We start from the raw sequence: 72,089 nt of genomic DNA on the forward strand, positions 1-72,089 counted from the left end.
CTATAATCCGATGCCTTGCGTTTTACCCCCTATGATTGAGTACCGGTACTCACATCAAATCATTTGTGGATTGCCACACTCATTTGAGTTATTATCCGACGTCATCCTTTGCTTTAGAAAATTCTTGTGATTGCTTCCCCTGACACATGATGCCATTGGTAAATTGTGTCTTCTCCCTTTGATAAGTTGTACCATACGAATTGTCAGCCATGCCCTTCAAGCATGTGTTAGTTACTCTTGAAGTTTGTGGTATATGTTCCTAAGATGCCCCGATGGGTTGGACATGTGCCTTCCTTAATCAATATGACCTGAAGAGTTTTCACAAGTCTTGCTCTTCTGGTGTTTTGCCAAATGTTCTTTCAAAGCTACAACTTGATCAAAGGCGAGGAATAAATGGCAGGTGATGCATTGATGAAGTGGGAGTCGACCTTGAACATTGTGTTCATGCCCATGGAAACGACGTTGATCCTATCACAGAAACTTCTCGTATAATTAATCAATTCATTCTGTAGTTCAAATATGGGATCTGTAATCTTGTCCTTTGCAGTCGTGGTTCCGACCATGTTGTCGTACCTTGATTTCATTCTCGGACGAGTTAAAGTACTTGTCTTCTTCACATCGACACGCCGGTCCAAACCGTAAAGTTGATCTACCTGCGCGTATTATTCCTTGTAGCTCGAGGATAGCGCGGAGCTATGAAACTTCTTGTGAGCTCCTCCTCAACCATGATATTTTCATTAATTCCAGTTTTCCTCGTGTTTGAGTTGTTGGACACGTGAGTACATCGATAACTGAATCGAGTACGCATTATGATTCAACAATTTTTAGTAATCTTCCTTGTTTACGAGTTTGTACTCGATCATGTCATTCCAAGCTGTTAAGCTACATCATCATCGTCATGTTGTAGCTCGACCTTGCTATCTATACCCTTCATCCCTGGAACACAATACCAACTGTGCGTTAAGCTTGCATCGAGCTTTCCACCTCATGTTGGTTGTCTTGAAAGGCAATCTCAATTCTAAGCGAGCAGTCTTATCTGTGTTTCCGACAATCTCTTGCTTCATCATTCCCTTGCTTGATGTCATCGCTAAAACGATTACATCTTCATGAAATTTCTCGACAAATGTGTCGTGATCACCATCAGCATTCGGAGCTCTTGGAGGGTATCAATTGAATGCATGTTGAGAAATACCATCCCTTTCCCTCGATGATTGTATTATCATCGACACCCGTGTTGCTTTCCCTCCAACACAAACGTGTTCATGTTTTATGTTGTCCTTTGTGTTACTCACTGTCCAGCTTATGTTACCTTCTACCTTGGAGTATTACTATCTGGTATGTCAAGAATGTCGTGAAAATTGCACGCGTATTAAGAATTCTTGATATAGTAATACTTCTTGCCATCACCATTCATTTCTTGGTCCCGTGTTGTTTCTAACCGGTATACCGACAAATGAACTCTGATGTGTGATTCCCATACTTTTGTCAACCCTATCCCCTTGAGGTTAACAACTGATTGTTTTCCTTCTTCGTGTGTTGGGTGTTGACTCATCATTTTAGCATTGGTTGTGCTACTCAACCCGTATTTCCGAGTGCACCCTTCGACCAATGTTTAATTGTTGTTGTTCCCTTGAGCACACGACATTATACCATTTGATTTGACAAATGCTATCTCCTTAATATTATAAATTTTGGAAGTTCAACACTGGCAAAACCTTGAGGGATTGCTGTTGAGCCTATCAGCCACACCCTCAACTCCTCTATGTACCACGATGAAGCTCTTGAAATCATTATCCTTGTGCCTAGCTCATGAAGAATATGTGGATAGTAGGAGTGTATTTCCCAAAGTTCACGTGCACTCTTTCCGCCGTGAATATGGAAAGTTTTGTTTCGCTTCCTCTCGTGAAATACCAAATCATTCACGCATGTGCGAAGTGTTATATGTTTTGAAGAATTGTTATCTTCACTTGATATAATTTCTCTTAGCACGCCAAACCACCGACTGATTTGATCAAGGAAAATAAGTTCTTTCATAAGAGCTAATCCAGACTTACACATGGAGCCTTGTTATCCTCTATGATGGTGTCCAAATGAGAACCCAGTTGCATTTTGACGTACGAATTCTATGTGGGCACGAATGTCTTGACATTGTGTTCATATGTATTAAATCAAACTCTTGATTCAAGAATTGCTTGTGTAGCTCACCCCATGAGAATCTTGCGTTTTCATCCTTCTTCTCAGGTATCTTGAGCCTGAGGTGTCCCGGCACCAATACGTATCCCAATAATTATAACTTTGGTCTTTAGGAAAACCGGTACAGTGATGTCCTGTCTGGCACACTGGGTCGGAGGACCTATTGTTATAAATCCTTCCATATGTAAGGTTCGCCATTCTACCATGAGGAAATTGTATGACTTAGCTTTGTAAGTTGTCCCTCCTGGTTCCTCTTTGTATACCCATAAGTCCAACCTTTATCTGATGACCATGTCGATGCTACCCCAAAGCACGGATGTGGTACTTTAAATTTCAACAGGAACATTGGAAGCGCGATGCTAAATTGTTCCTGATCAGTTATCCAAACCGCATGGTATGGATAAACATGTGGATTCTTCTTGTCTCTTTACCAAGATGGTTATGTGTTGGATGACCTATCGTGTATACCATACTCTATGATTTCCTCGGGAATGGTATACTCTAATACTTGTGTGTGTGTGAACACATTTTCCCTCCCATTGCTCTGTTTGATTTTTATTGTGGCATAACTTATCTAAGCAGTGTTAATTCCCTGCTTAGGTAAAATTCTTGGTTTACGACTCTGTCGGTAAGACCCTGCTACTATTATGGATAACATTCCGGTAGCCACCGGTGGACGAGAGCCTTGCCTATTGGTCCGCCTCGTTTCAACGAGCAGGAAAATGGTTCTATTCGTTCCCCGCCCTTGGTACTGACGTTGTTACCAACATTACTGACAGGTTACCCTCTGACATGTCTTGCCACCAAGACCGTATAGTATGTCATCCCTCAGCCTACTTTCGGCCCACATGGTGGACCCATAACCCAAAGTTCCACAGGATTTGAAACCTGACTCTCCTGTACATCTTTGACTCCAAAGTATCCTTTACACTTGGCTTCGTATGAAATTCTCGAGCCACCGTTCAATGTACCGTTCACTCTTCGGTCCGGATATTATTCAACATGCCGAAGATCAAGTCCGCATTATTCATGAGAATCTGAAGGCTGCTCAGTCTCGTCAGAAAAGTCAGTATGACCGTCATCATCAAGATATGGTCTATCAACCTGGCGAAAAGGCTTATCTTCGTGTCACCCCAATGAGAGGCGCACACCGTTTTGTAACCAAGGGCAAGTTAGCTCCCGGCTATATTGGTCCTCTCACTGTTCTCGAAACGCGTGGAAGAGTGGCTTATCAATTGGAACTCCCGGCGAACCTTCCTCAGGTTCACGATGTCTTCCGTGTTCTCAGCTCCGTTGCTGCTTCAAGGATCCTATTCGAGCAGTGGATCATGGTATGCTTGAGCTGCAACAGGACATCTCTTATAAGGAGCATCCGGTCCGCATTCTCGATCAAGCCGAACGTAAGACTCGTCGCAAAGTCACCAAGTTCCTTAAGGTGCAGTGGTCAAATCATTCTAGAGCTGAAGCCGCTTGGGAACGCGAGAATCATCTTCGTGATGAATACCCCGAACTCTTGCCTTCTACCCCTTAATTCTCGGGACGAGAATTCTTGTTAGTGGGGGAGAGTTGTGACATCCTCGGATTGGTGCTACAGTAACTCCTGTAGTCAAGCGACAGTAATCCCACGCTAGTGAAGCCACGTCATCATAAACTCTATCGTGGATCTCGTGGTAGTCGAAAAACCAGTCGAGTTCGAAATTTACGAATAAAGTCGAACGAGAAACGTTTCGTGATGTTAAGTAAAAATGTCGGGAGAGTTGTTGAAATTTCCTAATATGTTATAAAAACGAATCGGGCATTTTAATTGTATTAAAAGTCCTATATAGTTAGAACAGAAAGATATAAATATATAAGAAAATAATAATGATAGAATGTCAGAAAGTAAAAGAAAGAAAAACAAATGAAAAAAAAGGCAAACAACCCAACCCCCCCCACCTGGCCCAACTGGGCCTAGTGGCCCAGCCGGCCAGGCCACCCACCAGCCCCGCTGGAACCCTAGCCCACCCCCTCGCAAGACCCTCCCTCCCTCGTCAGCCCCCCCTGGGCGCCGCCACTCCCCACCTCTCGCCCCCCACCCCCACGAGGGCCCCACCCCACGACAGCGCCCCCACTCCCTCGTCTCGGCCCCCCCATCCCCACCGACACTCCCTCCCATCTCCCGAGCCCCTCTCCCCCCCACGACCCTCCTCCCACGGCGGCCCTCCCCTCTAATCCCGCCGGCGAGCCGCCCCCCCACGGCTCCTCTCCTCCCCCGGCGGCCCCTCCCCTCACGGCCTCCTCGCCTTCCCCACCTCGCCTCCCACCTCGGCCCCCTGCCTCCCGCCGGCGGCCCCTGCCGCCTCTCTCCCATCGCCCCTCCCCTCCGACTTCCTCTCCTCCCAGACGGCGCCCCGCCCCGCCAGGCCCGGTTGCCTCGCGCGACGCTGCACGCGGCTGCCATCACCGCGCCGCGTCTCTCTCCCTCAACCGAAGCCCCTGCACCGCCTCCTCCTCGCCGGACCGCCCCGGCGCCCCCGGTGCCACCGCCATCATCTCGCCGCCCTCTGCTCTCCAACGGTGGTGAGCACCACCGGGGCTCCCCCTCTCTCCCTCTAGAGCTCCTGTAGGCCACCGTAGCTAGCTCCCACCGTAACCAGTCTTTGCTCGCCGCCATGGTCGATGTAGATGGTCTCAGCACACCAAATGATGGACGAAACTGCGTTTCCGATCCGCGCCGTTGTTTCTGGCTCTCGTCGGGCAACTCTGGTGCGCCACTGCGGGGGAAAACGTCGGCCACCGCATGCTGGGTCGCTGACCCGTGGGTCCGCCCCGTTAGAAATTAACATAGCCATAATCGGCGATTAATTAAAATGCTATTAGTCACCGACGACTGGGTCCCACCTTGTTAAATAATCAGTAGATTAAGAATAATCGTAAGTAAACTACAGTCACTAACGCGTGCGGGCTGTTCACTATTCCAGTGGATAAGCCCGGCCCAGTCAGCATGCTGACTCAACACGCTGGCCCACCTGTCAGCCTGTGTTGACTGGTTCGCTGACCAGTGAACGGGGGCCCCAGGTCAACTTCTGCCATCCCTTTGGGTGCACTGGACCGGGTGCACCCAGCAAATTCCTTTTTTTTCAATTAATGTTAAATCTGATAATTAATTTTAGAATAAATAGATGCTCACATGCACGTTCCCCCTCTAATTAAATTAAATTAAACTGATTTAGCCGTGTGTCATTGACATGTGGGTCTCATCGCACTTATTGATCTGTTTAAGTACTAATTAAATAAATAATAAATGTGCCGATGACGCATGGGACCCACTGGTCATATTTGACCAGTCAACCCCTGTTGACGGTTGATGTCATACTGACATCACCATGATGTCATATTTATTATTCTAATATAATTAAATCTGTTAATTCCTAAATATTATTAATAAAACTTTGAAAATTAATATTAAATAATCCGTAAGTCAGATCAAAATATTTTCAACATGAAAGTTGATCAGCAAAGCGAGCCGAACCCGGATACATGGTCCGTTCGTCTGTCACGCGTCCCTAGCATAGCAAACATGGAACTTTTCCATCGTTTCCAGTATAACCGGTAGTAGCCCGAGACCCGGAAAATATCGTCAGATATTCTTCCGACCCGTCTATGACGGATGTTGCTGTGTTAGCTCATGTCTAGCCTGCATCTTTCCATGTCATGCTTTGTGTTGCATCGGTGCTATTATTTATTGTTTCTTCCCCCTCTTCTTACCGGTAGACCCCGAGACTGACGCTGCTGCCGGGTACATCTACGACCCTGCCGATCAGTCCTTTGCCGCAGAGCAGCAAGGCAAGCAAACTCCCCTTGATCATTCCTATATCGCCTATGTCTTTCTTCCTACTGCTTGCATTAGTATTTTGCTACTGTTGTAGTTAGCTCCTATATCTGATGCATAGCCTGTTTTTGATGAACTGCTATTTTCAGTCCTGTACCTTTAACCTTCTTAGTATAGGTGGAGCAGTCATCCCCTCTGACCCCGTAGATCAGTTGCCCTGCTTGTTTTCAAATCTCGATCTCTGATCGACGAGCCAGACCCGACACATCACATTCACCCCCCCTTGTTGTACGACGCTACAGAGATACTATCGGGTACCGAGGGTGACACCTCGCTAAGTACTCCTGATGATATCTCTATAGTATAGCTAGTCGGTCGTGGTTATCGAGGGTGATTCCTCTTTCACCATTCCCGATGACGCCTCTGTCGTGCAACCCCGCGAGTGTGGGACCCCCGAGGGTGATTCCTCTAAGCCCACCTTGACGGGTACATCGTTCGGGATCCAACGAGGGTGATACCTCGGATTCCCCCCCCCCCCCGATGTTACGACCACACAGTTACTCGACCATGTTACTGGGTTTTGGTGATTAGTTGTAAGACGGGTGGATTCCCGAGAGACTGTGTTGTGGGCCTAATTAAAATGCTAATGGATTTGGGTATTTGATCTGGGTTGGTCGGAGACCTTTTCGCACTAACCGGCTACGCGGGAAGAATTATGGGTACTCGGCGTCGCGGTATCAGCCGAAGCTTTTCAGATGCCAGCAGTGTAGCGGCGCGCGCCCGAGTGGTCCCGAGATGCATCGCGCTTGTGATTAAGGGATGCTAGGACTGACGTCGGCCGCCCACGCAACGTGCAGGAGCGTGAAGGGGAACTGGGCCCATGAACCCTTTGTGCTTAGGATTTAGACCGGCGGGCTGGCCTCTCTGATTAGTCTTAGGTGGGGCTGCGACGTGTCGATATTCCGAGGCCGGGCAGGACCCAGAAAAGTATGTCCGGCCAGAGTGTTATCGAGCGTGACGGGACATGTGGTGCACCCCTGCAGGGATGAAAATTAACTATTCGAATAGCCGTGTCCACGGTTACAGGACGACTTGGAGTTGTGCCCCGATCTTATACAACTACAATTATTACTTAACTGGATTTAGTTTGCCTCGGGATTGCTTCCTCGCAGGGAGTCGAGGGGGGATCCTTAGGCGTGACCTCACTTTAATTTTGCTGCAACAATATGACTATAAATGTGTTACCCCTGTTCTACTCTCGTCTATTGCTGCAAGACCCTGAAGATGCTAGTCTTCGATAGGACTAGGCCTTCTCTCTCTTTTCTCGCATTGCTGCAGTCAGTCCACATATAACCCCCTTCTTTGATACTGATGCATAATTAGATTAGTTCTGATGTAAGACTTGCGAGTACTTTGGATGAGTACTCACCGCTGCTTTGCTCCCCCCTTGTTCCCTTGATCCGTTTGCTGCGACCAGATGATGAAGCCCAGGAGATGGAGGTCCCCGCCGCCGACGACTGCTACCCCGACGGTGCCTACTACTACGTGGAGGCCGCTGATGATCAGGAGTAGTTAGGAGGTTCCCAGGCAGGAGGCCTCGCCTCGTTCGATCGTTGTATCTTTTGTGCTAGCCTTCTCTAAGGCACCCCATGTTTTATGTCTGTACTCAGATATTTGTTGCTTCCGCTGACTCGTGTGTTTATCGAGCTTTCGTATTCTAGCCCTCGAGGCCCCTGGCTTGTAATATGAAGCTGATGTTATTTTATTTGTGTCTAGAGTTGTGTTGTGATATCTTCCCGTGAGTCCTTGGGTTTGATCGTACGCATTTGCGTGTATGATTAGCGTACGATTAAGCCGAGGGCGTCACAGTCCTCCCTACCGACATAAGGCATGATTCTCTTAGAGTCGCCGCATATGTGGAGCAAGACAACGAGCTGGCGCGTCAGGACTCTTTGGATGCCTTGGAAGAGGCACGTGACTTAGCAGCGGCTCGTTCGGCGATCTATCAGCAAGATCTGCGGCGTTATCATAGTCGTCGGGTGAAGAGTCGGACCTTCCAGGAGGGCGATTTGGTGCTTCGACTGATACAAGATCGGGCAGGCATGCACAAGCTTTCGCCCCCTTGGGAGGGACCTTTCGTTTTCAGCAAGAACCTCCGCAATGGTTCTTACTACTTGATGGATCTTCGACCTGATCGACCGACTACGGGGGCTGAGTCAATTCGCCCTTGGAATATTGCCCATTTGCGGCCTTATTACACTTGAGTTCTTAAAACTCCATGCTCTGTAAGTTTTTCAGTTTTCATTACGGAATAATATAATGTTTCCCTGACTCGGGGGCTTCTTCTTTAAGAAAAAGAGAGAGCAATTTCATCCTGTTGCGACCTTATGAGCCGACAGAACATGCATTAAGGATGGGTGCACGAGCTTTCTGACTCGCCTCCCCCTGTCGCGACCGTATGAGCCGACGAAACCTGCATTAAGGGTGGGTGCACGAGCTTTCTGACTCGCCTCCCCCTGTCGCGACCGTATGAGCCGACGAAACCTGCATTAAGGGTGGGTGCACGAGCTTTCTGACTCGCCTCCCCCTGTCGCGACCGTATGAGCCGACGAAACCTGCATTAAGGGTGGGTGCACGAGCTTTCTGACTCGCCTCCCCCTGTCGCGACCGTATGAGCCGACGAAACCTGCATTAAGGGTGGGTGCACGAGCTTTCTGACTCGCCTCCCCCTGTCGCGACCGTATGAGCCGACGAAACCTGCATTAAGGGTGGGTGCACGAGCTTTCTGACTCGCCTCCCCCTGTCGCGACTGTATGAGCCGACGAAACCTGCATTAAGGGTGGGTGCACGAGCTTTCTGACTCGCCTCCCCCTGTCGCGACCGTATGAGCCGACGAAACCTGCATTAAGGGTGGGTGCACGAGCTTTCTGACTCGCCTCCCCCTGTCGCGACCGTATGAGCCGACGAAACCTGCATTAAGGGTGGGTGCACGAGCTTTCTGACTCGCCTACCCCTGTCGCGACCGTATGAGCCGACGAAACCTGCATTAAGGGTGGGTGCACGAGCTTTCTGACTCGCCTCCCCCTGTCGCGACCGTATGAGCCGACGAAACCTGCATTAAGGGTGGGTGCACGAGCTTTCTGACTCGCCTCCCCCTGTCGCGACCGTATGAGCCGACGAAACCTGCATTAAGGGTGGGTGCACGAGCTTTCTAACTCGCCTCCTCCTGTCGCGACCATATGAGCCGACGAAAACTGCATTAAGGGTGGGTGCACGAGCTTTCTGACTCGCCTCTTCCTGTCGCGACCGTATGAGCCGACAAAATTACTCGTGTTATGATTTGACCTTGGAGATTTTTATCCTCACTGCTTATTCGTTGAAACTGTTTGTAGTTCTTTTATTTTCACAGATAATGTGCTCAAGGTTTTCACCCCTGGCGGATTGAGCATTTCAGGCGATTCTGATAAGAATTAACAAAATATTTTAAACCGCCTCAAAAGCGGTATAAGGGTTTTTTGCAGAAGATGTCATCAAAAGATAGTACTGACTATTACATGGCTCTTGGGCCAAATTCAAGGAAAATCTATTCCGCTCAGTCTTGGCGTGAGCTCTGACCGGCTTTGATTTGTAAATCGCCCAAGACCCAATTGCATCTGGACAAAGAGGCAAAATCGTCTTCATCGGTCAAGATTGATGCCAGGTCTGTTTCCCAGTCGAAGGGATTCTTGGGTCGCCGAGGGATAAGGTTGGTCACCACGAAGGTTGGCGGGCTGATTTTCTTATTCTTGTCATCATAAGCCGCCTGATATTTTGTCAAGTCAAGGCTGGTGGCGAGTTGAGTTGCGGCCAGTCGAGAATCCCTGACAACCTTCTGGTAGTCTTCTTCCACGAACTCCGAGCCGTCATCTTTAAGCTGAGGGAAGCCGGCAGCTACTTCTTCCAAATTAATTTCTGGAGCATATGCCAGGCAGCGACTCAGAGCCGTCAGGACACCCTTCCGGGCGGCTGATCGGGTTAACTCGCCGATCTGGGGAGGCAGTGTGGATAGATATCCAAGCACCTTCTTGATGGAAGTTATGGGCTCCTTCGCACCTATCACAGCTTTGACGGTCAGCACACTGCCTGTGTACAGTTGTTTCGTCAGTGTATAGATCGCCTTCAGCATCAACACGCTGTCGTCTTGCAAATTGGCGACTCTCGAGCCTGTGATTAAATAACCGATAAGTTAAACATTAAGGAATTTGCCCAAGGAAGAGGACAAGATTGAAGAGTTAGGTAAAGCTTACCAAAGATGGCTTGTGTCATGTTGAAAATATGGCGCTTTAAGCCGGATAGCTCTTGCTGCACAGTTGCCAGCTTTGCTTCTGCTTTTTCGGCTCTCGTCAAAACCGCGCTCTGGTCAGCCTGAGTTCTTTCTAACTCGGCTTTGAGCTTTTCCAGTTCAACCAGAGCCAACTTACATTTGTCTTCCGACTGAGTTCGAGCATCTTGTTGGTCAGCCAAGTTTTTCCTTAAGTCGCCCAGAGCCAGTTCGGTCTGGGCAAGGCTTTCCTGTTCAAAATTTAAAACAAAGACAAGTCTCAGAATTATTGCAAGGCAATACCCCTGACACTTGGGGGCTAATGTATAATTTCTCAAGGGAAATTATACAGAAATCAAGACCCGGGTCATCATTTTACTGATGACCCGGCCCTTGGGGGTTACTGGTCGCGAAGCTTTTAAAAGACCCAGCTCATCATTTTACTGATGACCCGGCCCTTGGGGGTTACTGGTCGCGAAGCTTTTAAAAGACCCGGCTCATCATTTTACTGATGACCCGGCCCTTGGGGGTTACTGGGAATAATATAGAGTATAAATTTTACCTCATGCTTGTTATTTAACATCTTCAGCAGATTCTTTTCCATCTCATAACTCGCTTCCAGGCGACTTGCGAAGCCAGAACAGAGTTCTTTAAACTCCAGACCTGCATAGTCAGAAAGTTTCGCCTTGGAAGGCCCAGACTCGGGAATTGATGGAGAAGGGGATGCTATATTTTTGGAGAGGATTGTCGCTGCCGGCTTGGAGAAACCAAAACCAGTAATGACCACAGCATCTGGGTCATCAGCTGTCGCCATTACGACCGGTGATCTAGGGACATCCGTTGATCCTTTGGGCGACTCAGGAGGATTTGCTTGAATTCTCGGCTCGTTTTGATTCGGATCTTCTTGAGTCGGAGTTGCTTTCCTTGGAGGTTCAGAAGTGGCATCAGGGATTGATCCACTGGTTTTCCTCTTTTTGGCTTGCGCCCTAATAAATGAGATAGGCGTGTTAGAAAATTAAAAAGAGTGCTATTCTCAAGGATCAGGACAAGAAACTTACCCCGGGACTCGGATCATTGGTGGAAGGGTCGACATCACTGAGTCGCCAGAAGTAGGGGGAGAATCCTGTAGAATTTGTACACCGATAATAACAGGCGGGTTATGACTGTGATCCAAAGCAACACGAACAATGGTTGCTCAAATAAAAAAGGAGGTACCTCGCTTGGTTTTCTTTTGTTCGTTGTTGGCAAGCCAGGTGTTAGGTCGCCAGAATGACTTCGCGTTTTCCGTTTCAAGGCGTGCTACGTTTTCTTTAGTAAGAAATTTGGGTCCAAATGGGCATTTGGATGTGAGAGAGGTACTTTTCCACATATTCGCCGGGCCGGCTTAGGTGGAGAAGGAGATGAATCGGAGGAGACGGAAATTACCTCGACAGAGTCTTCCTGGCTTTCGTTATCTTCATTCTATTATAGGAGGAGTGAGAGATAAATAGAAGTTAAAAGGTAATAGGTGGCGAGTGAAAAAGAGGACGGATTGGTACCTCGGAGAGTGCGTCGCCAGCTTGAGATTCGTCGACTTCAGATGGCTCGGCCGCAGCCGATTTACCTTTGCCTTTGTTTTTCTTGGAAGGCGGCTTAGCACTCTTCATGGCTTGTTTCTTAGGTCTCCGAGACCAGAACTTGTCGCCTTTCTGGAAAGGGATGTGGCATGAAGTCACGATGACAGTAAAACAGATGGAATAAAAACTGAGGGCGAGTTAGTCTTGGTTACCTTGGGCGCCGGGTTAATCTTGCAGAAGGGCTTAAGGCCGATTTGGCCCCACTTTGCTGTAGGCTCGCCGGTCAGCTTCTTGATGATGGCGACAATGTCTTTTTCTGTTAATGCTGTGTGAAAGTAGCATTGGGGATGATCCAGAGTACCGTCAAATTCGCACATCAAGCCTTCTCGGCGGCTCAGAGGAAGGATCCGCCATTCGACCCAGCAGCGGATCAGGTCAACCCCGGTGAGACCGTTGTTAGTCAAGGATATCAGTTCGGACAAAATTGGGACGAATTCCGACTCTTCTTCCTCGGTGAGCTTGTCAGGGAGCTTGAAGTTGACCGGAAGGCGGCTTGGCCTGTAGCCCTGAAGTTTGTTCTCGCCGGCAGGGGATGTTTCTTTGCAGTAAAACCAAGATTCACCCCAGCCTTTGGGATGGCTGGGCATAGTGAGTGCAGGAAACGGACTGTCCCTGCGATGCTGGACGTTGACCCCGCCGAGTTCCAAACTGGGGCCATTGTGGAATTCTGTCTGGCGATTCAAGTGAAAAAAGTACCAAAACAGGGGGACGGAAGGCTCGATCCGCAAATAAGCTTCGCAAAGGACTTGGAATTGACTCAGGTTGCTTATGGAATTGGGTCCCAAATCCTGGAATCGGACGTTCATAAAATTCAGGGCGTCTCTAAGGAATTTAGATCCGGGCGGCTTAAAACCCCGTTCTAAGTGTTCCACAAAAACTACTATCTCCCCTTCCTTGGGGTTGGGTAGGTCTTCTCCTAACCCGGTGCGCCATCCAATGATGTCTTGAGGATCCAAGCAGCCCGCTTTCACGTAATTTGCCAAAACAGCATCATCGACTTTGGTGGGAAGCCAATCGCTCTTGAAAACGGCACCCATGCTACAAATAGGCAAGAAAATGGTATTACATGTCTCGAACATTTACTATGTGAGTCGGGACTAGCTTCGGCTTAACCCGCCGGTTTGGGAGGCCGGGTTGGGCTGATGTGGCGACCTATCGGAGCAGGGCTATTCTCAGAAGCGACGCTACTGTGGGTGCTAAAATTTATTCTTTCCGAAACACTAAGGGAAGGACGAGGTTTCCAAACAGCTTTTTGCAAACAGTGAAAGAGGAATGGATCTATTCAACAGATATAAAAGCTTACGGACGTGGCTAAAACATGAACGATGTGCGATCAGGATGGTGCCTCGTGTTTGAAAAGACTAGTCTATTTAGAAAATTCGCAAGGGCACAGATGGATAGGATTGTTCGAAGCACTAGGTGCCCTAATGGCGCTCGGACTAATCAGTTCGACAGTTAAGATGGTGACGAGCATAGAGCTTCGGAGCTATGGCAATGGCGGCGGCAAGAACAAGAACTAAATCTACCCTTAAAGAAGGAAACAGCGGCCTAACCTGAAGATCTTGGTCGAAGAAGATTGGTGATGATGGAGGCTGTTGGAGAATGAGGGGACCCTCGGTGGCGGTGGAGCCTGGCGACGGCGACGACGTGCGGGCGGCGCTGGAGCTCCTCGAACGGCGCCGGAGCTCTTCGAACGGCAGCGGCTTGCGGGCGGCGCCGGAGCTCCTCGAACGGCGCCGGAGCTCTTCGAACGGCAGCGGCTTGCGGGCGGCGCCGGAGCTCCTCGAACGGCGACGGCTTGCGGGCGGCGCCGGAGCTCCTCGAACGGCAACGGCCTGCGGGCAGCGCTGGAGTTCTTCGGACGGGGGTGGAGTTTGTGGCCGGCGGCGAAGCCTTCGGGATGCGGAGCGTTTTTCTTCTCGCTGAGATGATGGTGGAGGTATTGATGGGACTGGTAGGTGGCCAGTGTCAGCCCTGTCCCTTCCGCCTATTTATCAGGACGGGCGCGGGGATCGAGGCACTATGAGCGGGAACCGTCGAGGAAGGAAAGATTCGCCATGATGGCGCCCGAAAATTTTGGGATAATGACGCACTAAAAGATCCGTTGGGATTGTGTTGGAGTTCCCGAAAATCGTGGGCTAAGGAAAGTACTGATGGGAAATGCGTTGGCGGCTCAGAGACTTTTGCCGGTACCAGTTGGCGAGTTAAGATTTCTGGTGTACGGAGGAACACAGAGGAGTGAATCGCCTTCGACTAAAATGGAAGCATTGGCGTGAAGATTCAAGTCAATTTGGGGCCTAATGTTGGGGATATTGCCTGTTAAAGTGACCCGCCGAATATGGGCCGAGTTACTGTTAGGGCGATTCATCCTTTAAGGCTAGTTTGGCCTCAGCCTGGGCGGTTCGAAGCTGCAGGATGGTTATGATTTATGGGAGGACTCTGGGTTTGGCAAGACGGCGACTTAGAGACCGCTGTGGTCATGATTTGTAAAAAGGAAGGGACTCTTGTAAACCCTAAGGCTTCGACCTATATATAAAGGCGAGTCTGGAGGGGGAGAGGTAGGTTAGAAATCATCGAGTACTAGGTTTAGGCGAGTTACGCCTTCCTTGTAATCGAATCCACATCAATACACACAAAGCAGGACGTAGGCTATTACCTCTTCTCGAGGGGCCGAACCTGGGTAAATCGCCGTGTCTCTCCCGCTTAACCCCTTTGAGTCGCCACCAAGGTGCGATGGCTCCAGTACTAAGTCCTTTCACGAGGACATCTGCCGTGACAAAACCACGACAGCCAACACTCCTTCGTATTTGCGCCTTCGAATTCCGCCGGTTCCTTGGCGTTTGCTAGACATTGTCGCCCACTCCCTTTCACCTTTACCGGATCAATTAACACCGGTTGTAGATGTACGGGTGTAGGTGATGTTGTCCTTGTCTCCATTACAGTCGGAGGCGACAAAAATTTCTGCTACGCACGTTTCATTTGGCGATGCAAAAATTCCAACCCGAGTTGAGCTTCCTGACTTTTCACCTGAACTAGGCACCGATGCAGATTGGCCTCCTTCACCCTCTCGGCCATGCTCGACAACCTTCACGCCTGAGTTACAGCCTATTGCAACTTCTCTTGATGAGCGAAGCCCATCCGTTCCACCACTTAAAGATCCTCCACGTAGGCCACCAACAGCTCCGTCCCGAACTGGGTAGCTGCTGCTATTCTTCGGCCTTTCTGGTCCATCTCCTTCATGAGTCCCAAACGTAGCACAAGGGCCACGGTTGCCACTACAAGCCGTTGCGCTCATGTCTGCTTTTGCATCAGCGTCAACAGAAATACCATCTGTGTCTATAACATCGACACAAATTTCAGAATTACCTCTCGCATCAGTAGCTTCGACACGAGTTTTGGGATCACCCCTCATGTCTGTAGCAAGGTCGCTTCTCCATGGCCGAGCGCATGCAATGAGCGCTTCCTTCGCTCCTGCAAAGATAACACTTACACCCATAGCATGATGTAAGTTTCGGAATCACCCCCCGCATCCGTAGCATCGATACGGGTTTCTAAACCATGATGTTGAGAGCAAACTTTTTCTTCATGGAGTGCGGCAATTTATTTAGCCGACACTTCAAGAACTGGATCCTCCTCGTCCACGATTTCACACATCAACATCATGTCACCTTCATCTCCTTGCTAGGCCATGAGCACCTTCTCCTTTGGGGGATTCTTGCACTCCAACTTGAAGTGCCCCATGATGCCACAATTGTGACACTTGATCTTGCGCTTGTCGAACTTCTTCTTCTTCTTCGGGGCGCCATCGCTGACGTCCTTTTGATTTTGTTCGTTTGGCACATGATCTTGGCGAGCGTAACTGCTAGAGCCCTCACCTTCTCTCCTTGAGTCCAGCGCCTGCCACTGAGCCCGCGTGAGCATTACAAGCTCATCGATTCTCCCGTCCCCGAGGCTGTACCTCATACGCTCGTCGTGAGCCTTGTAGCGCCCGACGAGATCATCAATAGACAGTGTCGCGAGATCGATGCACTGCTCGATCGCCGTGACAATTTGTAGGTACCGGGGAGAAGCCGCGCGCAAGAACCGACGGACAACCGAGGCCTTCATGAGGTTTTCTCCAAGTGCGCGGATCCGATTGACGAGAGTAGCAACCCGTGAAGCGAACACGTCCACGGACTCACTTTCGCCCATGACCAAAGTCTCATAGTTCCTTAAGAGAGTTTGGAGATTGGCTTGCTTGACGCGGTCGTGTCCCTCGAACATGAGCTTCAAGGTATCCCACACCTCCTTCGCCATTTCTTTGGCGATCACGTGTTGAAGGACATCCATCGGCAACACCGAATAAATTGCCGACGTCGCCTGCCGATCCTTCCGATGCTCAGCTCCCTCCTTCTTGAAAGCGTCGCCTCCTGGATCGACTGCATCCCACAACACGTTGGCGCGGAAACCACACTCCATCAAGGCCTTCCAGACCCCGAAGTTCTCGCAATCAAATTGTGGGTACGACAAACTCGCCGGAGCAGCAAATACTTTAGCCGCACCGGAGTATGCCGCCAGCTGCTTGGTCTTGTCGTCGTCCGACATGATCTCCCGTACGACAATCTCTTGTTACGCAATCCCGGGTCCGCTAACACCAGCGTTTCCGACCCACATGCGTCAACAGGCCCAACCGGAGAGCAACACCGACTTATGACAGGCCTTGGACCCTCTCCTCCCAAAAGACTAGCCTTTTAGGAGGGGACACCCTCACCCTTATAAGTCGTGTTATGTCTCCTCCCACAACCGATGTGGGACTAAATCTAACAATCTCCCCCTCACACATCGGTCACCCATGGGCCCGCTAATACCAGCGTTTCAGCCCACCTACCATGACCGACCACCCGTGAGTCCACCGAGATTTATTCTAGACACCTGGGCTCTGATACCACTTCTTACGCAATCCCGGATCCGCTAACACCAGCGTTTCCTACCCACATGCGTCAACAGGCCTAACCGGAGAGCAACACCGACTTATGACGGGCCTTGGGCCCTCTCCCCCCAAAATACTAGCCTGTTAGGAGGGGACACCCTCATCCTTATAAGTCGTGTTATGTCTCCTCCCACAACCAATGTGGGACTAAACCCAACAATCTCCCCCTCGCGCATCGGCCACCCATGGGCCCGCTAACACCAGCGTTCCAGCCCACCTACCATGACCGACCACCAGTGAGTCCACCGAGATTTATTCCGGGCACCTGGGCTCTGATACCACTTGTTACGCAATCCCGGGTGCGCTAACACCAGCGTTTCCGACCCACATGCGTCAACAGGCCCAACCGAAGAGCAACACCGACTTATGACAGGCCTTCGACCCTCTCCCTCCAAAAGACTAGCCTTTTAGGAGGGGACACCCTCATCCTCATAAGTCGTGTTATGTCTCCTCCCACAACCGATGTGGGACTAAACCCAACAATCTCCCCCTCCCACATCGGTCACCCATGGGCCCGCTAACACCAGCGTTCCAGCCCACCTACCATGACCGACCATCCGTGAGTCCATTGAGATTTATTCCGGGCACCTGGGCTTTGATACCACTTGTTACGCAATCTCGGGTCCGCTAACATCAGCGTTTCCGACCCACATGCGTCAACAGGCCCAACCGGAGAGCAACACCGACTTATGAGAGTCCTTCGGCCCTCTCCCCCAAAGACTACTCTTTTAGGAGGGGACACCCTAACCCTTATAAGTCGTGTTATATCTCCTCCCACAACCGATGTGGGACTAAATCTAACAATCTCCTCCTCACACATCAGTCACCCATAGGCCCGCTAATACCAGCGTTTCAGCCCACCTACCATGACCGACCATCCGTGAGTTCACCGAGATTTATTCCAGGCACCCGGGCTTTGATACCAATTGTTGGTCCAGACCCGACGCCGAGTACTTTCCGACGACGGCAATGACTGACGACGGACGACGACGAAGCGAAGCAACGCTGAATTACCGATTGGTCAAAGCTAGCAGAAATAGCTACGTACGCTATGCATCGTACGTACACCGACCGGAACACAAGCACATCACGCACTCATATAACTAGCTTATCGATCTTTGCTTTGATCGAATCACTACAAGTAGAAAAAACGCACGGGAAAACTTGTGTTATTCCCAAAGGTTCATATCGAGCCTTGTTTTGCTTTATTGATCAACTCACGGATTGATTACAGGTCAAGGATACACGCATATATATATATAGAGTAAACCTAGATATCAACAATTCTACTCGGTTTGCCAATACTAGTCCTATTAGGATACATGCACGTACATGAAACCGGACACACCGGTCGACGAGGTTAAGTTGTGTTTAATTCCAACAGAGGAAACTTCTCGTCATCTGGGTATTTGTCAATTGCGGTGGAAGTAGTTGGTGTTTTGTTGTAATGGGTCGTTCGTCTCACCCAGGAACGTATGCACGCATGTATTGCACGACTTTGCGTTGGACTTGCATGCACTACTGATGGGTTATATGCATTTCATTCGTGTAAAGACTCTGTATGTGCTCATTTATATGTGTATCCACTCGATACTGATGGGTTAACTAATCTTCTTTACACCAGAGAAGGGGCCATATACTCGGCAGAGCCCCGTTGGACGGTGGTGATCCCAATGGACTCACTCATGACTGTAGCCCACCTCTTCCGTAGTGCATTATGGCTACCGCATGGGCATGAACACATAACAGCGGAAGTGCATTATGATGTATCCCAAAGGTGATCTTGTGGCACGTGACCAATATTTATCCCATTCCTGTAATGCAAAGACTAGAATAGTATATATATGTAAAAGCATCCACAGTGGCTCATACCTGTAGGGTTACATTTAAAAAAAATTGCGGTCGTCCTGCAATGACTCATTCTTGCAGGACTAAAATATTATAAATTTTGGACTCATAAATTTTTGATCTCATCGAACTACGCCAAATTTTGAGAATTTTTAAAATTCCTTCGGATTTTTCAATCTATTAAAATTCAAGAAATTTAATTAATCTAACTTAAGCTTAAATTTGATTTGGAATTAGTTTGAATCTAGCTTCATATTTCGGGGTAAAAAAATTCGTATGCACTGAAATTTCAGGAATACCTAATTAGGAGAAGAACTTTTGCTCAAGCCCTTCGTCAGTGGTTCAGTTCTGCCCTCAATAACCTTTGCTAGGGGTTTGACGAACCCGCAATACACATTATGATTTGACAAACTTATTATTATACCCAGCTGTACCGGAAAGAAATCCGAGTATTAATGTGCAACAATTACATAACATAACCCATGACTGACGCATTTTTTTTAAAAGGAACCAGCACGAGCTCTGCCTTTTCATATAGAAGAAGAAGAATTGATCAGTTAATAAGGAAAACCGACCGAAAACCGATACAACAAAACGATTCACACACCGACCCCGAGGCCGCGCATCTGCCGAGCCACCAACTCCGTTGCCCGAGCAACCGAAATCGACACTCTACAACCCTATTCCGGAGCCGCCGCTCCTTCTTACAACCAACAAAAACACACACCGATCCCGAGACCGCGCATCCGACGAGCCGCCAACTCCATCACCCGAGCAACCGAAGCCGACACCTAAACTGACACGGCAACCCGAGCAACTGACGCAGATTTTTTTTTTGGGCTGCTGATAAACACCTAAACTGCAAGAACATACAATGTTTACGCCTCATCTTCTTTTTAATGATAGAGTAATGACACAGTACTTGGTCTTTTCCTTGTCAAGGTGTAATGTGACGTTATATGCAAACTTATTAAAGAGCTCATCGAGCACGGATTCACCAAAATGGCTTGAAAGCAGGGGCTCCATCACTGCTCTCAAGCAGCTTGCGACGTTAATCCCACTCTGAACACTGTCGTGCACATCATTGCCCTCCGAGTCGTTATAAGGATCCCAATTGGTCTCGAACAGTTTGATGTGAGTCAATTCAAACTGCTGGCTCTGGTTGACCACTGCCTTAACTTTATCCATCGATGGCCCATAAACAGGTAGATTAAAAGAGTCCAGCTTTTCTTTCTCCACGAGGCCCTGTTGTGAATAGTATGCATTAACGAAAATTTAGTTTGCTCAACTAATTATTAGAAGTATGATAAACCCTTGCGTACCTCCTCAACAAGAGATTGTACAGACTGTGAAAGTAACCCGTATAGACGGTTGAGACTTGCGCTGTAGACATCATCGTGTTTCCTCCCAAGAAATGTGAGAACCATTTGTCCATTGGCAACTAGTTCTTCATGGCGCAGCTGGAGGAACAACACCATGTCCTTCTGAAACTGCTCCTGGTACATTTTCACCACAAAGGGTGGGGTAGTCGCTCCAATGCCGATGTTTCCTTCATTGGGATACGGTCTTTTCTTGCCGTCTAATCCATCAGGAAGCTGTGTATAACATGTAGCGTTTATTTTCAGATATTCTGATGCACATTGACATTATTTTGGACTGTTTACTTAGCTCCGTCAATTCAGCAATATTCAGTATTAAATGTACGGATGTGTAGGATTAAAAATAAAATTATACACGTAAGCTGTGTGCTATTGGTGCTGGTACCCTAGAGCGCCACTGCAGGCAATATGATGAGTGAAAGAGATGAACACTCCCACAAGGCAAAAGTCTTGTATAGTAAGAGCTGGGCAACCCAGCAATGTAGAAAGCAGGTATTGGCTCTCCCTTGTGATCCACATCAATGGAGTTCTTGAATCGTTGAACTGATTGGAAAACCCGGTTGAAGTCGTTTCCTGGTAAATCGTTGAGAAAGAACTGAAGCTCAGTGGGATGGCCACTGAATTTCTCACGGTGGCAGCGGACCGCTTCGATCACATTGGAGACAAAGAAGAGTGTGTTTTCACTTGAGGAGCAGCCTAAGTCAACAATTGTCATTGTTGGATGGAGGAGAGCCATGCACATTTCCTTCACAATCTTCTGGAGAACCGGCTTAGTTTCAACCAAAGCTTTTTCCTAAGATAAATGGAAGGGAGATGTTTATAAACTACTGAAGTAGAATCTACCAAACAAATTAGGAGTAGAACGGCAGGTATGTCCAGATTGTAGGCAATACCAATTGTGGATGCTAAAAGTTTTGAATCGAACCTGAAGCCTTGAGTTCTTGAAGTAGCTGGTCTCTTCCTCTCCTTTGGTCATATGGAACTCACGTTCCATCTCCATGGCTACTAACCTGTAAGAACTCTAGGCACAAGTTGAATGCACGGGTGAGTGTGCCATATAACCCTGTTAAATATAAAGGGGGAGCATGACTGTTTTTGGCTGAAGGTCCCTCTTTCTTCGGTATTATTTCACACAGATCTTCCTACTTCTCTCCTTACATTATTTGCCTATATGCAATTATGCATAGAGTTGTTAGGGCGTCCTCAAGGGCCATCACCACCCAGTTTCCTACCACGTTTGTGCACCAGATTTTTCCATATAGGAATTTCTGGAGAAATGTACCGTGGTAGCCAAGGGGGATACACCATTTCTCCACCTGAAATGTCCATCTAATTCATCGAACAAGTGGTGTGCGGACCTGCAGCAGCGACCTCGAGAAGCTGCGTTACACGTCAGGTGTAATGAGAAATTGGCGTGGCCAGTGAACACGGAGGTGGCTTGTTCACGTGGTGGGGACGGCGTGGTGTAAAAGAGCAGCCTGAGCCGGCACCGTGGGAGAGAGAGTGAGGCCAAGGAGGGCTCCGGCTATGCATCGTGGGAGCAGGATAGGGTTGAGCTGGCCGTGTCGGCCTTTTAAAAATCGGACCGACCAGAAAAACTGAGAACCGGCAGCTTGCCAGCCTTTTATAAAAAAATCCAATATTTTTTGGAAAACTGTGCATCGACATCTAACATTGAGGAAATGCATGCTAATGGCCGTATAAACAACCAGTCTAATAATAATTTCAAAATTAATTAATGATTTGTATTCAATAATATGTTTATTCGTTTGATCTGAGAGATAAAATCTAAAAATTCACCATAAATATTCCTTTTTTGGTGCAAATGAATCGATGAACTGACGGTCCGACAAACAAAAACTTCAACCGCCGGTTTGACTGATTTAGTTTTCCAAACTATGGTTCAAATAGAGCTGGCCAAATAGGCCATTTTTAACGTGACGACACACTAGCACATGTGCCCGCCACGGGACTAAATGGGTTGTGCCTTGCCCGTGACACGCCATGTGGCATGTTCGTCAGCCTCGATGAGGCCGGCTTCCAGCACGGCACAATCATTCTTTAATTGTTTTTACAAAATTATTGGCAAAAAAGCACGCGGGCCAGCCGATGCACGTGGCGTGTCGGTCCGGCTCGTTTATTTCATTTGGCGTGCCCATATCCAAAGATGAAGCATGCATGTCGTCGCAGTATGGCCCACTTACAAATGGGCATCCATGTGTCATTGTCATGCCAGGCCTGCTTACAAGTGTGTCGGATCGTTTTCGGGCCTGTTGGTTGGCCACATCTGCGTACAAATGAGAGAGCCACATGAGTGGATAAATGAATGGAATATGATGTGAGAACTTTATGCACAATTCACCAAATAACAAAGAAAATCGTGGAGTAAAAAGGGGGGGTGGGGGAAGGTTGTACATGGTAAAAAAAAATTGCAAAAAAAATCATGTACCCGATACTAGTTGGAGCGTCTACAACCAGGAGGGGAAGGGTTTGTGAGGGATCGGAGGAGCCAATGGAAGCTGGTGAGACGAGTGTGGACAGCAAAAGTGGGTTTGACTAGGGTTTCCTTTGAAGGGCTGAGGTATTTGTGAGGGCATTGGTGGGGCCGGCGGGGGCCCTATCGGGCCGATCCGATGTGGCACCCGCATCTGGGCATCCCCATATCTGCTCCAGGAATGCGTCTCGTATGGGGAGTGTCTGTCAATCTTGGCGTTTGGGCTGTCATTTTTTCATCCGGATACTGACCGGACAGCCCGTCCGAGTTTTGGCTGGGTATTGGGGTTCCGTATTTAGATGCTCTTAGAATCTAGATTATTACTTGAGAAAGAGAAAGTTATTTTAGGATATACATATGGATGTGAAAATCTATCAGCTATATATGTGCAAAAAAATTCGTGTTCTATGTTTCCGTTTTTGTAAAGACAAGAAGCACATGTTATACGCTCACAAGCACTCACAGTCCATCACAAGAAAAAATTAACAAATGGTAAAATAGAACTATCTATATCCTCCCACAACAATCTGTGGTCGCGAGCCGTTGCATTCCATACAAGGTAAATTTAGGACATTAATACTGGACATGATAGAAGCATTCTTATGCACTGAAACACGAAAGCCACCTGATTTCGATTCGTGGTGTTTATAATTATTGGTTACTGAAAGAATATAAATATGTGGATAAAAACGAGAGGGTCGTTTTGGCTCCCGGGTCTAGATGAACCCTATATCCTGATGGTACATTCATGCAACGAGATATGTACCTCCCATCATTTCCTGGCCAATACAACAATATAAAATGCGGAATACGCCGATGGGACGCATGTACGGCAGAACAACATGGAGCGAGGACGTTTGGCCTCCGTTACCTCCTGTAAGGAATGAAAAAGGTATGTAACCGAATTATCGCAGATAGGAAATACTTTATTGATTTCCACGTAATTACTATAAGAAGAAAGCAGTATGCTATGCAGTTGGTATGATTTATATCATAATTACGGTGTATAATGCCGTATTTGTCTAGCATGAGGCTAGTAAATTACGATTCTATAAGTTTGGTCATATTATTAATTTCACTATCTTTGATAAGATATTTAACTAAACAATTCTGGGTATGTACATAAAGTATTATGTATAATCAGACATTGCTTGTGAAATGAGTTCAACGAAGTTGTCCATTCGAATGGATTTATCCCTTGTTTAGGATAACTTGCTCTTACTTTGAGAATTTAAGAAATTAATTTAGTTATATCATTCATGGTTTTGTGTGACAAGAGACACACTTGAAATCATTTTATAAATGTTTCCATGAGTACCATGAAGTATCTATATAATACCACATAATGGTTGAGTAATCCACATATCTTCTGAATGTGTTCAAGGAAGAATGAGTGGCTCATTTAGAATTGTAAGGTGAGAGTGCCTTAAATTAATTTCCCCTATCACACATGTGATGCACATAAAATCTGATGACTTGGGAAATTTTGCAACTTGTTAAGTTATGACCAATAGAATTGTCCATAATTTTCTAATCAATCCCAAACCAGGATTGTAAGGCTTATAACCAAATATTTCGTAAGATTTAGAAAATTATTTTGTACGCAACAAAACTAAGTATGAATTGATTCATACATTCAAAATTTATTAAATATAATATCCAGAAAATAGGATATTGGACATTATACTACATGTAGTAGTACAACTATAGGCAAACAATATTTTGGGTATAATCGGGATATTACATGAGGTCTCCCATATTACTAAAAAATGAATTATGCAAACATATCATAGGCGCAAACGAATTGATCATTCTTTTATTGCACTATATTTTTGGTTCTCCTTCTCATGAAGATTTGAGAACATCATTTTCCAGAATAGTTCCGGTCGTATGTTTGCAAATTTTCAAATACCCCAATGAACTTATTTGCCTTTTGATAAACTCATGGTGTGGTTTGACCATATGTTTGAGGGTTTGGTAATCATATGTACGATATTTATGTAACCAAACATTTGACAAACTTAAGAGTTGTCTTTGTGATCATTTGGAAATGATCAATTCCCAATTAAAAGATAATTCTGTCATTGGTTGTCTTTAGCCTCCACTTCACTTTGAATCCATCATGGTTCTACTTTGTGACCACTGACTTGCATAGTATTCTCAATGCTAGAAAATATTTGAAGCACCCGTTGGGTGAATATGATGATTTTAAGAAATAACATGTTTCTTTACCATGAAAATGGTAATACCATCATAAGGATATGTAAAGTGTATCAAGGGTTTTCAACCTGATTTCCATATGAAAATGTCAGATCATGATATCTCAACTTCAAGTTGATTTTATAATTACCAAAATTGTAAGTTGCGATAGGCTTGAGGCCTTGAAAAATTATTGGGTGATCATTCCAAATGTGCTCATGGCAACATGTTTCTCTTAAGGGAAATATTGATGGTGAATAAATATTCGTCCATTATGTACTTAGTTTGAGAACTAAGTGAAGTTGGTGACAGATGAAATACATATGAACATACTTAGCTATTAAGAGAATATCCATGACACATATTCCAAAGGTGGAGTCATAGTGGCCACAAATGCCGCATGTGGATACAATGACTGATGTCATGGATCATCTTACAATAACTACTCCCACCAAATCATGCATTTACTGTATTTGGAAATGACAGTCATGCATTACTTAAAAATGCTAATGCATTTTATTTAATTTACTTCTAGGAGTAAAATAAAATATATGGATGAAATTATTTTGTTAAGCACAATCCGCCAAGGTGATGCTTGGTGAACATGGGGTGTAAACCTTCAATATAGTGCATGCGATAAAATCATTGCTAATGTTTTGGGCTTCATTCGTGAGAAAAGTGTGACTTTAGAGTCACGGCCAAAACATAGACTTTGCAATTCTAACATTGCTTAGCCACTATGAAAATAACAACCACAATGTGATGTGGATCTTGCAATAGTGTTTGAGATACTCGCTATAAATTATGGCATCCATCATGATGGATGGATGGCACTATAATTAGAAATAGTGACGTGGGCTCCATTTCCATGCATTTTACGAATGTAGTAGAAGGTAATCACAGGTATATGCAAATATTTTCATAGTTTTCTATAACATATTCAAGGAAAATGTGCGAGAACAATATTTACTATGAGAGTAAAATATTTTAGTGAACAACAACAATAAATGCTTCGGAGGAGCAAATACTAGTACGACTGATGCCTTATAGCCATATGTTACCTCTGTGGGTAAACCAGAGTTAATTAATTTATCTACAGTAAATTCAAGACCATCATGGTTGATATTGTAATGAATTTAGTAAAATTAAAGGGTATTTCAAGAAGTTATCTTTAAACCATTAATGTGAATCTCAAATTGCTAAATATGACACCTTAAAGGTAATCTCCAAAATGGAGTAGATCTCGCAACACTAGGGAGTATAATCTGATGAAGTCAGTAGACTCACTAGTAATGCCTTGTGTCATGACTTAGTAAAATGTGTGGGAGAGCACTTTATAAAACAATCATAATGTCGAAACGATAAAATGTAGGCATTATCAATAGTGGTGATAATCTGCAAAGCAGTAGATCTACACACTACCTTGTGATCCCAAAACATCAATTTAAAAAACAACACTTAGAATTTTGCATATCAATTCTTGCTTGTATCAAGCCAAAGGCTCAATTAAGATGAATTGATTTTTATTTACAAGAAAATAAAAATCTCAATTGCAAAAACAATATTGTTGTACCATTTGTATATGTTATAGGGATTGCAAAATGCAAACACATTGAACATATAATCATTTGTCTAACACATCAATATACACAATAACTGAGTACATTATGTAACTACACGGAGCTGCACAATCTAAACATGACAAGTACTAGTGTTACTTGATTGATCGATAGCTCATGTATGGGATATTAAACAAATAAATTTTGCTGCTGTCACACGCATGCGGATGGGCCTAGCAGAGTCCAGAAAAGGGACAGCCTGGCTGCCGGTGGGATAAGGAAAGAATAGATAGGACGGACCCATCCATCCCTAATCCTCTGACCGGCACAGGCAAAGACCTCCATGACTGCTCAGTCGCATCACCAGCGACGCGAGGAACTCCCACCGCGCTCATCCTCACCGGAGAAGCCGAGAGGCGGGGTCCCATGTGCCTGCACAGAAACCGGGCTGGCGGGAGGCCATTGCCGCAGCGAATCGGCGCAGGAGGCGGCGTGCTTCCTGTGGCGGCGACGGTGGCCCAGACTGCTGCGTTGCCTGAGCCGGAGGTGAGGCCAGAGTCGCAACAAACGACTCCTCGTTCTCGAGCTCGACCTTGACCTGTAGGTCGAAGATGGAAGGCGCGGTAACGATTGGAGCGCCGGTCTCCTCGTCCTTGGGATCGACTTTGACGTTGAAGTCCAAGGCGAGAGGCGCGACACCGACGAGAGCGCCTGTCTCCTCGTCCTCGGGCTCGACCTCGACGTTGAGGTCGAAGGCGAATGGCGCTGCAGCGAGGGGTGCGCCGGCTTCCACGACCGGTGGCGACGAGTCGAGTCCAGGGACAGGACCGAATCCCGGCGGCATGAAGTGCTCCGGGTCCTCGTCACTTTGCGCCGGCGTCGGCGTCGGCGGGTTGAAGATGGCGCCATGGCGTCATTATGTTTCCACTCCATGTTTGAAATTATTGCCAGCTCGCCACAAAAGAAGAGATATTTTTGCCGGTTGTGCCAAGACCTCCAGTAGTTGTTATTTTCCCCTTATGCTTCGACAATGGTTCCTCTCAATTTTTGCTATCTTCTGCATGAATTAGTTCGGAAGTAATAATAATCCTACGACTGAAAGATGTATACGTACTAGATGATAATGTGCGTATTTGAGCTGCTTATTATTCACTTGTGCTTTGACTAATGTTGTGTACTTTGCTATCAAATATTGTGTTCAGATAATTTATCTTTAGGTTTTTTCAAAAAAAAAAAATTATCTTTAGGTTCATCACTATGGAATATTTGGAAGAGAAAAATTGTCATTGTACATGATTATGTGTGATGTTAAATTTGTATGGTAAAGACTACCAAACGCACCACTATTCCGTACATTGTTTTGCTTGAAAAAAATGCCGAGTTGGTGCATCCTTGTTTGTTTTGTCCTAGTTACACACTATAACATTCGGGATTACATGGGCACAGCGCCTCAGGACTAAAGAAAACTGCCGCTATCAAGGAGACAGCTTGGTAAGCTACCTATAAAAAAATAATTTGCAAAGAAAACTACGGCTGGATGTCTCTTTGGCTGGATCACACCGACTTGACAACATTGACTACTGATGTGTTTCCCCACAAAGTAACTACAACGGCAGTTTGTACAGTGCTTCCTAGTTTCATTCTTCTTTGATGAACCATTATTCTGTACTTGTCTCTAACACAAATTTCCGATACATCACATTCCTCTATTAGATCATGCTATGTGACCGTGAGTTCCATTCACGCATCACTTCAATGGTACTCTCCTCCCACCACTTTGTCATCCTCCTCCAAGCCCCTACCAAACTAGATGTGATCCTGATATATGGACAACAAGCTAGTTATATATAGGAGGTCAGCTAGTGGCCAATGTAGTGTATGGGCAATTTCAAGACATCGTCATTGCCTCACCAAACATCACACGCCAACTATTGTGATCATTTAATTCTACCGCAAGTGGTGTCGTTGTCCACATTTATAGCGCATATGACAAGCCTAAGCAGAATGTTGCTGGCAGACTATGACAATGTAGCCATTCGGACATAGCAAATCATATATAGTGATGGATTCTTTATCGAAAAATACATCCATGGATTAGGTTTTGGTGAAGCATGTGTATGATCCTATAAGATCCGTGTACCCTATATCAAGATATATTTGGTAAACTTAAACTTCTGAGGTAGTTTCTATGACATTTGAACAATCCCCTCAATCGTACGTATATGAGTAAAATAGTGCTACGTTAATAACTAAATCACTTATTTGTAGTAGATTTTCACAGTTAACTAATGTAAAAACTTGTTTTTATATTCTTTATGACACATTGTATTCTTCTATTAAGAGGTTTTATATGGATCAACTAATGAACACTTCAAATACCATGATTTTCATCATCTTCATGATGAGTGCATCAATAAATGCCGAGGTCAAAAGTTTATATTATTTTTAGGAAAATTGCATCTCAATACATTGCACCTAGTTTTCTTGTCGTACCTGATGCATTCACACACTGAATATTTAGTTCGCATAAATAATCAAGTATGATATAAAAAAAACTAGCCACACAATAACAAGTCTGCAATCTTGCACTAAGAGAAGCATTGTCACACGCCACTTGAAATAGGTTAGCAAGGAATCTATTGTGATTTCCTCCCAAGGAACTGTATATTGTATATTCAATTCCAATGAGTAAATTGCATAACAAAGAAAAGGCCACTTCAGTCCATGCCAAAGACCTCACATTCGAGGGCTAGAATCAAGTTGACTGTCACGTAGCGCAAGGACTAGGCATTAGTCATGAGTGACTACCATCACTCAAAAAATAATGTGAGATCATTGGTTGACAAGGAGATGACTATAGAAGCCTCGTGACGTGAGGACACTAAATTAGACATTTGTGTATTGTGAAGGTCATATAGTAACACCTACAAACAGATCAACAACCAGACATGAAATAATGCTGGAGAAGATGAGATGACCTTAAGATACACACACGAAACAAAAAAGCTAAAGGTGGGCTCTAGAGTCACTAATAACCACAGAAATATTAATTAACAGTGTTTAAGTTCGTTCGCCATGTTTGAGGTTCGCTTGGTTACATCTTTGACATGACGAGGTTGTTTTGTCGTCAGAGGGGCACTGACGACGAGAGCGCACAGGGGCATCAGGTTGGAGGAGGATAGGCAGGGGAGTGCGTCTAGAAGTCGATTTTTATGGATATAAGGCAAATGCATCACGCCAAGAGAGGCATGCTACGGTGAATGCGAGCGGGAGAGAAAAGGAGCCTACCAGAACAATAGGGAAATGAAGTAGATCTTTTGGCAGGTCTGCACAACCATGGCAAAGACATAAACAAAATGAATCTTCCCTTAAGATTTCATTTCTATATATTTTGATTAAAAAGCATTTTTCTCCTTTTTGATAGCTTGGGCTTCATCAAGTTTTTCAAAAATAGCAAATCAACCCAAACGTGGTAAACGTTTGCCTTGACCGTTATTATGAAGGAACTTAAACACCACGAAAAATGAGAAAAAAATATACCACAAGACACTAAAACCATACGATTACAAAAGAATGCAAAAAAAGAAAAGAAAAACAGCAGAGGGGGTGCCCAAAAGCACGCACCACTAGTAATGCACTCCATCGGCATGCCCTCGGGACCACCCAGGGAATTTTGTTTCCTATGGACGGACTATTGTTACCCCAGCCAGTAGTGAGTCAGCCCCGCATACCCCTTCCCACGTAAGGACTTCTCCAATATTTTCCACGAAATTTCCCAATCCATCCCATTTCTTTCCCCTCCTCAAATCTCTAGCGCGGACACCCACCGTTGTCGTCTCTCCCTTTGCCAGATCCATCGTGGTTGTCGACAAGGGAGGCCATCCTCACGTCATCTCTCTCGCCATCGAAGTCGCCATTTTTTTGCCATCGTGTCCGCTATTAGAGGCCAGCCGCGTCATTGGGCCCGTCATCGAAGTCGCTTTTACCCTTGTATGTGTCTTCAAATTCATCGTCACCCTCGTGCTTGGTACACGGCCCGTGTACCTCTCTTCTCTCACATCCCTCATCTGTTCTAGGTCACAACAATGTCACATATTTGTTATAGCCTTATAGGTCACAAGAATGTTGAATCCTATGAAATCCATGGAATTCACATTGAAGTGTGACATATGTGTTTGGTTGTGCCTTACACAAACACACAAATTCTCTAATTTCACATATCTGTCAAGCTTCATATGAAGAAAGAAATCCATTCCGAACAAAATCCTGTGAAGGAAGTACATCTTAACTTCAAAGAATGAAAGATTATGAAAATTAAATTAGGATTAACATGGCATGTGGAATCCATGTTTCACAAAAGGAAAAAATGGTTTGAGGTAGAGCAACTAGGTATCCACGTGCCTTGTTGCTATCTCATAGTGGAATACATGTATCTGGTTATTGTTTTGTCTTCAAAAGCTGCATGGATCCAAAAAGAGTGTCAACGTTTTGGTAAAATGTTGATTTATTTATGTTTCATCAATTTATGGTTCAATATATGTCAATAGTTTAGCAATGTTCATGCCGGTTGTTCGTATAGTTTTACAATTTCTTATTCTTTTTTGTCAGTTGGAACACAACAGATGGAGTGCCCCAACTGTTTCGAAACTAGGGGTTTGTGCGCCGGTTATATTGCATTGGAGACCGGTTGCTCAGACACTTTCAATTCTGAATAAAATAAGGCACCATAGGTAGCCACTAGTGCAAGCCTTAAACATGACCAACATTCATAACAAATACCTGTAAAAATTGTCTTTAGTTTCATCTTTTCCATATACTCTTCCTAAATTAAATGTAGCGCTTACTATGTTACTATTGTGATCTTGCAATAGAAGCTGACGTGATGTGTTGTGCCCGAGGTGATGGATAGCAACGGTGAGATGATACTTATATGGCATGACAAGACCAATTTCAAAGACAGCTACTCGACTGCAGCCCTACCATATGGACGCATCCGAGTTAATGGGTGGATGGGAATACTGAAGGAGTGCAACCTAGAACTTGGATCTAGGTGGCTATGCTCAACCATTGGCATGCAATGGTTTTCCTTTTCTTCACGTCCATTCTACAAGGTGAAGACAAGCTAGTACTCCAATATGACATAGCAACAAGAAACATAGCAACAAGGCAATATCAATTGTCAATGACAAAAAAAAGTGCTTTTTCTTCATGGTGGAATGCATGTCTACAAGGTCACTGGGCAATATCGATTGTCAATGACCTTTTGAGTCATAGTGCCTTTTGACTATCGATAGCGCTTTAGGCTAAACCTAGTATTTACTGTTTAGGAATGTTGAACATGTTCAATCAAATTATGTTCAGTGGATACGGTAGGAAAATACATGAATGTAACAATGGATATCAATGTAGCATATTGCAATTTCTTATGTGTATCAATGTATTGTGTGCAAAATGCTTTCATGAGAGCAAACTGATGTTGTATTTTTTTTCTTAATTTTCCTGGACGAAGCTTTTAGTGGCGGGTGTCTAAAACAGCCTACCACTGATACAAACATTAATAATGGTAGGCGGAGCGTTGTACATAGATGACGTGTTAGCAGTGACGGGAGATCAATGACAGGCACCCCTCACTGCCGCCTAAGCCATTGATGATTTTGTTGCCGCCATCAATACTAACTTATTTTGCAGCATTGTTTAAGTTTTTCTAGAGCCGGACTAGAAATTGAGATTGCGTACATGCATGTATGGTCGACTAAAAATATGTATTTTAATAAAGTGCTATATTTTTAAGCGCCCTACGCATCGGCCGATGGGTCTTTTTAAAAGATCTAACAGCTCGTGAGTTGTCAGATCTCATAATCTAGAAGGCTATATGTCTTCCTCTACTTTGCAACACAGATCTCGTTGTAGAAACATTCATAATAAAGGTTGTGTTGCAGATATTTTTTGCAACATAGTTTTTGGTGGTTGGCTTTTTGCAGACATAGTTCTTGTTGATATTATTTTTTGCAAGAGAGATGGTGTCGAATAAACCTGTCTAATTGGCGATGTTGTTTGCCACCGTGGTTCACAAACCGTTGCTGTTCGAACATAAGGCGAGGAAACACGTGGTTGATAGGGGAAATAATGAACATGTGTGAGTGTGCGTGAGAACGCATTGATCAAGGGCAATCCAATGATTGCGTGGGTGACAGAACTCTCCATGCGACCAGGGCATCTCCAATAGTCATATGATCATCGTTGATAAAATTGTCACATACACAATTTTAATGACAAGACACATAATAAAAGAAGAGAGAGAATCAAATCGTATGAACTTGAAGCAACGGTTCACGCACAAGCTCTGAGGCAAGCATGGTCATTTTTCAACATTTAGTGGACCCGCTTAGTTATTTTACATACGTTAACATACACTGCATTGAAGAATATGTATGATGTGTTGTTGGCTGCTGACGTGAACATTCATACCAACGATTAAACATACACAATGTTGAAGATGCTCTCAACGGGCAAAGTATTACTATTGCCCATTTTCTAACGATGTTGAGAAAAGTACACTCTCCTGCAATTAGTGACTTCCCTCCAGCTACTTAATGTGGTGAATCTATTAGGGCAATATCCAAAGCGAAATCTCAACCCGCTCGCAACCGTCCACATTGTATAGCCTAGACGTGTTCATCCATCCAATATTGTCTTGTATAGATCCGTCGATTCGTCCGAAGACACTTTTTTAAGCAAATCCGAGACAAACTATGTGATGGGGTCATAGTCCTAAGGTAGGGTCATAGGCCTGTCCTACAGGTCCTACCCAAGGACTACCCCACGCAAGGGATAGAATCTTAAGTATGCCCGACTGTATAAGGGTGCCCCCATCATCCAGTCGGTAATGGGCCCAGAATCATCCAGTCGGAGGCTAAGACTCGGAGTACACCGGGCCTACCGACTGGATACACTCGGTGCGGTGTAACCTCTCTGGAGGGAAACTGCCGTACGTTTCCGGGTGCATTTACTAGCATTTATAACATACGTTACCTGTAACGCATGCATTCAATCGCCACTACTCCACCCTTGAATCAGAACCGTTGTGGAGGGCAGCGCACTCTATATAAGCCGCCCTCCCCCACTGATAAGAGGGTTAGAAAAACATTGTACACCATATTACACTCGGTAACAAGCTCCGAGAGCACTGAGACGTAGGGCTATTACCTTCACCGCTGAGGGGCCTGAACTCATACAACCTCGCCGTAGCTAGGACTCTGCCCATCTCATTCGTACCCTACACATCTATTGTCAGGCTTATACCCACCACAGTTGGCGCCCACCGTGGGGCAGGCGTCTAAGCGACTTCCGGCGAGTTTGCGACTACTTCCTTTCGTCATGTCGTCCGGTGGAGATTCGAGCATGGGTCACCAGATCCTCTTCGGTGCTCTCTCCTTCGTCGTCGACGATTCGGCGTGGCTTCGGGAGGCACCCCTCGACGTCGAGGCGCTTCCCCGTCGCGGGGCCACGCACTTCCGTGCCGGCGCTCGCGGCGTTCTTCTTATCCAACAATCGGCTCCATTTCCGGCTTGCACCCTCGTCACTCGCCGCAGTAAGCGGTCCCGCAGTCCGCGTCTCCAACGTTGGGTGCAGCATGCCTGAGCGCGCCAGATCGCGTCCTCTCAGGTGGCAGTTCTGGAGTCTGTTGTAGTCGCCCCACGCTCCGAGTGCTCGGACTCGGTTCCGACTGAGCTTCCTACCGAGTACGTGGGTCGTGGGCCTGCAGCAGAAGTACACATGGCCAACTCCCATGAAGATCCTCTTCAAGCCGACCGAGGTGAAGTTGGCGAAGCATCCGGTGCGCGTCGTCCGCCTCGTCGTTCTGCCAGCCGACACACTCGACGGAGCAACGTGGAGGTGTTCCGCACACCTCTCCTCAACCTGGCCGCGGCTGCCCAGATTGTCGATTCCCTCCAGCCGACTGATTCGGAGGCAGGAAGGGGAGTCGAACAAATCCGAGCCCTGTTGCGCATGGCGCAGCAGCAGAATTCGGCAGTCTCCCAGTCACACAATCGGATCCACAATAGTTCCGTCCATGCGAACACGCATCGATCGGTTCACAGCCCTGGATCTCATCAGTATCGCCGTCGCTCACGCACCCCTCCGCAGGGTGGGCCCTATGGGTCCCGACATCATGATGATCGGCATTCGGTCGGCGACACTTATGACCCAAGACCCGACGCAAGAGGGCGAATCGCCCAGCGAAGAGTCGACAGAGGTCGAGCCCACCGCGATGGCCGTGATATGGACCGTCCGAGTGGAAGCAGGGCCATCATGTCCGGCCCCGAGTGTTTTAGTCGAGCCATCCGCTCGGCTGATATCCCGCCCCATTTCCGACTGGCGGCCGGAATCGATAAATTCTCAGGAGGGTCCAAGCCCGAAGCATGGCTAGATGACTACCGAGTAGCAGTCCAGATCGGAGGAGGAGACGACCATGTTGCTATGAAGCACCTCCCTCTGATGCTCGACGGCTCGGCCCGAGCTTGGCTGAACCAGTTGGCCCCCTCAAGCATTTACAGTTGGGCAGATCTGGCCGGAGTGTTCATCAGAACTTTCGAAGGGACGTGCAAGCGCCCTGCAGGTCTTGTGGAGCTTCAGCACTGTGTCCAGAAGCCGAATGAGCCCTTGCGCGACTTCATCCAGTGATGGACGACTCTTTACCACACGGTGGAGAACGTCACCGAGCATCAAGCAATCTGCGCCTTCAAGGCAGGCGTGCGGTACAGGGAGTTGTACTTGAAGTTCGGTCGAACGGGCAACATCTCCATGAGCAAGATGATGGAGATAGCAACTCGCTACGCGAATGGCGAAGAAGAGGACCGCATCCATAGCGGCAAACACAAGACAGTCGGCGACGCCGACGGGGGCAACACTCGGAAGCAGAAACCGAAGGTTCCGCCCACACCGCAAGCAGAAGCTGCAGCTGTAACCAGCGCCAAATTCAAGGGCAAAGGGAAAGCGCAGTTCACCCCCAAGAAAAAGCCTTTTGACAATCCCATCCTGGACCAGCCTTGTCCAATCCACACGAAGATGGATGAGGAAGGTAACCCCATATACGCAAAGCACACCACTCGGCAGTGCCGTCTCCTGATCCAGGGGTTCAGCGAAGGGCAGCCGAGTGAGAAGAATCCTGAACAGGATGAGGAGGACAAGGAGGATCCGTTCCCCCAAGTCCATGCAACCCTCATGATCTTCGCTGACGTCGAAAGCAAGAGTCGACTGAAGCTAGTGAACAAAGAAGTCAACATGGCAGTTCCGACTGCCCCCAAGTTTCTCAAATGGTCTCAGACTCAGCGAGAGCAATATGCAGTTCCACGGAGTCGTCCCAGGGCGGAAGGCCAAATCACTCGGCCAGATCGCATTGGAGGTCATCTTTGGTTCCGACAAGAACTCTCGCAAGGAGAAGCTCACGTTTGAGGTGGTGGATTTCCAGAGCGCTTACCATGCAATTTTGGGCCGCCCGGCATACGTGAGTTTCATGGCGCGCCCGTGCTATGTGTACTTGAAGTTGAAGATGCCCGGTCCAAAGGGCGTTATCACCATCACCGGCAATCGCCAGCGAGCCGAGGAGTGTCTGCAAGAGGGATCAAGGATCGCTGACCAGCAGATGGCTGTACTCGAGCTCGAAGAGTACAAGATGACAGTCGACCCTGCCGACTTAATGCGCTCAAAGAAGCCAGCTTCTGAGTCCGCGTTCCAGTCGGCAGGAGAGACTAAGAAGGTCAGCATCCACCCGACGGATGAGTCTGCCGCCCCGACGAACATCTCCACCACCCTGGATCCCAAATAGGAAGCCGAGCTCACCCAATTCCTCCGTGAGAACTGGGACATCTTCGCATGGAAGCCATCTGACATGCCAGGTGTACCTAGGGAGTTGGCTGAGCACCGACTGCATGTGGATCCCGCTGCTCGCCCCGTCCGAGAGCGCCTGCGCCGGTCCGCCGCGCACAAGAGGAAGGCAATCGGAGAAGAGGTGGCTAAGCTGCTAGCTGCCAAATTCATTCGCGAGGTTAACCACTCCGAGTGGCTCGCCAATGTAGTCATGGTGCCCAAGAAGGACAAGTCACTCCGAATGTGCATTGACTTCAAGCACCTCAATAAGGTCTGCCCGAAAGACCATTTTCCGCTCCCCCGCATAGATCAAATTGTCGATTCGACTGCGGGGTGCGAGCGTTTATCATTTCTTCATGCCTACTCGGGTTATCATCAGATCCATCTGTATGGTCCCGATGAGTTGAAAACAGCTTTCATCACCCCGTTTGGGTGCTTCTGCTACATCACCATGCCTTTCGGTTTGAAGAATGCAGGAGCTACCTTTATGCGCATGATCCAAAAATGTCTCCTTGACCAGATTGGTCGCAATGTGGAGGCATACATGGATGATATCGTAGTCAAGTCATGCAAAGGTTCCGACCTGCTGACTGACTTGGCAGAAACATTCGCCAACCTTCATAGGTACGATATCAAGCTAAATCCTGCCAAGTGTTCATTCGGTGTTCCCAGCGGAAAGTTACTCGGTTTCTTCGTTTCCGAACGAGGGATCGATGTTAACCCCGAAAAGATCGGGACCATCGTCCGAATGGAGAGGCCGATCAGAATACACGATGTTCAACGACTCACAGGTTGCTTAGCAGCTTTGAGCAGGTTCATCAGTCGACTCGGCGAAAAAGCACTTCCTCTGTACCGACTCATGAAGAAATCAGATACCTTCGAGTGGACAGACGAAGCCCAAGTCGCATTCGACGACCTCAAAGTCCTACTTTCCACTCAGCCGGTTCTTACTGCTCCGCTCAGTAAAGAGCCCCTTCTTCTATACATCGCGGCTACAAATCAAGTCGTCAGTACTGTTCTTACAGTCGAGCGAGAAGAAGAAGGCAAAGCATACAAAGTTCAGCGGCCAGTGTACTACGTCTCCGAAGTCCTGACACCTTCCAAGCAGAGGTATCCCCATTATCAAAAGCTTATCTATGGGATCTATATGACTGCAAAGAAGGTGGCTCATTATTTCCAAGACCACTCGGTATCTGTCGTTTCTGATGCTCCGTTGTCGGAAATTCTCCACAATCGGGACGCATCAGGCCGAGTGGCGAAGTGGGCGATGGAGATGTTGTACTGCGACATCAAGTTCGAGGCCAAGAAAGCTATTAAGTCTCAAGCCCTGGCTGACTTTATAGCAGAATGGGTAGAACAACAGCAACCGACTCACATCTACTCGGCTCATTGGACAATGTTCTTCGATGGGTCTAAGATGTTGAACGGATCCGGCGCTGGTGTTGTGATCGTATCGCCAAAGGGTGACAAGCTCAAGTATGTGCTTCAGATACACTTTGATTCCTCTAACAATGAGGCAGAGTATGAAGCTCTTCTCTACGGATTGCGCATGGCCATCTCACTCGGCGTACGTCGCCTGATGGTCTACGGCGATTCAGACTTGGTGGTCAACCAAGTGATGAAAGAGTGGGACGTAAGGAACCCCACTATGACAACCTACTGCAATGCAGTCAGGAAGCTGGAGAAGAAGTTTGAAGGTCTAGAACTTCATCATGTTCCAAGGCTGAAGAACCAAGCGGCGGACGAGTTGGTGAAGCTCGGATCCAATCGGAGACCCGTCCCGAGTGATGTCTGCCTCGAGCACCTCCATCTTCCTTCAGTCAAAGAAGATCCCTTCACGGAAGAGCCAGTACAACCCAAGAGCGCAACAGACCCGACTGAAGTCGATGTGCCTGCTATGGTTGATCTGGTCACAGAGATTCTGGTAATCATTCCCGATTGGACTGTGCCGATTATGGCATATATCCTAAGGCAAGAACTTCCAGAAGATGAAGTCCAAGCCCGACAAATAGTTCGCAGGTCGAAGGCGTTCACTGTCATTGACGGTTAATTGTACAAGGAGAGTGTTTCAGGCGTCCTCCAACGTTGCATTTCCCCAGAGGAAGGGCAGTTGATCCTAGAGGATATCAACTCGGGAACCTGCGGCCATCATGCTTCTTCAAGAGCAATCGTCCCCAAAGCGTTCAGAGCTGGATTCTTCTGGTTGCAGGCTAACGAAATGGCCAAAGCTATGGTCGATCGATGCGAAGGCTGTCAGTTCTACTCCAACAAGTCCCACAAGCCAACATCTGCACTAAAGACAATCCCACTTGTGTGGCCGTTTGCAGTTTGGGGATTAGACACAGTCGGCCCATTCAAGACAGGTCAAGGAGGTTACACACATCTGTTGGTGGCAGTCGACAAGTTTACAAAGTGGATAGAAGCCAAGCCCATCAAGAAACTCGACGCCTCCACAACCGTGAAGTTTGTCAAAGACATCATCTCCAGATTCGGAGTGTCTCACAGCATAATCACAGACAATGGGACAAACTTCGACTCGGACAGATTCAAAGGTTTCTGCGCGAGTCAAGGTATCCGAGTGGATTTTGCTTCCGTAGCACATCCGCAATCCAATGGACAAGCTGAGCGTGCGAATGGACTTATCCTTCAAGGTTTGAAGCCCCGACTCTTGCGAGAGATAGGACATGTTGCTGGTGCATGGGTAACCGAGTTACCTTCAGTGCTCTGGGGCCTCCGCACCACTCCGAACAGATCAACAGGGCGATCACCGTTTTTCCTCGTCTATGGAGCAGAAGCGGTCCTTCCGAGTGACCTGCTTCACAATGCCCCGCGAGTTGAACTCTTCTCCGAAGCCGAAGCAGAACAAGCAAGGCAAGATGGAGTCGATCTTCTAGAGGAGGAGCGTGAGATGGCACTTACTCGCTCAACAATTTATCAGCAAGATCTGCGACGTTTTCATGCACGACATGTCAGGAGCCGCACGTTCCAAGCTGGCGATTTGGTGCTCCGAGTGGATCAGCAAAGACCACACAAGTTGGCTCCGGCCTCGGAAGGTCCTTTCATCATTTCAAAGGTGCTGAACAACGGGGCATACAGACTCTACAACATTCAGAAGGAGACCGACGAGCCCCGCGCGTGGAACGGAGACCTCCTCAAGCGTTTTTATACGTGACCGCCGATTGAAGCAATGTAACGAACAAGTTTTGGCGAAATAATATACAGCAGAATCAATTTCTTTTGCAGATTCAGAGTTCTTCCGCGGTTGCAGACTACGGTCACACACAAAAAAAAAACTTAGCTGCGATCCCACATCGCCTAAGTACTACCTTCCTCCGAGTGTGCACTTCACGTCGCACTCGGGGACTTAGCTGCGATCCCGCATCGCCTAAGTACTAACTTCCTTCGAGTGTGCACTTCACGTCGCACTTGGGGACTTAGCTGCGATCCCGCATCGCCTAAGTACTAACTTCCTTCGAGTGTGCACTTCACGTCGCACTCGGGGACTTAGCTGCGATCCTGCATCGCCTAAGTATTAACTTCCTCCGAGTGTGCATTATACGTCGCACTCGGGGACTTAGCTGCGATCCTGCATCGCCTAAGTATTAACTTCCTCCGAGTGTGTACTATACGTCACACTTGGGGACTTAGCTGCGATCCCGCATCGCCTAAGTATTAACTTCCTCCGAGTATGCACTATACGTCGCACTCGGGGACTTAGCTGTGATCCTGCATCGCCTAAGTATTAACTTCCTCCGAGTGTGCATTGTACGTCGTACTCGGGGACTTAGCTGCGATCCCGCATCGCCTAAGTATTAACTTCCTCCGAGTGTGTACTATACGTCACACTCGGGGACTTAGCTGTGATCACGCATCGCCTAAGTACTAATCTCCTTCGAGTGTGCACTATACGTCGCACTCCGGGACTTAGGTGCGATCCTGCATCGCCTAAGTATTAACTTCCTCCGAGTGTGCACTTCACGTCACACTCCGGGACTTAGCTGCGATCCTGCATCGCCTAAGTATTAACTTCCTCCGAGTGTACACTTCACGTCACACTCGGCGCCTTAGTTGCGATCCTGCATCGCCTAAGTACTAATCTCCTTCGAGTGTGCACTTCACGTCACACTCAGGGACTTAGCTGCGATCCCGCATCGCCTAAGTATTAACTTCTTCCGAGTGTGCACTATACGTCGCACTCGGAGACTTAGCTGCGATCCTGCATCCCTAAGTATTAACTTCCTCCGAGTGTGCACTATACGTCGCACTCGGGGACTTAGTTGTGATCACGAATCCCCTAAGTAATAAATTCCTTCGAGTGTGCACTATACTTTCCACTCGGAGACTTAGTTGTGATCAACAATCATCTAAGTACTAACCTCCTCCGAGTGTGCACTATACGTTACACTCGGGAACTTAGCAGTGATCATGAATCACCTAAGTCTTAATATTCTACGAGTACACATTAAGTGTTCAACTCCAAACAGCATTCAAGCAAAAGATTAAGTGTTTCCATTGCGACTCCAACAGTCTAGAAACAATAATTGACTCGGTGCGGATCAAGCTTACCCGCACCGATTTAAAAGTATGACGGTCAACAGAAGTGGCCAGAGGATATTACAGGCAAACACTCGGCATACCGAGGATAACGTTTCATTACGCGTCAGCCGGGCCGGCGTCAGGACTAGAGGACTCCACAAAAGTGTCCAAGTCAATTCCATCAGCGATGCGGGTGGCAGTCTCGAGGAACGTCTCCATGAAGTCTTCGAATTGAAGTTTCTTCGTGTTGGCGACCTTCAACACTTTCAGCTTATCTTCCCGCACCTCCTTGCAATGGACTCGGACCAAAGACAGCGCAACATCAGCACCGCAACACGCTGCCGATTTCTTCCAAGATTGCACTTGGCTCGGCACCTCCTCCAGTCGGCTCGTTAGGGTCTCCTTTTCCTCCCGCGACTCGTCTTCCGGCCAAAGTTCCTTGTTAATTCGGCCGACGACTTCTCTCATTCGACCGATGAAAGGACCTACTTTGCTTACGCGGATTTTTGCTCGGAGCAGATCCCGATTGGCGTCCTCACCGAGTGGAACTTTGTCCTTAACAGACCGTTCCACAGCCGCCGTTTCAGCTTCAGGGTCTCCGCAAAAGTCTGCCACAAACAAGCAAGCAGGCAATGAAAACTGAGTGTATGGCACACGATACAGCCAATCGACAAAGCATAAGACTTACCAGCCAGACAATTCATCATTTGCGCAGCCTAGTCGGTGACATACTTCTCTTGAGCTATGCACCTTCTGTTCAGGATGCCCATCTGATTATGCAGTTCGGTCCTATGTTTCCTCATCATCTGCGTCTCCGCCGTCAACACCCTGTTTGCCTCCCGAGCTTCTTCCAAGGACTTTTCTCGCGCTTCCAGAGCGTCCTTCATACCAGCCATGGCAAGCATTGCAGCTTCCAGTTCACCAGCATATTGGTTCCTCTCCGCTCTGAGGGCTTCATAAGAAGTTCCCATTTCACAAGTTTTCTGCACCAAAGAAACAAAGAGCAATCAACAAGTTTATCAGTTCACACACTAAGTTTTTCAGACCCCTGCCGACGCAAGCAGTCGACAGCGGTCTCGGGGACTACACCCAGTGGGTTCACTAAGAGTGACCCCACTGGCACGCACCTCAAGCAGGTCCGCCCTATTGAGGTGCACGTTTTCACCTACGCCTCCGAGGCTAAAACTACTCGACTTGTGTGTAGTTTACTCTAGGGGACTCTTACCGCAAGAGTGCTCCGACTGCAGTAAATACTCGCACTCGGAAATCTTGTCTACGGACACGACAAACATAAAGACCAAATGTATAAAGACAACTGTCGGTGCAAGCACTTGGTAGAAGTCTCGGGGACTACACCCACTGGGTTCACTCAGAGTGAACCCATTGCAAACAACAGACAACACCCACTGGGTTACAGAAGAAAAGTAAGTACTTACTAGGTTACTTACTCGGATGTCATCGCGCAGCTCCAAGCTCCGCTGATATAAAGCCGCAGTGGAGTCATAAACCCTCTTGGCCTCTCCGGCCATCAGCTCCGCCTGGACCATGGCCCCCTTGGCCGCTCCCACCTGCTCCTCCGGGACACACCAAATGTTGAGTTCAGCGTTCGACGAACCGGGAATCGTGGGAAGATCCTGGTTCATCCCAAGGTTCGCCCCAGTCGGTTCGTCACCCGTCAGCACCGGTTCAGTCGGCGGAGGCACTTCGTTAGGTGGAGCGTCGGCGGCAGGGGCGGCAGCAGGAGGAGCAGCCTCAGGGACAAGCTCTTCGACGGGCTCCACAGTCGGGTCAGCTCTCCCCCCTGACAAGCCGAATAACGCAGTGCTTCATAAGAAGAAAGAGATGGCGCAGTCTGCAGGAATAAAATACCCGACTCTCCCACAACGTACCTGGCTGTGATGAAACGACATTGTCCGTATCCATGGGGTCGTCCCCTTGGCGGGCCGGCGAGGTCGCAGAAGTGGCAACCCTGTCGAGTGAAGACCATTCTACTTGTAAAACAAGAGTTCACTCGGCCAACAGAAAGGGCCGAAAACTAGATTCACTTACGTGGAGGTGACGGGGATGGCCACCCTCATCCGCGGCAGAGCCTTCCGAGGTTTGGATCCACTCGGTTTGGACGCCTTGGAGGACTGGCCTGCAGGTTCAGCGGCTGCGTCCCTGGCTCTTTTGGTACCTCGAACACTCGGCGCAGCCGGGGCAGCAGGCGGGGCACTCGACGACACAGGGGGAGCCAAAGGGACGGCAGGCTCTTGCCGACGCTTATTCCGATGCTCTGGCCGTGGAGGTGGCGAGTCTGGCTCTTTATCCTCTTCCTCTTCCTCGCTGTTTTCCTCCTCCGACTCTCCGCTGTCGAAGATGTATTCGTCGCTCTCCACGCTCCCCTCCTGGCTGCCTTCTTCCTCTTCCTCCTCCAGTTTCCCGCTCGAGACGGGGGAGAACCAGTTGGTCCACGCCTGCATGAATTTCAGTCGGAAACGTTAAGCATCACGCGGAGATATAAATGAGCTGCTGAAATCAAGACAGTTCAACGCACTCGGCTAATGCTACTCACCTAATTCGGTGGAGGGTTGTCCGCACCGTAAGGCATCACTCGGCGGGCCCCCTTGGGATTCTCACAGGGACCCGTGATTTGGAGCACCCCTGAGGTCACCTTCTCCTCGAGAACGCCCTCCACGTTGGTCCGAGTGGAGTCCTCGGGTCCTGCGTAGTGCCACATAGCGTGGTGGCGGGCTTGCAGGGGCTGGATTCGCCGACCGATGAAGAGTTCCAGCAAGTCAATCCGAGTGACCTCCCTCCCGACAACATCCGCGAGTGCCTCGACCAAAGGCTGGTCCTGCGTAGTGCCACATAGCGTGGTGGCGGGCTTGCAGGGGCTGGATTCGCCGACCGATGAAGAGTTCCAGCAAGTCAATCCCAGTGACCTCCCTCCCGACAACATCCGCGAGTGCCTCGACCAAAGGCTGGATGTCTTTCTTCTCCGCTTTCGAGAGAGCGAGTTGCTTGGGCGGAGCAGGACGGTCTAGACTGAATGGAGGCAGCCCAGTCGACGCGTTCGGACAGGCTATGTCCTGGCAGTAGAACCACGTCGACTGCCAGTTCCTAACCGACTCGCTCAACTACAGAGCAGGGTAACTACTCCGACCGTTCTTCTGAAACCCTAAACCCCCACAGAGTTGGAGGAGATGCGTCTTGTCATCCGACTGACTAAGACGTTTTATGGTTTGAGAGCGGACGGAAAATATGTGTTTGAATAAACCCCAATGAGGAGGACAACCAATAAAGCATTCGCATAAAACGATGAAGGCAGAAAGGTGGGCGATGGCATTCGGTGGAAAGTGATGGAGTTGAGCGCCAAAATGATTCATGATACCTTTGAAGAAAGGATGCGGGGGCAGAGAGAAGCCCCGGTGAACGTGGCTGAGGAGCAAGACGGGCTCCCCCTCTCGTGGCGCCGGCTCAACCTCGTCGTCCGCCGGCAGCCTCCAGGACTTATGCACGAGCTGGTCGTGCTCTACCATCTCCAGCAGGTCCCCCTCCGTCACCGTGGAGGGGAGAAAGTCTCCCTGGATCCATCCCGCTGGCAATGGCCGCTGCCGCCGCTGGACAGCCGCCGCCTTGCTCTTCTTCTTCCTTGCCCCCATCTTGCTGGTCTGACCTCTGGTCATGGCGGCGATGGCGAGCTCTCGAGAGGAAGGGGAAAAGAAGGGCTTATGAGCGCAGGAGGTGGCGAGGAAGACGGAGCAAGCAAGAGCAGAGAATTCGGCGAGCGTAACCGAAGGGTCTCGTCGGCCACAGTTAAATAGAACACCGACTGGGTCGCTGGCGAGCGGGCCCGAAATCTTATCTGCCCAACTAGCCGCGGCGATATTGGCGGAGGAGTTGAAGGCGCGAGGATCGAGGAGTCAGGCGCTACTCGAGCGCGCTGACGTCGCCCCCGCTAAGCGCGCGGAACCCGAAATTTGAGATCCCGGAAAATCCACTGCTGTCAGTTGACCGGTCGCGTCAAAAGATGCCACGAAAGCACTCGGTTCCCGACAGTCCATTTCGCAGAACACATTCACTCGGATCATTGGTCAGGAGAGATAGAATGGATAGAGGCAAGCAACGCCCAAACCGAACCTAGTCCAGTAGGATCTGAGCCTCGGGCACTGCTTTTACGTTTCAACCCCAATCCATTCGGGGACTAATGATGGGGTCATAGTCCTAGGGTAGGGTCATAGGCCTGTCCTACAGGTCCTACCCAAGGACTACCCCACGCAAGGGACAAGACCTTAAGTATGCCCGACTGTATTAAGGTGCCCCCATCATCCAGTCGGTAACGGGCCCAGAATCATCCAGTCGGAGGCTAAGACTCGGAGTACACCGGGCCTACCGACTGGATACACTCGGTGCGTCGTAACCTCTCTGGAGGGAAACTGCCGTACGTTTTCGGGTGCATTTACTAGCATTTATAACATACGTTACCTGTAACGCATGCATTCAATCGCCACTACTCCACCCTTGAATCAGAACCGTTGTGGAGGGCAGCGCACTCTATATAAGCCGCCCTCCCCCACTGGTAAGAGGGTTAGAAAAACATTGTACACCATATTACACTCGGTAACAAGCTCCGAGAGCACCGAGACGTAGGGCTATTACCTCCACCGTAGAGGGGCCTGAACTCATACAACCTCGCCGTAGCTAGGACTCTGCCCATCTCATTCGTACCCTACACATCTACTGTCAGGCTTATACCCACGACACTATGGAACCGAGTTGTCGTCGGCTAGAAAGCAGACACGTAGGACACTGGCACCCGGCCAACTGTAAACCTTACCAAAACACCTCACGGACCGCACCTTCATCCTCTCATTTTCTCTTCTTCCATTTTCTTCTCTTGCCTTCGTCGTTGCTCCACCACCCCGACCGCCGCTGCTCCACCCCTGCTGGGACACGACAAATGTGTCACCTCCAATGGTAAACACGTGCTCCACGCCATTTCACCTGCGCCGCCATTCCACACACCTCTCTTTCGACAACTGCACATGTACCATCCTTTCCTACGATACTCACCATGCCCGGCAACTGTTGGATGAAATGCATATTCTAACCATTTTTTGTCCCTTCTTCTCTAAAGCAATGGATTCAAATATGAAGTACATATACGGAGACTATTTTGACTCGTTTGATGCCTCGTCTGACGAGGAGTACTACATGGATGAGACGACCATGATGCAGGCGGCTCCTAGACACGCGGAGCATACGGAAGAGCATGTTCTCAATTTCAAGGGATCGATCAACGGTCGTTGAGTGCTCAACCACAATACGACATGTGGCCATTTGGCGCTGATGGACGACTACTTTATCCCCGATGCTCTCTCCGCTGATAATTTTCGCCGGAGCTTTTGGATGCACAAAGATGTCTTTGATCACCTTTACCATGGTGTCCGGTTCTTTGATGACTACTTCATTTTAAAAAAAGGACGCCATGGGAAGGATTGGATTCTATGACTAAGAAAAGAGCATGGCCGCAATGTGGATGCTTGCATATGGTCCAACCGCTGATTCGTTGGGATGTACCTATGGATGTCAGAGAGCACATGCGGACCTCCTATTGCCAAGTTTTCAACTGGCGTATCGGGGTGTTTGGACCTCAATACCGAAGAGAACCAACTGTCGTAAACACAAACATGATCTTGGCAATCTCGGAGGAAAGAGGGTGGTTAGGTTTGCTCAGATTTCTGATGCATGCATTGAAAATGGAAAAGCTGTCCAGAAACTATACAAGGGCAATATTATAATCATGTTAAGAAGCCCACCACCATTTTTAAAGCAGTTGCATCCCATGATCTTTGGATTTGACACACGTTATTTAATATACTCAGGTCTAATAATGACATCAGTGTGCTACAACGATCATCATTGTTTGCTACGCTGACTGAAGGAAAAGCTCATCCTTGTCATTACACTATGAATTGGTAGGAGTACAACATGGGCTACTATCTGGTTGTTGGTATCTATTCTCCGTGGGCTACCTTTATCAACACCATCTCTAACCGAGTTGGCCAGAAAAAGTCTCACTTAGCCCAAAGACAAGAAGTAGCTACAAAGAATGATGAGAGGGCATTCGGAGTTCTGCACCCACGTTTTGCTTGACCTGTTGTGTGATCATGCACAACATGATCGTGGCGGATGATGGTGAGGATGTTACTGTATGTCTTGAATTTAAAAACATGGACGATCCTATCGAACGTTCACCAGACTCCGGACACATTTGAAGAGTTTGTTCAAATATATCAAACACTTCGGCATCGAGTACCTCACAGAGATCTGATTGAGCATCTGTGAGCAATGAAAGGAGACAACAATTTTGAAGTGTAATATTTGCTTTTTGAATTGCTGCATTTAAGCATTTAAACTATTCTAGACTATATATGCCTACATATGCAGCTATTTGAACATGCAGGCTTCAAAAAAACTGAGGCCAGATGTATGAGGGCACGGTTGGATGGCTGGCCCGAATCCGTGTTGGGCGGACTGGTCCCCGGCCGGTTCAGAAAAAACAGGCATATCCATAACACGTTGTTTGTAAAAGAACCAAATAATAAACCGAGTGTGAGAATATTATCCTTTTTCCGTTTTGATTGCGGGGTGGCCGACATGAGATGCATCGTGTGGCCATGTGCCCATGTCGATCTCCATCGATCCAATCCATGCAGCGATGACGATGGCCCAACCGCACACTTGGCCACCAGCAACCATCCATCCGGCCGACATCGCGTCCCTATCGGCCGACCTCCATCCACCCACGCGTCACGCAACGATTCGCCCAACTCAGCACCGGTCCGCCTACATAAACCCCACTCGAGCTCATCACCCGGGGAGAAGAAAGGACGCAAGAAGAAGACGAGGAAGAAGAAGCAGCAGCCAACCAAATCTTAGATACTTCACCAAGATGGAGCACGCCAAGGAGAAGATGAAGGACGGCGCGAGCGCGGCCAAGGCGAAGGCGACCATCACGCAGGCCAAGGTGGCGGAGAAGGCGGAGGCGGCAACGGCGAGGTCACACGACGAGAAGGAGCTGGCGCACGAGCGCGGCGCCGCCAAGGTCGCTGCCGCTGAGGCGCAGCTGCACCAGGAAAAGGCCGCGCACCGCGAGGATGCCATGGCGCACCACATCCACAAGCACGGCGGCCACAAGCACGGCCACTGATACCAAACACAGGGGGCGCCGGTGGCCACTGATATACACACAGCCAGCGCTTGCCTCCACGTGCGTATGTCGTGTGTGATGTGACGACCGCCATGAATGCATGAGGTGGTGTGATTTTCTCACTTCTTCTTTCTTTTCAGTGACGTACTGTGTTTGTGTTTTGCCGATTTGGCGCGTACTTACGTCGGGCTTAATTATCCCGGAGATGATGAGAGGAGAGCTGGCCTGGCTGTCTGCATTGCATGGATGCATGTGTATGTCCCTTTCCTCTATTTATGCGTGTGTCCTCCTAACCCCCTCGATTCAGAGGGACCAAAATCTGAAATATAGGGACTTTTGTTCGCATCTTTGGGACACCTTGTTGGCATCGATCTTTTTAAATACGAGTTAGCTTTCAACTGTAAAGATAGATAGTTGATTCAGTAGAGATTACTGCGGTGCCGTTCGCAATCTGGAAACAGAAGGTGTCAAGTGGAAACATTTCTATCAGTGGAAACATGAAACTTAGACGTGGCCGTTGGACCTTCAATCTAAGGGCTGCTTCATCCACGGATTCACCAACCCATTCCATGCATCTCACACACAAAAAAAGACAGATTATGCAAAATGAGAAGGAACTTTTTACAAAATAATAAGAACATTGATCAACAATCAGCATTTTAGATCCGACTCCCCTATATTTGGGTTTCCTTGTTTCCACGAGTGACTGGGTTCCACAAGGTACTTTCTCAATCTGAAAAACCACAAACAATGCGCACTTTAGGAATAAGCTTTTGTGTGATCGTGTGGTTTCACATGTTCTAATCGGTTGACCTTTTGGGCTGGTATACATGGACAAAAGCTACAAAAGGGCAACCACAAGGTGCAAGAAAGCATTAGCAAGTAGTGATTGAGATCTTGCACTGTCGGCAGGGATATGGGCCTATGTTGTGCATAATTACCTTGAGATTTTGTGTAATGTTGACTCTATTAGCAGGCGGTGTTACTTGATTCTATGTTTCTTTTTTTGATGTATGTTGGTTCAATGTCGTAACAGGTAGAAAGTTAGTGGTTCTGGTATGGTCCTTTTTTAGCCGAATCTCGTGTGATTATGGTATGTTAACAATGTTTTGACATGGTACTCTGCCAGAGGGAAAGTTCATTGCCAGCTTCATCCACATCGACCCTCGTTGCTCCAAGATGAGTTGTGGCACGGATGGGCTACTGCAGGGCCAGGCCGGCAAAATCCAGGGCCCTGTGCGGAACGAAAAAATGAGGCCCTATCTCACAAAAATATGAACTAACGAGCAATTATAATGTATATATGTCTCGCAGAAAAAATTATAATGTATATAATATAATATCTTACATAAAAATTGGACATATAAAAAAGTCATACCTATGCAAGTTGTTTAGAATAGACAAGCCAGTCTCTATCACAACACTCTCCATTTGATAGAAATCTAATATAGAATACTGCGGTAAACCTTTTACGATATCTATCTTTAGGACCTTTCTTAATTGAATTGTCTCTTTTTAGACACTTTTGTGCTAAGATATCAATCTGTTTAGGATCAAGAGAATTCCAGTTTCTTGGATCAAATATATCAGACTTAAAAGAATCATCAACATCCTCACGAGGTGAACTATTCAAGTTAACATCAATATGATCTTCCTCTACCTCCATATTATATGTCTCTGTCTGACCATCTCTATCATCATTGTAAGGACCAATTGCAAGTGCAAGGGTAGAAGGATCAACAGACTGATTACTGGCTGACACTTGCGGTGGTTTTTTTCTAACAAATTTGTCCATGCCGCCTTTATAAGATTTATTAATTAAATTTTGTTCTTCTGCTTTTTTCTTGCGCTTATAGGAACCAGACTGATGTTTCCCCATGATGACTCAAATCTATATTATTGAAATATAATATTAAAAAGATGAATACAGTGAAATTGAAGTTATACTGTAGCATGATGGCACTTAGACGAACTGTCTAACTCACCTAGTTTTGGGTCCTGCATGGATGAACTGGGATCGATCCGCCGAGACGACGAGTCTCGGCGGCGGCCTGAATCGGATCGCGGGATCGATCTGATGAACAGATAAACTGATCAGTGATGATGCGAACGACGAAGGCGACGAGCACCTGACGACGAGATCCTGATTATTTTCTTACCGAAGCCTGATGGCTGATGCTGATGGGAAAACATTTTGGCGACGGCGACTCGGCGAACTGCGAGCACGAGACGGCGAGCCGCGAGCACCAGAGCCTCACTTTTCGAGATCGCGTGTTTTGGCGAGCGACAAGGGCGAGCGATCTCCTTTTGGCGAACGACGGGCCTGGCTAGTGGCGAGTGACAGGGGCGAGGCGGCGAGCGACAGGGGCGAGGCGGCGTCGTGCCTCGATCGATCGTAGCGCTGTCAGGCCCAGGTCGCTCGAGAGTCGAGGCTACCGTAATAAAGGCCCACTGGCCCAGGCGGTAGGCGCCCAGCTGGCCAGCTCGCTCGTGAGCCCACGGCGCGGTTGGCCAAATGCCCAGATCGATCGATCCAGGACCCCCACGACGCCCACGTCCAACCGATTTTCCTTTTTATACAAGTAATACAACTATATCTATATGCATATATACATATTTTGGGGCCTCCCAAAATCATGGGCCCTGTGCGGGCTGCACATGTGGCACCACTGTGGGCCCGGGCCTGGAGAGGAGACTCCTCCAACACCCCTTCTGTTAGTCGTCCTCTCAATTTTAGCTTTTGCAGGCTTGGCGGGAGAACATTCAACAAGACAAACCTCGTTCTCATCACTTGCAATCACATACAAATAGGACAAATGTCCCATCTGAACAAGGGACTCATTGATGCATCTACAGTAGATTCCCTTCACATTCCATAACCTCAAATTTCTCAGTTGCCTCAGCTCCCCTAGTTGTATAAGAGACTCGTCATGGGCTTCCAATGCTTGTAGCGTTTGCAGATTTGTCAGATTTCCAAGACCACTTGGGATATGCATACCACTACGACATTGAAACTCTCTCCAAGCCAGATCAAATATTTTCTCAGCAAATAAGTGCCTCAGCTTTTTCAGTTTCATAATACCTCTAGGCAACTCATGTATGTCACACCCAAAAAGGTCCAATGTCAACAAATTTGAAAGCCTTTCAATAGAGTTCGGGAGCAGCTTCACTTTTGAGTGACGCAAACTCATATGGCGCATATTAAAAAGATCCCCAGTAGCATCCGGAATCTTCTCAATGGGCAGAGAACTTAATTCTAGCACTGTCATATATCTTGATTCTGTGAATAGCAGAGATATAGTAGATGATGACATGCTATTGTCTAGTGTAATGACTGTGTGAAGTTGGCGTACAGCAGGAATTGACTGATGTTTATCATGCTTTTGTTTGTGGAGTACCAATCGTTGAGAGCCCCCACATTTATCCTCATATGTAACACCAAAACTATTATTCTGGCACAAATCAACTGCCAAATCACGTAAAATGGCATGCATTCTGAATCTCTTCATTCTACCAAATGTGTTCCTCTCAACAAGCTGCAACATGTTTCTGTCAATCAAGTCCTTCAGATAGCCTTCTGCCACTTCTTCTAATGTGCTCTCACCCCTCTCCTCGATGAAACCCTCTGATGTCCATAATCATACAAGTTGTTTCCTTTTGAAAGGATGGTCTTCTGGAAATAAATTGTAGTACAGGAAACAACTTTTCAAGTTGTTGGAAGGTAGATGAAGCTCAGATACAAAACATTCCGTATGTGATTGAGTCTTGAATTATTATTTATCTCCCAGCTTAGTTCATTATTTATTCTTCTCCATTCTCCCCCGGCTTGCTCACGCACACGCAAGAGGCTTCGAACTAACACAATAGCAAGAGGCAATCCTTTGCACCTTTTAGCTATTTCCTCGGACAAAGGCTTCAAGTCTGCAGGACATGCATGCTTTGTATCTCTTGGAAATTTCTCTGTTAAAGCTTCAAGTGTTAAGACATGTCCTTGAGAGGCCAGTGCAGCAACATTGCCTCTCCTTGTTGTTATTATCAATCTACTGCCCTTATCATTATGTATAAGCGTCATAGACAAATCATCAAATGTTTCTGGCGTCCAAACATCATCTAAAATGATCATATACTTTTGTTGCTCCAAAAACCTCTTGAGTGTCTCTTCAAGGCATGTGATGTCCATATCTACAGTTTTAGATAGAACGCTAACATTATCTTAAAAAGTTCCTTGCTTATATTCCTCAAGACATTTTCTCTTGAATAATTTTGAGAGATAGATACCCAGGCATGGCACTGGAATTAGTCTCTCTCCTTCTTGTAGATATTTGCAGCTAAAGATGTTTTACCAAGTCCTCCTATTCCAAGCAGCGCTATCACACAGTGTCCCAAATCATCACCTGCCAACCACTGCTCAAGTTTTTCTTTGTTTTCATCCGCCCCCACCAGATCTTCATTATCAAGGGAGCATGGCTGATTGCTTGATCTTGGGCCCTCCTGGCAATGTAACCCAACGGTTCTTTGTCTCTGGCAGATGTGCAAGATCTTTCTCTATTTGCTTCACCTTGGAAGCTATCCGGTTCAAAGAAAGCATAGATCTTGGTTTTCTGAACCCTTTCTTCAGGTAAAAGCAACACCCTATATCTTGTTCCCAGACAGCTAGAAACAAGTACTCATCCACCATGTCCTCCATCACATGTGCTACTTTTCGTACCTCCTCCAACCAACCCTCATAGACTTGATTGTTGTGGTTTCTAATGTCCATCTGACAGAGACCACCATGCATTATGTGAAGCTCCCTGGTAACATGGCCCATGCTTCCCTGTAGCTCTATTAGTTGTGTCATGTACTTTGCAAACTGTGCATTAGCATGGTCAGCCGGTCCATTTAACAAGGCAATTCCTATCTTTTTAATGGCTAGAAGAATAACAATCTCCGTCGTTACTTTCAGAGAAGTACAAATGTCCTACTGTTGGGGATGCACTGGTTGTATATTCTCCCAGAATACCATTTGAATGGCCACTGTAAAATCAAGAAGTTATGTATCAATAAAATTCAATGCCATCAGATAAAAGAAAACACTTCAAAACTCCCAGGCCACAATGGAAAAGTGTAACACGCAGAATATTTCAAAGTAATCATGCTAAACTCTTATTTCATAATGTTAACCTATCTAATTCTAACCCACATAATTAATCAAACCGACATTTAGGGCAGGCAGATCCATGAGAATTTGAAAACACTTGGGATTGGGCTACTGTCAAATGCAGCAAACTTAATTATTACTCCCTCTATCCCAAAATAAGTGACATCAGTACAAAGTTGACACTTATTTTGGGACGGAGGGAGTAACTGGCAAGAACAAAAGTTATCTGGTAAATTTAATAAGCCATCCATGCATGCTCGGCTCTTGTATAGGGATATCTCACTTAAATGCCCCGGAGTTTGAAATTTGAACCAAGTAAAACAAATAGGGAACCAATCTGATGTACCTGCTAGCTCGACAATAAATACTCTACATTCAGAAAGTTGGCTAGTATGATCGTACCAGGTAAGTTAGTTCCCTATTTTCCTCATTGAGTATCTAATAACATCTTAGAGAAACAAATAGCTAGAGTTGGTAATTAAGCTGCAAGAAATAATAAGGATGGTTTTTGTTTGAATTGAAGGAGATTCTTCTGAGCACAAACTAAGATAAGTACAAAACTTGGGAAGGCCATGCACCTGCCTTGCTATAGCTTAGACCTGGTTGATCTTGGTAACCACCGTGTGGATTTTTATGTCTGAAACCATCACAACAATCTTACAAGATGATTTCATAGCTTGGCATAATCGTTGAGATCATTAATCCTCATGGGGCCACGGGTACGACTCCAGAGTGTACTAGCTTGTTGTTGATGACAAGTAGCTTGATTTAAACTTCAACTTGAGATGTCCTTGTTGTTCCCCGTTTTTTCACAGAACCAAAGAACAATAACCTACTGGCCAGTAATGACAAGCAAAACTACTTATTCTTGCGTCAACCTGCTTAGGGTGATAGTTCTAGTAGTACAACTTGTGATATTGACAGGAGTACTAGGGATAAAACCAACTTAAAGGCAACGCACCAGGGTTGTAGTCCATGTAGATCCAGCTAGATTTGGGGAACGCTAGTCTCATTGTTGAAGTCAACAAGAACCAGCTCAAGCTCTCGCAAACCTCATGCCATTTAGGCTTGCATAGACACCTTCTTGTTGGTTAGCATCACTCTCGATTATCTTACCAACCCAATAATTTGTTAATCTCTAAACTATGGAAAACAACACAAGTAGCAACTCAAACAAGGCAGCATATACCATCTTTAATATAAAATGTCACCATCCTGTTATCATAATGTAACTGTCACTACTCACCACTCAACCACTGAAATTATTGTCAAATATACAACTTGGATTCCTTGCCATTATTTATTCATGATCGTTAGTGCTGCCAGCGTGGCAAGAATAATTAACATGTCAAGCTTACAAAATAGTAAGCAACTCAAGGTAATGAATTTCATTCATTGTTCAGGGTCAACGATCATCAATAATTACTATAATATGATATTTTGTTCTCTCTTGAAAGTGTTGCCACTGAATGTATTTCGCCACAGTAAATAAATGAGAGGAATAACAGGGAAGAGTTTCAAGATTTTCCTTATTTTTATAGAATGACATGAATGCATCTCTCGATTAATTAATTATAAGATCTTTGCTATGTATGTTGCGGTCATTAATGACTACTTTGTACTAAGTCAATTTTTCTTTTCGTTAATTGGGATCATTAATATGTCACATGCATGCAAGGATAGAAGGAATGAGAAGAAAGAAGCTAGGCCCTGCTTGGATCCAAGGGATTTATTTTAGTCTGACTAAAAATAGTCTCTTTAAGAGGCTAAAGTTTCAAGCATCCCTGACTAAAGAGGGGCTAAAACTAGTCTTGAGACTAAAAACTTTTAGTCAGGGGAACCCCTACTAAAATATGAATTAGTCCTCTCTCTCCTCATTTAACTCCTCTCTCTCCTCATTTTACTAAAGGAATTGCCGGGAGGGACATGTAGGATTAGGGGAGAGGGAGGATAATAAATGCTCATTAACTTGATTTTAGTCTTTTTAGTATTTGGATCCAAGCATGGGTGAGGCTAACAAGTTTTAGTCCCACTACTTTTAGTCATGGGACTAAAACATATCCAAGCATGCCCTAAGTATGAGTATGAATATATGCATGCAAGTATTAAATAAGTTGCTACTATGAAAAAACATTATTAACTTTTGCGTCGATTACTGTTAGTGGCCTTATATAGATGCAAAGTGTATTTTCAATAGTTACCTTGTATAAGGGAATGGAGGGAGTAATTATAATATGTGTGCTACGTATATGCCGATCATCAATCATATATTATTATTAATGAATAATATATCAAAGAAGATTAAAATAAGCAGACTAACCACTACGCTGATTTATGTTGAGCACGTCGCCGGTCAGGCATTGCAGCAGGGTGATGGTACTGGTGTTGTGCGGGAACAATTTAATGCGCCAATCTACCGCACACGGGGTTGAGGATGACACCATCAACATGAAGCTTCGTAAGACCCAGCTCTTTCTTCAGAAGATGGTGCCAAATCCTTTGCCTCTGTACTGGTACAGGCACATTATCAGGTCGTGAACTCATCAGGATTCTTATTATGCAGCCAATAAAGATGATAAACTCTACCAAAGCGCATATCATATCGGTTGAATTGCCAACTGAAACTGAGCACTCTCAGGTTTGCCTGAACTTTTTCTACTCCAATTATTGCCATTCTTCCTCTGTCAGAAGTCTGTTACATCTAAGCTGGGAGGAGCAGTTGGATTCCAAAGGTGTGGCAGCCAGGGACAAACAATGCCACCTTAGCTAATACTACTACCAAACCAAGATGCAGGCAGGGACCATAAATCTGTAGAGGTAGCTAGTGTTGGAATTAAACACGAAAGAACGTGGCCATGTCGGATTCAGTACATGCATGTACGTGTCCGACTAGGTTTTTAAGCAATGACCGTGTAAGAGTAGTATTAGCAGGCTAGCTAATATATATAGGTGTGCACCTTATCCCTTGTAATTAGAACCGTGAGTTATCAATAAAGCAAAGCAAGGCTCGATGTGAGCCTTTGGCCATAACACAAGTTTTCCCGTGCGTTTTTTTTAGTAGTACTGATTCCATTAAAACAAAGATCGATCAGCTAGTTATATGAGTGTGTGATGTTCCGGTCGGTGTATGTACGTGCATATAAAGCGTACGTAGCTATTGCTGCTAGCTTTGGCCAATCTGCAATCCAGCGCTTGGCCTTTCGTCGTTCGTTGTCGTCGGTCGTCATGTGTCGTCGGAAAATACTCGGCGGCGCGGTCTGGGTGAACAGCTAGTTTAGTTACAGGCTTACAGCAACAGAGGGAGGCAGTTATATGCCATGAGGCATAACCTTGCAACATATGGGCAGTGCCACTACTAACTGCTAGCAGTCTGTTTTTGTTTTGAAAAGACAAAAAAAGTGGTAGCAATCTGGATTCAGGGCCGGGCCATAGATATACGGGGCCCTGGGGCAAGACAACAATAAGGGGCCCTTGTTTACTCAAAAAGCTCAAAATATTTTATATTTCAAAACCAAAGTAATATCCAATACATAGCGCATTCTTATGATCTTAATTTGGACTCTAAAACTGACAGTACAATTTATTTGTTGATCAAGTGAACTACATCATGATAGTAAGGAGATAAAGTTCGACAAAAGCTCTCTTTTCACAAAAGCTTGCATTCCTAAATTTGAATGGAGACTGTCATTTTATTCTGCAAAATAAAAATTCCTGTTAAAACTGGTTGCTACTTAAATCTTTTGTGTTACCATCAAATAAAAAGTTAGGCATGAACTTACATTTCTTTGTCGATCCTCGCCAATCGGCCCTCTTCTTCATTCCAAAATTCTTCACAGCATAGTAACTCAATTCTTCCAAACATTCCTGCTCAAGGCATAGTAAAGCTAACTGAGAATTTCACGTCTATACTAGAACTTGGAAATTCTTCTAACACTTCTTGAAGCAAAGTCATCAATTATTGCATCAACATTTATTTCATCCAACTTATCTTTCTCAATACATAAATTAGCAAGACCATTTAATCTTTCTTGTGACATTGTTGACCTCAAGTAGTTCTTTAACAATTTCAACTTGGAAAAGCTACGCTCCGCTGATGCTACGGTCATTGGTACAGTGAACAAAATTCGATAAGCAATTAAAACATTTGGAAAACAGTCAATATGTCTAACAAACTCAAAAATATCCATAGCATGCAATGGCAAATCTGATTCTGGTAAAGTCATTTGCAGCAGTCTTATTTCAGAAAAAAGATCATCTAACTCAACATCGCATGAACCATTTAGTGAAAATGTTTCTGCAAACTTAGCACAACATTTTCGTAGTTCGACATCATCCAATAACTTCATGTCTTTTGAGCTAAGTAAGAAGCCAAATATACTTTTGAAAACTTTAAGTTCTTTGAATCTAGTTCTCAGAGAGACCTTTGCAATATCAACCACAACTAAAAAGTAATTAACTTCGAATGCCTTCTCAGCTTTTAGAACTTCTTCATCGTTATCAGGTTCATCAAATTGTTTCTTCCTAGTAACATTACGTTATATTGGAAATGATGGTTCTATGCCCATATCAATTGCAAGACCTTTGGCGATAGTTAAACAAGATGCAAATCCTTCGTCTCTATACTTATCAAAAAATTGCATTACGCCTTCAATTTGCTGCAAGGTAGAGTCAACACACATAGATGCAGACTGCAACTTCTTGCTCACCATGTTTACAGCAAATAATATATCATGCCAAATAACCATGCCAAGTAAAAACTCAAAACTACCAAGCGCATCAAATAAAATTTTTGCATCGCTCTTTGGCTTGGCATCATCACAAATTTTACATAACTCGGACAAAGCGATCCTTAATTGTGGAGCTTGATATCTAATAGCCTTTACACTTTTGATTCGACTCTCCCAGCGAGTATTAGACAAACCTTTTACGGTTAAACTAGGAATATGATCAAGTAAAACTTTCCATCTTTTAGTGGAACTTGAAAATAAAACATAAATTCGTTGCACAATTCCAAAGAAGGATATAGCTTTACTACAAGAACTTGCCATATCACACAAAGTAAGATTGAGGCTATAACACGCACATGGCATATATAAAGCTCTTGGATTTTTTTCAAGTAAACGACTTGTACCCCTTGTTTGTTTCCTTTCATGTTGGAACCATTATCGTACCCTTGGCCCCTTACATTATCAATATTTAAGCCATAAGACTCAATTGCATCAAGAAGTACATTAAAAAGACCCAAACCAGAAGTGTCATCCACTGTCAAAAATTCCATAAAAAATTCTTCTATTTTTATTTTTCTATTTGACATGTTAACACATCGAATAATTAGGGTCATTTGTTCTTGATGGCTAACATCTGGAGTACAATCAAGAATTATGGACAAATATTTAGCTTCTTTAATAATTTGTAAGATAGAACTAGTAACACTAGAGGCCAATAGAGAAATCAACTCATTCTGAATTTTGTGGCTGAGATAGTGATGATAAATTTCATCATTCTGAATTCTTCTAAGATGTTCTTGCATTATTGGATCAAATTCAGCAATCGTCTCTACACATGCCAAAAAATTACCATTGTTGTGTTGATAAAGTTTCTCACTAGATCCACGGAAAGCCAAGTTACGTTTACCAAGATATTTAACAATTGCTGCTAACCTCACTAACACTTGTCTCAAACGTTCTTTCTACTTATTAATCTGCTGCTGCAAATCCTTATCAATGGTTTTATTTTTGGCCAGTCTAACTTTTAACTCATTCCAAGTGTTCATGGTTTTAATGTGTTCTACACCATTTTCATGTTCTTTAAGCCTCTCGCTAAGATGCTTCCAGTCACTCAGCCCATTACCAGCTAACGCGCTCTTGTTGCTATGGGATTTGAAAAGCTTGCGACAAAAACAATACACTTTCTTGGCATGTTCAGAGTAAACCAACCATTTCCTGGCATGTACCTCTACATTCCTCAGCTTTCTGGAATAATAAGATAGTGAAAAATGTCTAGAATTACTATCTGGAGGGAACACAATATCATCATTCCTTACAGGGCCCTTCTCAACTAAAATATCCCTTGCCTTATCATCCAGATTATCCCAGTTTCGTGGGTTAAAAATATCAACAGTGGATGGTTCTTGTTTATCGACACTCGGTGCAGGGCCCTGACTCGGTGATTCACAATTTGATGAACGAGTTACATTTTCATGCTCGCTAGAATTACCATTACCCACATCCATATCATCATCAGTAGCATTTGCATTCTCAGTTGGTTGTTCAACAGATACTATGGCCAATTCCAGGGGACCTCTAGAAGAACTACCAGGTTTGAAATATCTGTTAAGTGATCCTTTTAGAGATTTTACCTCTTCATCTTTCTGCTTTTTTATCTTCCTTTTGTTACTACCAGATAAATGCTTTCTAAAGGACATGTTACTTATCAAGAACAAGCAGCATAAAATGATTAAAACAGGGAACAAAGGCACCTGAATGTTGATGTAGGCGGCCAAATCAGCAGATCCGTGAGTGCCAGTCAACAGGACCCTTCTCCAGTTCTGCAGTTCAGCTGTTCGATGTTCATGTGATTTGTTTCACTAGGAAGAAAAAATATGTTCTAGAAGAAAATGAACTAGTGAAGAACCTGATTACCTGAAACAGATCCAACCTGCCTTCGGCCCCTCCCTTCGGCCCCTCCCCTTGCCTGCCTTCGCCCCCTCCCACTGGCGGCCTGGCAGCAGGCACTGGCAGCGAACAAGAACAGCAGCGATTCCGAGCGAACAAGAACAACAGCCCTCCCCCTGCCTCAAATAGATCCCCTATTCCCCTGTCCAAGTCTGAAACAGAGAAAGAGAGATATTAGAGAATAGAGATGCAGGCAGGGTCATCTATTTATCTGAAAGGAGGAACGGGATCACCGGGAAGTGAGGAACGGGATCTCCAAGACTCCAACGTCTAGCTGATGCCTGATGGGGAAGTGAGCAGGAAGCGGCGGCGCTGTTCCATGAGGAACGGGAAGATCTTTGAAGAAGGAAGGCGAGCAGATTGGGGATCGGATTTCGTCATTGGTCTCCATTAATGGCCGGTGGTGATTTTGGAATCGGAGACGGCGCTGTTTTGGGAGTCTGGGAGTCTGTCTCGAGAAGGAAGGAGAAGATTTACTCTCGCGGTCTCGCCTCTCGGTCTCTCGCTCAGAACGAGAAGGAACGACCCCGAACGAGAAGACGCGCAGGGCCACGGCAAGGTAGTCAAAGCATTACCTCGGCTGAGGCCCCTGTCTTCCCGCGGCCCAGGGCGGGCGCCCCGTTTTCCCGGCCTATGGGCCGGCCCTGTCTGCATTCGGCACTGGAAGCAGGATCAAATAAAAAACATAAATTAAACGTTCCCCCTTGGCCAACAGGTCAAGACAACAATGTTTCGTAGGATGCTAAATCAATGTCATGCAAGTTCTTTTCCCTAAGCACGTATGACGACACACGGAATGCATGCCTACATCACATTGACGAACGGGAGCTAGCCACTTATCTCTCCGTGTTATAACTGTTGCATGATGAATATCATCCAAACAAATCACCGATCCATGCCTACGAGTTTGTCCTACTGCTGCTGTTACTTGTCTTGCTCTGCTGCTGTTACTTGTCTTGCTCTGCTGTTGTTACTATTGTTGCTACTGCTATTACTTTTCTTGCTCTGCTACTACTGTCGCTTGCTACTGTTGCTACTTGCTACTGCTGTCACTACTGCTGTTCCTTGCCACTGTCGTTACTCGCTACTTTGCTGTTACTACTTTGCTTGCAGATACTAATCTTTCAGGTGTGGTTGAACCTGATAAATTCAGCTGCTAATACTCGAGAGTATTCTCTACCTCTTGTCTGGCGAATCAACAAATTTGGATCGAATACTCTACCCTCGAAAACTGCTACGATCCCACGCGCTGGTGGGCCGTCAACAACATTCTTCTAGTTTCGATTGCTGGAGGGTGCTAGTAGCATTCTTCTGGTGTCGTTGCAAGGGGAAGAACAGTTGACATCATATCTCTACTTGGTGCGGGAGTTTTGGCTACTATGAGGTGGAAGCAATCGTCACATGCTAAGGGATCTCTAATCATATAACATTGTTTGGAACTAAGCAAACACAATTCATTATGTTGTCTTCCTTGTCCAACATCTACTTCTAAGCATGTAATAGTTTAGTGAGTGCTCACAAATCTAGAAAGTGTCTAAGATGATATATTTATATGTGAACCTCTCTTTCCTTATTACTTCTTATTAATTGCAACAATGACTGAGGTCTATGTTGGTCTACTCTCAACATGTTTCAATCATCATACTTGTTATATGTGAAGCTATCACCTTCCATAAGATCATCTCATGATCTTTCATGTTATCGTTCTTTTCATACTTTTGATCATGGCACAAAACAAAGCCCTTGACTAAGATACTCTTTATTATATAGCTCGCAAGCTCGAATACATCGGGGGAAACACAAGGCAAAAGACTCAAACTAAAATCTAAAGACTTATTCCACTAAGAGAAGAAATAAAAACTGAAAAGGAAAGAACTAAAACAAAGGTAAAAGCAAAAGATATAAAGGTGATACGATACCAGGGCAACTCCCCCAAGCTTTGCATAAGCCAAGGGAGTTGCCCATACCAATGCTTAGTTGTCTTCCTTTGGTGGTGATGGTGGTGGAGTTGTTGAAGCAGTCTTGAGCTTGTCTAATTTCCACTTGAGCATAAAGTTCTGCTCCCTCAGATCGTCATTTTCCTCCTCAAGCTTCAACACTCTATTGCAAAGTTCCTGCTTACTCTCCTGCAAGAAACGATAAGGGATAAACAAGGTATTAGGCTTCCTCCTTTTGTCAGGGAGGCTTGACTTCTTGAACTCCACATGAGTGCGCGTCCAGGTTGAGGTAGAGGAGCCTCCTCTTCATCAAAACTCGTTTGTTCCTTCCCCTTGGGATCATAGTCCTCTGCCTCATCAGTGGTCCAACCATATGGTTCCAAGTCCCCATAGACCTTGGGGTTAGCAAGGTAATCAGCCACATAGCTCTCCCCCTCTGAATCCTGAGAAGACATCTTGACCTAGATCTGCGGCAGACAACAGGCTCGAAACGAAAACAGAGGAAAACTGTGCGATACGGAGATCAAAACCCTCGGACGTATATATAATGATTTTTTCTGGACCAGAAGGAGTGCTCTGCAAGGAAACGGAGTCCGGGAGGCACACGAGGTGCCCACAAGCCCTGTTGCCACGGCAACCAAGCTTGTGGCCGCCTCGTGCGCTCTCCGGGCTGCTTTTTATTTTTCTAATTTTCCATAAATTCCAAAACGGAGAAAATTTCCTATTGGAAAAGTTTCGGAGTCCAATTACTTACCAAACCACATACCTCTTCGTTTTCAGGGTCTGAAACAGGTTGATAAACATCCCTTATGTACTCCTCTGGAGTTATGATATTGATGATATTGGTCTCAACATTTATGGGAGTACCAGAGATGTAATGCTTGATTCTTTGTCCATTTACCACTCTAGGAAAATTACCTTCCGTGTTATTGATTTTGATGGCACCGGAACGATATACTTCCTCGACAACGTAGAGACCTTCCCATTTAGAGAGAAGCTTGCCTGCGAAGAATCTTAAACGAGAATTGTATAGCAGGACATAATCACCTACATTGAACTCTCGTTTTTGTATTCTTTTATCGTGCCATCTCTTAACCTTTTCCTTGAATAACTTGGCATTCTCATATGCCTGGGCCCTTCATTCATCTAATGAGCTGATATCAAACAACCGCTTCTCACCGGCAAGTTTGAAATCGAAGTTGAGCTCTTTGATTGCCCAATAAGCTTTGTGTTCCAGCTCAAGAGGTAAATGACAGGCCTTACCGTAAACCATTTTATACGGCGACATGCCCATGGGATTCTTATAAGCAGTTCTATAAGCCCATAGTGCATCGTCAAGTTTGCTAGACCAATTCTTTCGAGATCTATTGACGGTCTTTTGTAAGATCAATTTGATCTCCCTATTACTCAACTCCACTTGACCACTAGACTGAGGATGATAAGGAGATGCAACTCTATGGTTGACATCATACTTAGCGAGCATCTTGCGGAAAACACCATGAATGAAGTGTGAACCGCCATCAGTCATCAGATATCTAGGGACTCCAAATCTTGGGAAAATGACTTCTTTAAGCATCTTAATAGAGGTGTGATGATCAACATTTCTAGTGAGGATAGCTTCTACCCACTTAGTGACATCATCCACAGCAACTAAGATGTGAGTATACCTACTGGAACTCGGGAAAGGTCCCATATAATCAAAGCCCCAGACATCAAATGGTTCAATGACAAGTGAATAGTTCATAGGCATTTCCTAACGCTTACTGATATTCCCTATTCTTTGGCATTCGTCACAAGACAAGACAAACTTACGGGCATCCTTGAAGAGAGTGGGTCAATAGAAACCTGATTGCAATACCTTATGAGCGGTTCTGTCTCCAGCATGGTGTCCTCCGTAGGCTTCGGAATGACACTTCTGCAGGATCTGTCCCTGTTCATGTTCAGGCACACAACGTCTAATAACATCATCTACTCCTTCCTCATAAAGGTGAGGATCATCCCAAAAGTAGTGTCTCAAATCAAAGAAGAATTTCTTCTTTTCCTGGTAGGTGAAACTGGGTGGTATGTATTTGGCTACGATATAGTTTGCGTAATCAGCATACCACGGTGCACTATGTGAAGTGCGGATGACATTCAATTGCTCATCAGGAAAGCTATCATCAATAGGTCGTGGGTCATCAAGGACATTCTCTAGCCTAGACAAGTTATCTTCTACACGGTTATCAGCACCCTTTCGGTCAACAACGTGCAAATCAAATTCCTGTAGCAGGAGAACCCATCTTATTAGCCTAGGCTTAGCGTCCTTCTTCTCCATAAGGTACTTAATAGCAGCATGATCAGAGTGAATAGTGACTTTGGAGTCAACTATATAAGATCTGAACTTTTCACATGCAAACACGACCGCTAAAAACTCCTTTTCCGTAGTGGCATAGTTTCTTTGGGCAATGTCTAGAGTTTTACTAGCGTAGTGAATGACATTCAACTTCTTGTCAACTCTTTGTCCTAGAACAGCACCAACAACATAATCACTAGCATCGCACATGATTTCAAAGGGCAAGTTCCAATCAGGTGGTTGAACAATAGGTGCGGTTATCAAGGCCTTCTTAAGTATTTCGAAATCATCCTCACAATCCTCATCGAAAACAAAAGGAACATCCTTCTACAAGAGGTTGGTAAGAGGCCTAGAAATCTTAGAGAAGTCTTTAATGAACCTTCTATAGAAACCAGCATGACCTAGGAAACTTCGTATACCTCTGATATCTGTGGGGCAAGGCATTTTCTCAATTGCATCTACCTTAGCCTTATCAACTTCAATGCCTTTCTCAGAGATTTTGTGTCCTAAAACGATGCCTTCTTTCAAGACGAGGTTGGTATCTTTGCATCTCTGTAAGACTCGATCAAGGTTGATGAGGCAATCGTCAAAGGAAGAACCGTAAACGGAGAAATCATCCATGAAAACCTCAACAATCTTTTCACAAAAGTCAGAGAATATTGCCATCATACATCTTTGAAAGGTGGCAGGTGCATTGCATAAGCCAAGAGACATACATCTATAAGCAAAGGTACCGAAGGGGCAGGCGAAAGTGGTTTTCTCCTCATCAGATTGTGCAACAGGTATTTGCGAGAAACTTGAATAACCGTCTAGAAAGCAGAAGTGTGTGTGTTTAGATAGACTTTCTAGCATTTGGTCGATAAACGGGAAAGGATAATGGTCTTTCTTGGTTGCCTTGTTCAGTTTCCGTAAGTCTATCACCATCCTATAGCCAGTAATAATCCTCTGTGGGATTAGTTCATTCTTATCATTAGGAACGATGGTGATACCTCCCTTCTTAGGTACGCAATGTACCGGACTTACCCAGTCACTATGAGCAACAGGATAAATGATTCCTGCTTCCAGAAGCTTTAATATTTCTTTTCTCACGACCTCTTTCATCCTCGGATTTAATCTCCGTTGATGATCAGCAACTGGCTTAGAATCAGGATTGGTTTTAATCTTGTGCTGACCTAGAGTGGGACTAATACCCTTAAGATCATCAAGAGTATATCCAATAGCAGCACGGTGCTTCCTCAGAGTTTTTAATAACTTCTTCTCTTCGTGATTCGAGAGGTAAGCACTAGTAATAACAGGATATATCTCATTCTCATCAAGGTAGGCATACTTAAGAGTATCTGGTAACTGTTTTAGCTCGAACACAGGATCACCCTTTGGTGGGGGAGGATCCCCAAGCAATTTAACAGACAGATTATTCTTAAGAATAGGATATTGTTTTAAAACAATTTTATCTATCGCATCTCTTTCATCCATATGCATATCATTTTCATGCTCAAGTAGATATTGCTCTAAAGGATCCGTGGGAGGTACGGCAATGGAGGCAAGAGCAATGATTTCATCCCTACCAGATGACTCTTTTTCATGGGGTTGTCTTCCAAACTTGGAGAAGTTAAATTCATGAGACACACCCTCGAAACTAACAGTGACAGTCTGTTTAATGCAATCAATGTGAGCATTGACAGTGTTGAGAAAGGGTCTACCAAATATGATGGGACAAAAGCTATCTTGTGCAGTAGCAAGGACGAGGAAATCAGTGGGATACTTCGTCTTACCACACAGGAATTCTACGTCTCCCACAATTCCCAGAGGGCAGATAGTGTCTCTATTAGCTAGCATAATAGTGACATCAATGGGTTCTAACTCAGCAGGTGCAATCTCATCTTTGATTTCATCATATAGGGACCGGGGTATTGCACTAACACTAGCACCCATATCACATAAACCATATAACAGTTATCTCTGATCTTGACAGAAACAACGGGCAGGCCAACTACAGGTCCGTATTTGTCTTTCGCGTGAGGTTTAGCAATTCTAGCGGAGTCCTCACAGAATTTGATAACATGCCCGTCTATGTCTTCGGCTAAGAGATCTTTGATAATAGCAACACTAGGTTCAACTCTAATCTCCTCAGGGGGTGCAAGTGGTCTAATGTAACTCCTACGTATCACAGTTGGAGCTTTAGAATAATCCTTTTTCCTAGCAGGGTAAGGTGGTTTCTCAGCGTAGGCGCAAGGAACAATAGGATCACTAAAGGCAATAACTTTCTCTTCAACTAGATTGGGTTTAACTATGTTGACTTCTACAGGAGGATGATACTTAAACCACTTCTCTTTGGGAAGATCAACATGAGCAGCAAAATATTCACATAGAGAAGCTACTATCTCAGAGTCAAGTCCATACTTAGCGCTAAAATCTCTAGAAGTGTTAGTTTCAACAAAAGATTTAACGCAATCAAACTGGAAATTCATACCTGACTCCTTACCTTCTTCAAGCTCCCAATCTTCAGAGTTACGTTTGATTCTTTCCAATAAATTCCACTTGTGGTCAATATCCTTCTTCATAAAAGAACCGGTACAAGAAGTGTCAAGCATGGTACGATCTTCATGAGAAAGCCGAGCATAAAAGTTTTGAGTGATAATTTCTCTCGAGAGCTCATGATTGGGGCATGAATATAGCATTGATTTAAGACTCCCCCAAGCTTGAGCTATGATTTCCCTGTCACGAGGACAAAAGTTATAAATATAATTCCGATCACGATGTACTAAATGCATAGGATAAAACTTTTGATGAAATTCCAATTTCAACCGATTGTAATCCCATGATCCAGTATCATCACATAGCCTATACCATGTCAACGCCTTATCCTTCAAAGATAAAGGAAAGACTTTATTCTTTACCTCATCCTCGGGCAAACCTGCAAGCTTAAATAAACCACAAACTTCATCTACATAGATTAGATGCAAGTCTGGATGTGAAGATCCATCTCCTATAAAAGGATTAGCCAGCAGTTTCTCAAGCATACCCGAAGGAATTTCATAAAAGATATTTTCAGTACGTACCTCAGGTTGAGGAACAACTCCTCGTGCTTCCGTTCGTGGTGAAGATACCCCGAACAAATTCCTCAAAGGAACAGTTTCCATAGTGACAAGTGACAATAAATTTCAGCACAGTATATAAATGTTTCCTTACCAAATTCCACTTACCAAAGGCGCTTCCCTCCCTGGCAACGGCGCCAGAAAAGAGTCTTGATGACCCACAAGTATAGGGGATCAATCGTATTCCTTTCGATAAGTAAGAGTGTCGAACCAAACGAGGAGAAGAAGGCTCTGATAAACGGTTTTCAGCAAGGTAATAACTGCAAGCACTGAAAGTAGTGGTAACAAGTGATGGTGTAGTGAGGTGAAACGTAGCAAGCGAAAAGTAACAAGTGACAAGTAGTAGCAACGGTGCAGCAAAGTGGCCCAATCCCTTTTGTAGCAAGGGACAAGCCTGAGCAAAGTCTTATAAGAGGAAAAACGTTCCCGAGGACACACGGGAATTTCTGTCATGCTAGTTTCATCATGTTCATATGATTTGCGTTCGTTACTTTGATAGTTTGATATGTGGGTGGACCGGCGCTTGGGTACTGCCCTTACTTGAACAAGCATCCCACTTATGATTAACCCCTCTCGCAAGCATCCGCAACTACGAAAGAAGAATTAAGACAACGTCTAACCATAGCATTAAACTAGTGGATCCAAATCAGCCCCTTACGAAGCAACGCATAGACTGGGGTTTAAGCTTCTGTCACTCTAGCAACCCATCATCTACTTACTACTCCCCAATGCCTTCCTCTAGGCCCAAATATGGTGAAGTGTTATGTAGTCGATGTTCACATAACACCACTAGAGGAAAAACAACATACAGCATAACAAAATACCGAACGAATACCAAATTCACATGACTATTATCAGCATGACTTATCCCATGTCCTCATGAACAAAAGTAACTACTCACAAAGCATAATCATAATCATGATCAGAGGTGTAATGAATAGCATCAAGGATCTGAACATAAACTCTTCCATCAAGTAATCTAACTAGCATCAACTACAAAGAGTAATCAACACTACTAGCAACCTTACAGGTACCAACCGGAGTCGCGAGACGGAGATTGGTTACAAGAGATGAACTAGGGTTCGGAGAGGAGATGGTGCTGATGAAGATGTTGATGGAGATGACTCCCCTCCGACGAGAGGAGTGTTGGTGATGACGAAGGCGACGATTTCCCCCTCCGGGAGGAAAGTTTCCGCGGCAGGATCGTCCTGCCGGAGCTCTAGATTGGATCTGCTCAAGTTCCGCCTCGTGACGGCGGATAATCCACGAAAAAGCTCCACCCTGATTTTTTCTCGGACGAAACCCTTCATATAGCAAAAGAGGGGGGCCAGTGGGCCACCAGGGTGCCCACAAGCCCTGTTGCCGCGGCCAGGGGGGTAGGCCGCGACAACCAGGCTTGTGGGCCCCTGGCTGCTCCCCTCTGACACTTCTTTCGCCCAGCATTTTTTATATATTCACAAAAAAATCCATGTTGATTTTTAGGGCGTAGAATAGAGGACTCAGACTTGCTCCTTTTCTAGTCTAGAATTCCAGTTGCCGGTATTCTCCCTCTTGAAATAAACCTTGCAAAATAAGAGAGAAAAGGCATAAGTATGGTTCCACAAGGTATAATAACATTCCATAAAGCGATAAATATCAATATGAAAGCATGATGCAAAATGGGCGTATCAAGGTGCACCAGGATCACTCCGGGATCGCGCTTCGATTGTCCGCCTACGCCAAGCGCATCATTGAGCTAGCTGGGCTCACCGACTGCCACCCAACTCTCACTCGGATGGAGGAGAGGCTGAAATTGAGCCGCGACAGCACGACGGAGGAAGTGGACGCTACGCAGTTCCGACGCCTTGTGGGGAGCTTTCGCTACCTCACCCACACACGGCCAGACTTGGCATTCTCCGTCGGCTATGTCAGTCGGTTCATGGAGCGACCGACGTCGGAGCACCAGCAGGCAGTGAAGAGGATCGTCCGCTACATGACAGGGACCCTCGACCACGGCCTCCACTACCCTAGGTGTCCGGGGGCGGCACACTTCGTCGGGTACAGCGACAGCGACCACGCCGACGACATCGACACCAGCAAGAGCACGAGCGGGATCCTCTTCTTCCTCGGCAAGTGTCTCGTGAGCTGGTAATCGGTCAAGCAGCAGGTGGTGGCCCTGTCCAGCTGTGAGGCCGAGTACATAGCGGCCTCCACCGCCTGCACGCAGGCGCTCTGGCTCGCTCGACTGCTTGGTGATCTCCTCGTCCGAGACACCAGAACGGTGCAACTCCTGGTGGACAGCAAGTCCGCCCTGGCCCTGGCAAAGAACCCCGTTTTCACGAACGGAGCAAGCACATCCGACTGAGGTATCACTTCATCCGCAGCTGTTTGGAAGAAGGGAGCATTGAGGCGAGCTACATCAACACCACGGACCAACTCGCAGACCTGCTCACCAAGCCTCTTGGGAGGATCAAGTTCCTCGAACTCTGCTCCAGGATCGGGATGATTCGACTCTCCCACAAGACGACGTACAAGACTTAGGGGGAGAATGATGGATAAGTCTATGTACTAGGATCTTTGTGGGGCTACAGCACATAGTCCTTTGTGGGGCTGCAACACATAGTCCTTTGTGGGGCTGCAGCACATGGTCCTTGTGGTTGTTAGGATATAATCCTTGACCATCAAGGACTGGCAGTTAGGATAGCATCTTAGATTAGCATCTTAGCAGCATCTTAGACTAGCATCTTAGCATATGCTTGGCTGGCTAGCAGCCTATAAATATGTATCCCCAACCCCTCAGGTTGATATGGCATTGTGTGAGAAATAAACCAACGAAATTGTCCCAACTCTCTTAGTGTCATCCACAACTATCAATGCTCAGGCTGAAAGGTCTAACAACCATGTCGGATTCAGTACATGCATGTACGTGTCCGACTAGGTTTTTAAGCAATGACCGTGTAGGAGTAGTATTAGCAGGCTAGCTAATATATATAGGTGTGCACCTCACCCCTTGTAATTAGAACCGTGAGTTGATCAATAAAGCAAAGCAAGACTCGATATGAGCCTTTGGCCATAACACAAGTTTTCCCGTGCGTTTTTTCTAATAAGTACTGATTCGATCAAAACAAAGATCGATCAGCTAGTTATATGAGTGTGTGACGTGTGTGATGTTCCGATCGGTGTACGTACGTGCATATATAGCGTACGTAGCTATTTTTGCTAGCTTCGACCAATCTGCAAACCAGCGCTTCGCCTTCGTCGTTCGTCGTTGTCGGTCGTCATGTATCGTCGGAAAATACTTGGCGGCGCGGTCTGGGTGAACAGCTAGTTTAGTTACAGGCTTACAGCAACAGAGGGAGGCAGTTATATGCCATGAGGCATAACCTTGCAACATATGGGCAGTGCCACTACTAACTGCTAGCTGTCTGTTTTTGTTTTGAAAAGACAAAAAAAGTGGTAGCAATCTGGATTCGGCACTGGAAGCAGGATCAAATAAAAAACATAAACGTTCCCCTACCAATACCACAAAAAGGGAAGTTGGCTGACTTACCTCATCATCGCCATTGCCGCCGCATGTGGTCCACATCACGGCGTGCACGTCGACTAGGGGAACTGGGTCACACAGATAGGTGGGGATGGAGACGAGGCATCCCCATATGCTGACCTCGCCGGCCGTATAGTCTTCTCGTGTTTCCGTCCTCTCCCGGTCTTCACTCCCTGGTCAATTGTTGTTAAAGTTCCATTGGCAGTGCCGAGGAGGGCACATAAAAAAAGAAAAAGGAAATAAAAAGGGCATGTAAGGCTGGACCATGGCCATATATGCCGACACCGCCTTGGCCACTATTTTTTTTTTAAAATACTACATTTTTTTATTCTTTTTAAAAATATAATGCGGAAATTTCAAAATTTACACAAATAACGTGGCCTCGGCTTAGGCCTGGCCGACTGAAGCCTGTCGGCCCACGTGCGGCCGATAAGAGCCTTTTGGCTCACGTGAAGCCGATAGGGACCCCGTCGACCATGTGACGGCCGATAAATGGTCAGGCCACGTGGACCCTGCCCAATAGGCTACGGGCAGGCCGACTGGACCAATCGGCCAGGTTCAGGCCGATTAGTGGCCGGCCAGAGCCAGCGTCCAGCCTGCCCCCGTGCCACCTTCTTCCTCCTTCCTCCTTCCTCCTTCTCCCATTCTTCATTATCTCCTTTCTCTCTTTTTCCTCCTTCCTTCTCTCCCCACACAAAAAATCTCCTATTCTTCTTACTTACCTGTTTTTCCCATATTTTGCACTGTAGTTTTATTGTGTAAGGTCAGAGCAGGCAAACCATCCGTCTCACTCGCGATGGGGTAGTTCGTGGTTGTTTTTCTCAAGCTTTTTTTGGTGATGGTGGTGGAGGTTGAGGTGGAGGTTGGAGTGGTGGTGGTGGAGGTTGAGGTGGAGGTTGGAGTGGTGGTGGTGGAGGTGTGGGTGAAGGTGGTTGTTGTGGTGGAGTTGAAGGTGGTGCTACCGGTTGCTCGTTCGTGATTATTGTCGGTGTTGGTCGAGCGTAGTTCATCACGCTTTAAGGGTATTTTTTTTTTGTTTAGTGAACTAAGTAGTTGAAAAATTTGTAGGTGATCCTGTAGATTATGACATATTTAGTTTAGGACATATTCAGTTAAGTGAATTTAGTAGGTTAAATATTTTTAGGTGGTTCAGTAGATTTGTATATATTTAGTTTAGTGAATTAAGTAGTTTAAATATTTTTAGGTGCTCCGGTAGATTTGTATATATTTAGTTTAGTGAATTAAATAGTTTAAATTTTTTGGATATATTTAGGTAAGACCATTTAGTACTTTAAATAATTTTAGTTTCTCCAGTTACATTCGGATATATTTAGGCCTGTGAATTAAGTAGCTCACATTTTTTTAGGTTCTCCGATATATTTGGGAAATATATTTAGGTTTGTCCTTCTTCTAAATTTT

The 72,089-nt window shown here is 46.1% G+C and overlaps 1 protein-coding gene and 2 pseudogenes across 1 annotated transcript; 1 reads left to right on the plus strand and 2 right to left on the minus strand.

The window, feature by feature from the left end:
• Positions 1 to 19,321: 19,321 nt before the first annotated feature.
• LOC123408005 lies at positions 19,322 to 27,212 on the minus strand (annotated as a pseudogene).
• Positions 27,213 to 47,640: 20,428 nt separating this feature from the next.
• Positions 47,641 to 48,323, plus strand: LOC123413343 (late embryogenesis abundant protein 6-like). Its single transcript, XM_045106288.1, has one exon. The coding sequence runs from the start codon at positions 47,712 to 47,714 to the stop codon at positions 47,967 to 47,969; it is 258 nt and encodes an 85-aa protein (XP_044962223.1). The 5' UTR covers positions 47,641 to 47,711; the 3' UTR covers positions 47,970 to 48,323.
• Positions 48,324 to 50,373: 2,050 nt separating this feature from the next.
• On the minus strand, positions 50,374 to 52,194 carry LOC123408006 (annotated as a pseudogene).
• Between the last annotated feature and the right edge of the window lie 19,895 nt (positions 52,195 to 72,089).

The sequence above is a fragment of the Hordeum vulgare genome, chromosome 7H (genome assembly GCF_904849725.1).
Source record: "Hordeum vulgare subsp. vulgare chromosome 7H, MorexV3_pseudomolecules_assembly, whole genome shotgun sequence".
Classification (NCBI taxonomy): Eukaryota; Viridiplantae; Streptophyta; class Magnoliopsida; order Poales; family Poaceae; genus Hordeum; species Hordeum vulgare.

Coding starts and splice junctions, on each gene's coding strand:
- LOC123413343 (XM_045106288.1), top strand. CDS start 47,712: ATGGAGCACGCCAAGGAGAAGATGAAGGACGGCGCGAGCGCGGCCAAG.